The sequence below is a fragment of the Syngnathus leptorhynchus genome, unplaced genomic scaffold (genome assembly GCF_054491065.1).
Source record: "Syngnathus leptorhynchus isolate UIUO unplaced genomic scaffold, UIUO_Slep HiC_scaffold_35, whole genome shotgun sequence".
Lineage (NCBI taxonomy): Eukaryota > Metazoa > Chordata > Actinopteri > Syngnathiformes > Syngnathidae > Syngnathus > Syngnathus leptorhynchus.
In genome coordinates this window covers 646439-713864 of record NW_028232002.1, presented here as the reverse complement: position 1 = coordinate 713864, position 67426 = coordinate 646439, and positions in this window count along the sequence as shown.

The following is a 67426-nucleotide window of genomic DNA, read 5'->3' as shown; positions in this document are numbered from 1 at the left end:
GTGGAGCTGAAGGCAGAGGCAGAGCAAATCTGGAGCTGGAGGCAGAGTCAAAAGCGGAAGTGGGGCTGAAGTCAGAGGCAGAGCTGGAGGCGGTGCTGAAGTCAGAGGTGGAGCTGAAGTCAGAGGCAGAGCTGGTGGTGGAGTCAGAGAATGCTCCATTAAACCATATAGTGTACATTCCTTCCCTGCAACACTAGTGAAGTCTTCATGGTATAGTGGATAGTGCTCTGGACTCTCACCCCAGCGACCCGAGTTCAAATCCCGGTGGGACCAAAGAAAATATGTCATCATGGAAAAGGCGTTGGTGGCGGAGCTGGAGCTGTAGGCGGAGCTGAAGTCAGAGGCGGAGCTGAAGTCAGAGGCAGATTTGGTGTGGTGCCGAAATTGGAGGCGGAGCTGAAGTCAGTGGCAGAGATGGTGTGGAGCTGGAGTTGGAGGAGAAGCTGTAGTCAGAGATGGAACTGAAGTTGTGGTCAGATGCAGAACTGGTGTGGAGCTGGAGTCAGAGGCGGAGCTGAAGTCAGAAACTGGTGTGGAGCTGGCGGCGGAGATGGAGGCGGAAGTGAGGCGGAAGTCAGAGGCAGAGATGGTGTAGAGCTGGAGTCAGAGGCAGGAATGAAGTCAGAGGTAGAGCTGGTGTGGAACTGTAGTCAGAGGCGGAAATGAAGTTGAAGTCAGTTGCAAATCTGGTGTGGGGCTGGAGTCAGAGGTGGAGCTGAAGTGAGACTGGTGTGGAGCTGGAGTCAGAGGTAGAGCTGAAGTCAGGGTTGGAGGTGGAGCTGAAGTCGGAGACTGGTGTGGAGCTGAAGGCAGAGGCAGAGCAGGTCTGGAGCTCGAGGCAGAGTCAAAGGCGGAAGTGGGGCTGAAGTCAGAGGCAGAGCTGGAGGCGGAGCTGAAGTCAGAGGCAGAGCTGGAGGCGGTGCTGAAGTCAGAGGTGGAGCTGAAGTCAGAGGCAGAGCTGGTGGTGGAGTCAGAGAATGCTCCATTAAACCATATAGTGTACATTCCTTCCCTGCAACACTAGTGAAGTCTTCATGGTATAGTGGATAGTGCTCTGGACTCTCACCCCAGCGACCCGAGTTCAAATCCCGGTGGGACCAAAGAAAATATGTCATCATGGAAAAGGTGTTGGAGGCGGAGCTGGAGCTGTAGGCGGAGTTGAAGTCAGAGGCGGACCTGAAGTCAGAGGCAGATTTGGTGTGGTGCCGAAATTGAAGGCGGAGCTGAAGTCAGTGGCAGAGATGGTGTGGAGCTGGAGTTGGAGGAGAAGCTGTAGTCAGAGATGGAACTGAAGTTGTGGTCAGATGCAGAACTGGTGTGGAGCTGGAGTCAGAGGCGGAGCTGAAGTCAGAAACTGGTGTGGAGCTGGCGGCGGAAGTGGGGCTGAAGTCAGAGGCAGAGATGGTGTAGAGCTGGAGTCAGAGGCAGAAATGAAGTCAGAGGTAGAGCTGGTGTGGAGCTGAAGTCAGAGGCGGAGATGAAGTTAGAGTCAGATGCAAACCTGGTGTGGGGCTGGAGTTGGAGGCAGAGCTGGAGTCAGAGGTGGAGCTGAAGTGAGACTGGTGTGGAGCTGGAGTCAGAGGTAAAGTTGAAGTCAGGGTTGGAGGTGGAGCTGAAGTCAGAGACTGGTGTGGAGCTGGAGGCGGAGCTGAAGGCAGAGGCAGAGCAGGTCTGGAGCTGTAGGCACAGTCAAAGGCGGAAGTGGGGCTGAAGTCAGAGGCAGAGCTGGAGGCGGAGCTGAAGTCAGAGGCAGAGCTGGAGGCGGTGCTGAAGTCAGAGGTGGAGCTGAAGTCAGAGGCAGAGCTGGTGGTGGAGTCAGAGAATGCTCCATTAAACCATATAGTGTACATTCCTTCCCTGCAACACTAGTGAAGTCTTCATGGTATAGTGGATAGTGCTCTGGACTCTCACCCCAGCAGTTCAAATCCCGGCGGAAGTCAGAGGCAGAGATGGTGTAGAGCTGGAGTCAGAAGCAGAAATGAAGTCAGAGGTAGAGCTGGTGTGGAGCTGAAGTCAGAGGCGGAGATGAAGTAGGAGTCAGATGCAAAGCTGGTGTGGGGCTGGAGTTGGAGGCAGAGCTGGTGTGGAGCTGAAGTCAGAGGTGGAGCTGAAGTCAGAGGTGGAGCTGAAGTCAGAGGCAGAGCTGGTGGTGGAGTCAGAGAATGCTCCATTAAACCATATAGTGTACATTCCTTCCCTGCAACACTAGTAAAGTCTTCATGGTATAGTGGATAGTGCTCTGGACTCTCACCCCAGCGACCCGAGTTCAAATCCCGGTGGGACCAAAGACAATATGTCATCATGGAAAAGGTGTTGGAGGCGGAGCTGGAGCTGTAGGCGGAGCTGAAGTCAGAGGCAGATTTGGTGTGGCGCCGGAATTGGAAGCGGAGCTGAAGTCAGTGGCAGAGATGGTGTGGAACTGGAGTTGGAGGAGGAGCTGTAGTGTGGGATGGAACTGAAGTTGAAGTCAGATGCAGAACTGGTGTGGAGCTGGAGTCAGAGGCAGAGCTGGTGGTGGAGTCAGAGAATGCTCCATTAAACCATATAGTGTACATTCCTTCCCTGCAACACTAGTGAAGTCTCCATGGTATAGTGGATAGTGCTCTGGACTCTCACCCCAGCGACCCGAGTTCAAATCCCGGTGGGATCAAAGAAAATATGTCATCATGGAAAAGGCGTTGGTGGCGGAGCTGGAGCTGTAGGCGGAGCTGAAGTCAGAGGCGGAGCTGAAGTCAGAGGCAGATTTGGTGTGGTGCCGAAATTGGAGGCGGAGCTGAAGTCAGTGGCAGAGATGGTGTGGAGCTGGAGTTGGAGGAGAAGCTGTAGTCAGAGATGGAACTGAAGTTGTGGTCAGATGCAGAACTGGTGTGGAGCTGGAGTCAGAGGCGGAGCTGAAGTCAGAAACTGGTGTGGAGCTGGCGGCGGAGTTGGAGGCGGAAGTGGGGCTGAAGTCAGAGGCAGAGATGGTGTAGAGCTGGAGTCAGAGGCAGAAATGAAGTCAGAGGTAGAGCTGGTGTGGAGCTGAAGTCAGAGGCGGAGATGAAGTTAGAGTCAGATGCAAACCTGGTGTGGGGCTGGAGTTGGAGGCAGAGCTGGAGTCAGAGGTGGAGCTGAAGTGAGACTGGTGTGGAGCTGGAGTCAGAGGTAAAGTTGAAGTCAGGGTTGGAGGTGGAGCTGAAGTCAGAGACTGGTGTGGAGCTGGAGGCGGAGCTGAAGGCAGAGGCAGAGCAGGTCTGGAGCTGTAGGCACAGTCAAAGGCGGAAGTGGGGCTGAAGTCAGAGGCAGAGCTGGAGGCGGAGCTGAAGTCAGAGGCAGAGCTGGAGGCGGTGCTGAAGTCAGAGGTGGAGCTGAAGTCAGAGGCAGAGCTGGTGGTGGAGTCAGAGAATGCTCCATTAAACCATATAGTGTACATTCCTTCCCTGCAACACTAGTGAAGTCTTCATGGTATAGTGGATAGTGCTCTGGACTCTCACCCCAGCAGTTCAAATCCCGGCTGAAGTCAGAGGCAGAGATGGTGTAGAGCTGGAGTCAGAAGCAGAAATGAAGTCAGAGGTAGAGCTGGTGTGGAGCTGAAGTCAGAGGCGGAGATGAAGTAGGAGTCAGATGCAAAGCTGGTGTGGGGCTGGAGTTGGAGGCAGAGCTGGTGTGGAGCTGAAGTCAGAGGTGGAGCTGAAGTCAGAGGTGGAGCTGAAGTCAGAGGCAGAGCTGGTGGTGGAGTCAGAGAATGCTCCATTAAACCATATAGTGTACATTCCTTCCCTGCAACACTAGTAAAGTCTTCATGGTATAGTGGATAGTGCTCTGGACTCTCACCCCAGCGACCCGAGTTCAAATCCCGGTGGGACCAAAGAAAATATGTCATCATGGAAAAGGTGTTGGAGGCGGAGCTGGAGCTGTAGGCGGAGCTGAAGTCAGAGGCAGATTTGGTGTGGCGCCGGAATTGGAAGCGGAGCTGAAGTCAGTGGCAGAGATGGTGTGGAACTGGAGTTGGAGGAGGAGCTGTAGTGTGGGATGGAACTGAAGTTGAAGTCAGATGCAGAACTGGTGTGGAGCTGGAGTCAGAGGCAGAGCTGGTGGTGGAGTCAGAGAATGCTCCATTAAACCATATAGTGTACATTCCTTCCCTGCAACACTAGTGAAGTCTTCATGGTATAGTGGATAGTGCTCTGGACTCTCACCCCAGCGACCCGAGTTCAAATCCCGGTGGGATCAAAGAAAATATGTCATCATGGAAAAGGCGTTGGTGGCGGAGCTGGAGCTGTAGGCGGAGCTGAAGTCAGAGGCGGAGCTGAAGTCAGAGGCAGATTTGGTGTGGTGCCGAAATTGGAGGCGGAGCTGAAGTCAGTGGCAGAGATGGTGTGGAGCTGGAGTTGGAGGAGAAGCTGTAGTCAGAGATGGAACTGAAGTTGTGGTCAGATGCAGAACTGGTGTGGAGCTGGAGTCAGAGGCAGAGCTGAAGTCAGAAACTGTTGTGGAGCTGGCGGCGAAGATGGAGGCGGAAGTGGGGCTGAAGTCAGAGGCAGAGATGGTGTAGAGCTGGAGTCAGAGGCAGAAATGAAGTCAGAGGTAGAGCTGGTGTGGAACTGTAGTCAGAGGCGGAAATGAAGTTGGAGTCAGATGCAAATCTGGTTTGGGGCTGGAGTCAGAGGTGGAGCTGAAGTGAGACTGGTGTGGAGCTGGAGTCAGAGGTGGAGCTGAAGTCGGAGACTGGTGTGGAGCTGAAGGCAGAGGCAGATTTGGTGTGGCGCCGGAATTGGAAGCGGAGCTGAAGTCAGTGGCAGAGATGGTGTGGAACTGGAGTTGGAGGAGGAGCTGTAGTCAGAGATGGAACTGAAGTTGAAGTCAGATGCAAAACTGGTGTGGAGCTGGAGTCAGAAGGGGAGCTGAAGTCAGAAACTGGTGTGGAGCTGGCGGCGGAGTTGGAGGCGGAAGTGGGGCTGAAGTCAGAGGCAGAGATGGTGTAGAGCTGGAGTCAGAGGCAGAAATGAAGTCAGAGGTAGAGCTGGTGTGGAGCTGAAGTCAGAGGCGGAAATGAAGTTGGAGTCAGATGCAAATCTGGTGTGGGGCTGGAGTCAGAGGTGGAGCTGAAGTGAGACTGGTGTGGAGCTGGAGTCAGAGGTAGAGCTGAAGTCAGGGTTGGAGGTGGAGCTGAAGTCGGAGACTGGTGTGGAGCTGGAGGTGGAGCTGAAGGCAGAGGCAGAGCAAATCTGGAGCTGGAGGCAGAGTCAAAAGCGGAAGTGGGGCTGAAGTCAGAGGCAGAGCTGGAGGCGGTGCTGAAGTCAGAGGTGGAGCTGAAGTCAGAGGCAGAGCTGGTGGTGGAGTCAGAGAATGCTCCATTAAACCATATAGTGTACATTCCTTCCCTGCAACACTAGTGAAGTCTTCATGGTATAGTGGATAGTGCTCTGGACTCTCACCCCAGCGACCCGAGTTCAAATCCCGGTGGGACCAAAGAAAATATGTCATCATGGAAAAGGCGTTGGTGGCGGAGCTGGAGCTGTAGGCGGAGCTGAAGTCAGAGGCGGAGCTGAAGTCAGAGGCAGATTTGGTGTGGTGCCGAAATTGGAGGCGGAGCTGAAGTCAGTGGCAGAGATGGTGTGGAGCTGGAGTTGGAGGAGAAGCTGTAGTCAGAGATGGAACTGAAGTTGTGGTCAGATGCAGAACTGGTGTGGAGCTGGAGTCAGAGGCGGAGCTGAAGTCAGAAACTGGTGTGGAGCTGGCGGCGGAGATGGAGGCGGAAGTGAGGCGGAAGTCAGAGGCAGAGATGGTGTAGAGCTGGAGTCAGAGGCAGGAATGAAGTCAGAGGTAGAGCTGGTGTGGAACTGTAGTCAGAGGCGGAAATGAAGTTGAAGTCAGTTGCAAATCTGGTGTGGGGCTGGAGTCAGAGGTGGAGCTGAAGTGAGACTGGTGTGGAGCTGGAGTCAGAGGTAGAGCTGAAGTCAGGGTTGGAGGTGGAGCTGAAGTCGGAGACTGGTGTGGAGCTGAAGGCAGAGGCAGAGCAGGTCTGGAGCTCGAGGCAGAGTCAAAGGCGGAAGTGGGGCTGAAGTCAGAGGCAGAGCTGGAGGCGGAGCTGAAGTCAGAGGCAGAGCTGGAGGCGGTGCTGAAGTCAGAGGTGGAGCTGAAGTCAGAGGCAGAGCTGGTGGTGGAGTCAGAGAATGCTCCATTAAACCATATAGTGTACATTCCTTCCCTGCAACACTAGTGAAGTCTTCATGGTATAGTGGATAGTGCTCTGGACTCTCACCCCAGCGACCCGAGTTCAAATCCCGGTGGGACCAAAGAAAATATGTCATCATGGAAAAGGTGTTGGAGGCGGAGCTGGAGCTGTAGGCGGAGTTGAAGTCAGAGGCGGACCTGAAGTCAGAGGCAGATTTGGTGTGGTGCCGAAATTGAAGGCGGAGCTGAAGTCAGTGGCAGAGATGGTGTGGAGCTGGAGTTGGAGGAGAAGCTGTAGTCAGAGATGGAACTGAAGTTGTGGTCAGATGCAGAACTGGTGTGGAGCTGGAGTCAGAGGCGGAGCTGAAGTCAGAAACTGGTGTGGAGCTGGCGGCGGAAGTGGGGCTGAAGTCAGAGGCAGAGATGGTGTAGAGCTGGAGTCAGAGGCAGAAATGAAGTCAGAGGTAGAGCTGGTGTGGAGCTGAAGTCAGAGGCGGAGATGAAGTTAGAGTCAGATGCAAACCTGGTGTGGGGCTGGAGTTGGAGGCAGAGCTGGAGTCAGAGGTGGAGCTGAAGTGAGACTGGTGTGGAGCTGGAGTCAGAGGTAAAGTTGAAGTCAGGGTTGGAGGTGGAGCTGAAGTCAGAGACTGGTGTGGAGCTGGAGGCGGAGCTGAAGGCAGAGGCAGAGCAGGTCTGGAGCTGTAGGCACAGTCAAAGGCGGAAGTGGGGCTGAAGTCAGAGGCAGAGCTGGAGGCGGAGCTGAAGTCAGAGGCAGAGCTGGAGGCGGTGCTGAAGTCAGAGGTGGAGCTGAAGTCAGAGGCAGAGCTGGTGGTGGAGTCAGAGAATGCTCCATTAAACCATATAGTGTACATTCCTTCCCTGCAACACTAGTGAAGTCTTCATGGTATAGTGGATAGTGCTCTGGACTCTCACCCCAGCAGTTCAAATCCCGGCTGAAGTCAGAGGCAGAGATGGTGTAGAGCTGGAGTCAGAAGCAGAAATGAAGTCAGAGGTAGAGCTGGTGTGGAGCTGAAGTCAGAGGCGGAGATGAAGTAGGAGTCAGATGCAAAGCTGGTGTGGGGCTGGAGTTGGAGGCAGAGCTGGTGTGGAGCTGAAGTCAGAGGTGGAGCTGAAGTCAGAGGTGGAGCTGAAGTCAGAGGCAGAGCTGGTGGTGGAGTCAGAGAATGCTCCATTAAACCATATAGTGTACATTCCTTCCCTGCAACACTAGTAAAGTCTTCATGGTATAGTGGATAGTGCTCTGGACTCTCACCCCAGCGACCCGAGTTCAAATCCCGGTGGGACCAAAGACAATATGTCATCATGGAAAAGGTGTTGGAGGCGGAGCTGGAGCTGTAGGCGGAGCTGAAGTCAGAGGCAGATTTGGTGTGGCGCCGGAATTGGAAGCGGAGCTGAAGTCAGTGGCAGAGATGGTGTGGAACTGGAGTTGGAGGAGGAGCTGTAGTGTGGGATGGAACTGAAGTTGAAGTCAGATGCAGAACTGGTGTGGAGCTGGAGTCAGAGGCAGAGCTGGTGGTGGAGTCAGAGAATGCTCCATTAAACCATATAGTGTACATTCCTTCCCTGCAACACTAGTGAAGTCTCCATGGTATAGTGGATAGTGCTCTGGACTCTCACCCCAGCGACCCGAGTTCAAATCCCGGTGGGATCAAAGAAAATATGTCATCATGGAAAAGGCGTTGGTGGCGGAGCTGGAGCTGTAGGCGGAGCTGAAGTCAGAGGCGGAGCTGAAGTCAGAGGCAGATTTGGTGTGGTGCCGAAATTGGAGGCGGAGCTGAAGTCAGTGGCAGAGATGGTGTGGAGCTGGAGTTGGAGGAGAAGCTGTAGTCAGAGATGGAACTGAAGTTGTGGTCAGATGCAGAACTGGTGTGGAGCTGGAGTCAGAGGCGGAGCTGAAGTCAGAAACTGTTGTGGAGCTGGCGGCGAAGATGGAGGCGGAAGTGGGGCTGAAGTCAGAGGCAGAGATGGTGTAGAGCTGGAGTCAGAGGCAGAAATGAAGTCAGAGGTAGAGCTGGTGTGGAACTGTAGTCAGAGGCGGAAATGAAGTTGGAGTCAGATGCAAATCTGGTTTGGGGCTGGAGTCAGAGGTGGAGCTGAAGTGAGACTGGTGTGGAGCTGGAGTCAGAGGTGGAGCTGAAGTCGGAGACTGGTGTGGAGCTGAAGGCAGAGGCAGATTTGGTGTGGCGCCGGAATTGGAAGCGGAGCTGAAGTCAGTGGCAGAGATGGTGTGGAACTGGAGTTGGAGGAGGAGCTGTAGTCAGAGATGGAACTGAAGTTGAAGTCAGATGCAAAACTGGTGTGGAGCTGGAGTCAGAAGGGGAGCTGAAGTCAGAAACTGGTGTGGAGCTGGCGGCGGAGTTGGAGGCGGAAGTGGGGCTGAAGTCAGAGGCAGAGATGGTGTAGAGCTGGAGTCAGAGGCAGAAATGAAGTCAGAGGTAGAGCTGGTGTGGAGCTGAAGTCAGAGGCGGAAATGAAGTTGGAGTCAGATGCCAATCTGGTGTGGGGCTGGAGTCAGAGGTGGAGCTGAAGTGAGACTGGTGTGGAGCTGGAGTCAGAGGTAGAGCTGAAGTCAGGGTTGGAGGTGGAGCTGAAGTCGGAGACTGGTGTGGAGCTGGAGGTGGAGCTGAAGGCAGAGGCAGAGCAAATCTGGAGCTGGAGGCAGAGTCAAAAGCGGAAGTGGGGCTGAAGTCAGAGGCAGAGCTGGAGGCGGTGCTGAAGTCAGAGGTGGAGCTGAAGTCAGAGGCAGAGCTGGTGGTGGAGTCAGAGAATGCTCCATTAAACCATATAGTGTACATTCCTTCCCTGCAACACTAGTGAAGTCTTCATGGTATAGTGGATAGTGCTCTGGACTCTCACCCCAGCGACCCGAGTTCAAATCCCGGTGGGACCAAAGAAAATATGTCATCATGGAAAAGGCGTTGGTGGCGGAGCTGGAGCTGTAGGCGGAGTTGAAGTCAGAGGCGGACCTGAAGTCAGAGGCAGATTTGGTGTGGTGCCGAAATTGAAGGCAGAGCTGAAGTCAGTGGCAGAGATGGTGTGGAGCTGGAGTTGGAGGAGAAGCTGTAGTCAGAGATGGAACTGAAGTTGTGGTCAGATGCAGAACTGGTGTGGAGCTGGAGTCAGAGGCGGAGCTGAAGTCAGAAACTGGTGTGGAGCTGGCGGCGGAGTTGGAGGCGGAAGTGGGGCTGAAGTCAGAGGCAGAGATGGTGTAGAGCTGGAGTCAGAGGCAGAAATGAAGTCAGAGGTAGAGCTGGTGTGGAGCTGAAGTCAGAGGCGGAGATGAAGTTGGAGGCAGAGCTGGTGTGGAGCTGGAGTCAGAGGTGGAGCTGAAGTGAGACTGGTGTGGAGCTGGAGTCAGAGGTAAAGTTGAAGTCAGGGTTGGAGGTGGAGCTGAAGTCAGAGACTGGTGTGGAGCTGGAGGCGGAGCTGAAGGCAGAGGCAGAGCAGGTCTGGAGCTGTAGGCACAGTCAAAGGCGGAAGTGGGGCTGAAGTCAGAGGCAGAGCTGGAGGCGGAGCTTAAGTCAGAGGTGCAGCTCAAGTCAGAGGCAGAGCTGGTGGTGGAGTCAGAGAATGCTCCATTAAACCATATAGTGTACATTCCTTCCCTGCAACACAAGTGACGTCTTCATGGTATAGTGGATAGTGCTCTGGACTCTCACCCCAGCGACCCGAGTTCAAATCCCGGCTGAAGTCAGAGGCAGAGATGGTGTAGAGCTGGAGTCAGAGGCAGAAATGAAGTCAGAGGTAGAGCTGGTGTGGAGCTGAAGTCAGAGGCGGAGATGAAATAGGAGTCAGATGCAAAGCTGGTGTGGGGCTGGAGTTGGAGGCAGAGCTTGTGTGGAGCTGAAGTCAGAGGTGGAGCTGAAGTCAGAGACTGGTGTGGAGCTGGAGTCAGAGGTACAGCTGAAGTCAGGGTTGGAGGTGGAGCTGATGTCAGAGACTGGTGTGGAGCTGGAGGCGGAGCTGAAGGCAGAGGCAGAGCAGGTCTGGAGCTGGAGGCAGAGTCAAAGGCGGAAGTGGGGCTGAAGTCAGAGGCAGAGCTGGAGGCGGAGCTGAAGTCAGAGGCAGAGCTGGAGGCGGTGCTGAAGTCAGAGGTGGAGCTGAAGTCAGAGGCAGAACTGGTGGTGGAGTCAGAGAATGCTCCATTAAACCATATAGTGTACATTCCTTCCCTGCAACACTAGTGAAGTCTTAATGGTATAGTGGATAGTGCTCTGGACTCTCACCCCAGCGACCCGAGTTCAAATCCCGGTGGGACCAAAGAAAATATGTCATCATGGAAAAGGTGTTGGAGGCGGAGCTGGAGCTGTAGGCGGAGCTGAAGTCAGAGGCGGACCTGAAGTCAGAGGCAGATTTGGTGTGGCGCCAGAATTGGAAGCGGAGCTGAAGTCAGTGGCAGAGATGGTGTGGAACTGGAGTTGGAGGAGGAGCTGTAGTGTGAGATGGAACTGAAGTTGAAGTCAGATGCAGAACTGGTGTGGAGCTGGAGTCAGAGGTAGAGCTGAAGTCAGAAATTGGTGTGGAGCTGGCGGCGGAGTGTGAGGCGGAAGTGGGGCTGAAGTCAGAGGCAGAGATGGTGTAGAGCTGGAGTCAGAGGCAGACATGAAGTCAGAGGTAGAGCTGGTGTGGAGCTGAAGTCAGAGGCGGAGATGAAGTTGGTGTCAGATGCAAATCTGGTGTGGGGCTGGAGTCAGAAGTGGAGCTGAAGTGAGACTGGTGTGGAGCTGGAGTCAGAGGTAGAGCTGAAGTCAGGGTTGGAGGTGGAGCTGATGTCAGAGACTGGTGTGGAGCTGGAGGCGGAGCTGAAGGCAGAGGCAGAGCAGGTCTGGAGCTGGAGGCAGAGTCAAAGGCGGAAGTGGGGCTGAAGTCAGAGGCAGAGCTGGAGGCGGAGCTGAAGTCAGAGGCAGAGCTGGAGGCGGTGCTGAAGTCAGAGGTGGAGCTGAAGTCAGAGGCAGAGCTGGTGGTGGTCAGAGAATGCTCCATTAAACCATATAGTGTACATTCCTTCCCTGCAACACTAGTGAAGTCTTAATGGTATAGTGGATAGTGCTCTGGACTCTCACCCCAGCGACCCGAGTTCAAATCCCGGTGGGACCAAAGAAAATATGTCATCATGGAAAAGGTGTTGGAGGCGGAGCTGGAGCTGTAGGCGGAGCTGAAGTCAGAGGCGGACCTGAAGTCAGAGGCAGATTTGGTGTGGCGCCGGAATTGGAAGCGGAGCTGAAGTCAGTGGCAGAGATGGTGTGGAACTGGAGTTGGAGGAGGAGCTGTAGTGTGAGATCGAACTGAAGTTGAAGTCAGATGGAGAACTGGTGTGGAGCTGGAGTCAGAGGTGGAGCTGAAGTCAGAAACTGGTGTGGAGCTGGCGGAGGAGTTGGAGGCGGAAGTGGGGCTAAAGTCAGAGGCAGAGATGGTGTAGAGCTGGAGTCAGAGGCAGAAATGAAGTCAGAGGTAGAGCTGGTGTGGAGCTGAAGTCAGTGGCGGAGATGAAGTTGGAGTCAGATGCAAAGCTGGTGTGGGGCTGGAGTCAGAGGTGGAGCTGAAGTGAGATTGGTGTGGAGCTGGAGTCAGAGGTAGAGCTGAAGTCAGGGTTGGAGGTGGAACTGATGTCAGAGACTGGTGTGGAGCTGGAGGCGGAGCTGAAGGCAGAGGCAGAGCAAGTCTGGAGCTGGAGGCAGAGTCAAAGGCGGAAGTGGGGCTGAAGTCAGAGGCAGAGCTGGAGGCGGAGCTGAAGTCAGAGGCAGAGCTGGAGGCGGTGCTGAAGTCAGAGGTGGAGCTGAAGTCAGAGGCAGAGTTGGTGGTGGAGTCAGAGAATGCTCCATTAAACCATATAGTGTACATTCCTTCCCTGCAACACTAGTGAAGTCTTAATGGTATAGTGGATAGTGCTCTGGACTCTCACCCCAGCGACCCGAGTTCAAATCCCGGTGGGACCAAAGAAAATATGTCATCATGGAAAAGGTGTTGGAGGCGGAGCTGGAGCTGTAGGCGGAGCTGAAGTCAGAGGCAGATTTGGTGTGGCGCCGGAATTGGAAGCGGAGCTGAAGTAAGTGGCAGAGATGGTGTGGAACTGGAGGAGGAGCTGTAGTGTGAGATGGAACTGAAGTTGTGGTCAGATGCAGAACTGGTGTGGAGCTGGAGTCAGAGGCGGAGCTGAAGTCAGAAACTGGTGTGGAGCTGGCGGCGGAGTTGGAGGCGGAAGTGGGGCTGAAGTCAGAGGCAGAGATGGTGTAGAGCTGGAGTCAGTGGCAGACATGAAGTCAGAGGTAGAGCTGGTGTGGAGCTGAGGTCAGAGGCGGAGATGAAGTTGGAGTCAGATGCAAATCTGGTGTGGGGCTGGTGTCAGAGGTGGAGCTGAAGTGAGACTGGTGTGGAGCTGGAGTCAGAGGTAGAGCTGAAGTCAGGGTTGGAGGTGGAGCTGAAGTCGGAGACTGGTGTGGAGCTGGAGGCGGAGCTGAAGGCAGAGGCAGAGCAGGTATGGAGCTGGAGGCAGAGTCAAAGGCGGAAGTGGGGCTGAAGTCAGAGGCAGAGCTGGAGGCGGAGCTGAAGTCAGAGGCAGAGCTGGAGGCGGTGCTGAAGTCAGAGGTGGAGCTCAAGTCAGAGGCAGAGCTGGTGGTGGAGTCAGAGAATGCTCCATTAAAACATATAGTGTACATTCCTTCCCTGCAACACTAGTGAAGTCTTCATGGTATAGTGGATAGTGCTCTGGACTCTCACCCCAGCGACCCGAGTTCAAATCCCGGCTGAAGTCAGAGGCAGAGATGGTGTAGAGCTGGAGTCAGAGGCAGAAATGAAGTCAGAGGTAGAGCTGGTGTGGAGCTGAAGTCAGAGGCGGAGATGAAATAGGAGTCAGATGCAAAGCTGGTGTGGGGCTGGAGTTGGAGGCAGAGCTTGTGTGGAGCTGAAGTCAGAGGTGGAGCTGAAGTCAGAGACTGGTGTGGAGCTGGAGTCAGAGGTACAGCTGAAGTCAGGGTTGGAGGTGGAGCTGATGTCAGAGACTGGTGTGGAGCTGGAGGCGGAGCTGAAGGCAGAGGCAGAGCAGGTCTGGAGCTGGAGGCAGAGTCAAAGGCGGAAGTGGGGCTGAAGTCAGAGGCAGAGCTGGAGGCGGAGCTGAAGTCAGAGGCAGAGCTGGAGGCGGTGCTGAAGTCAGAGGTGGAGCTGAAGTCAGAGGCAGAACTGGTGGTGGAGTCAGAGAATGCTCCATTAAACCATATAGTGTACATTCCTTCCCTGCAACACTAGTGAAGTCTTAATGGTATAGTGGATAGTGCTCTGGACTCTCACCCCAGCGACCCGAGTTCAAATCCCGGTGGGACCAAAGAAAATATGTCATCATGGAAAAGGTGTTGGAGGCGGAGCTGGAGCTGTAGGCGGAGCTGAAGTCAGAGGCGGACCTGAAGTCAGAGGCAGATTTGGTGTGGCGCCAGAATTGGAAGCGGAGCTGAAGTCAGTGGCAGAGATGGTGTGGAACTGGAGTTGGAGGAGGAGCTGTAGTGTGAGATGGAACTGAAGTTGAAGTCAGATGCAGAACTGGTGTGGAGCTGGAGTCAGAGGTAGAGCTGAAGTCAGAAATTGGTGTGGAGCTGGCGGCGGAGTGTGAGGCGGAAGTGGGGCTGAAGTCAGAGGCAGAGATGGTGTAGAGCTGGAGTCAGAGGCAGACATGAAGTCAGAGGTAGAGCTGGTGTGGAGCTGAAGTCAGAGGCGGAGATGAAGTTGGTGTCAGATGCAAATCTGGTGTGGGGCTGGAGTCAGAGGTGGAGCTGAAGTGAGACTGGTGTGGAGCTGGAGTCAGAGGTAGAGCTGAAGTCAGGGTTGGAGGTGGAGCTGAAGTCGGAGACTGGTGTGGAGCTGGAGGCGGAGCTGAAGGCAGAGGCAGAGCAGGTCTGGAGCTGTAGGCACAATCAAAGGCGGAAGTGGGGCTGAAGTCAGAGGCAGAGCTGGAGGCGGAGCTGAAGTCAGAGGCAGAGCTGGAGGCGGTGCTGAAGTCAGAGGTGCAGCTCAAGTCAGAGGCAGAGCTGGTGGTGGAGTCAGAGAATGCTCCATTAAACCATATAGTGTACATTCCTTCCCTGCAACACTAGTGAAGTCTTCATGGTATAGTGGATAGTGCTCTGGACTCTCACCCCAGCGACCCGAGTTCAAATCCCGGCTGAAGTCAGAGGCAGAGATGGTGTAGAGCTGGAGTCAGAGGCAGAAATGAAGTCAGAGGTAGAGCTGGTGTGGAGCTGAAGTCAGAGGCGGAGATGAAGTAGGAGTCAGATGCAAAGCTGGTGTGGGGCTGGAGTTGGAGGCAGAGCTTGTGTGGAGCTGAAGTCAGAGGTGGAGCTGAAGTCAGAGACTGGTGTGGAGCTGGAGTCAGAGGTAGAGCTGAAGTCAGGGTTGGAGGTGGAGCTGAAGTCAGAGACTGGTGTGGAGCTGGAGGGGGAGCTGAAGGCAGAGGCAGAGCAGGTCTGGAGCTGGAGGCACAGTCAAAGGCGGAAGTGGGGCTGAAGTCAGAGGCAGAGCTGGAGGCGGAGCTGAAGTCAGAGGCAGAGCTGGAGGCGGTGCTGAAGTCAGAGGAGGAGCTGAAGTCAGAGGCAGAGCTGGTGGTGGAGTCAGAGAATGCTCCATTAAACCATATAGTGTACATTCCTTCCCTGCAACACTAGTGAAGTCTTCATGGTATAGTGGGTAGTGCTCTGGACTCTCACCCCAGCGACCCGAGTTCAAATCCCGGTGGGACCAAAGAAAATATGTCATCATGGAAAAGGCGTTGGTGGCGGAGCTGGAGCTGTAGGCGGAGCTGAAGTCAGAGGCGGAGCTGAAGTCAGAGGCAGATTTGGTGTGGTGCCGAAATTGAAGGCGGAGCTGAAGTCAGTGGCAGAGATGGTGTGGAGCTGGAGTTGGAGGAGAAGCTGTAGTCAGAGATGGAACTGAAGTTGTGGTCAGATGCAGAACTGGTGTGGAGCTGGAGTCAGAGGCGGAGCTGAAGTCAGAAACTGGTGTGGAGCTGGCGGCGGAGTTGGAGGCGGAAGTGGGGCTGAAGTCAGAGGCAGAGATGGTGTAGAGCTGGAGTCAGAGGCAGAAATGAAGTCAGAGGTAGAGCTGGTGTGCAGCTGAAGTCAGAGGCGGAGATGAAGTTGGAGTCAGATGCAAAGCTGGTGTGGGGCTGGAGTCAGAGGTGGAGCTGAAGTCAGAGACTGGTGTGGAGCTGGAGTCAGAGGTAAAGTTGAAGTCAGGGTTGGAGGTGGAGCTGAAGTCAGAGACTGGTGTGGAGCTGGAGGCGGAGCTGAAGGCAGAGGCAGAGCAGGTCTGGAGCTGTAGGCACAGTCAAAGGCGGAAGTGGGGCTGAAGTCAGAGGCAGAGCTGGAGGCGGAGCTGAAGTCAGAGGCAGAGCTGGAGGCGGTGCTGAAGTCAGAGGTGGAGCTGAAGTCAGAGGCAGAGCTGGTGGTGGAGTCAGAGAATGCTCCATTAAACCATATAGTGTACATTCCTTCCCTGCAACACTAGTGAAGTCTTATTGGTATAGTGGATAGTGCTCTGGACTCTCACCTCAGCGACCCGAGTTCAAATCCCGGCTGAAGTCAGAGGCAGAGATGGTGTAGAGCTGGAGTCAGAAGCAGAAATGAAGTCAGAGGTAGAGCTGGTGTGGAGCTCAAGTCAGAGGCGGAGATGAAGTAGGAGTCAGATGCAAAGCTGGTGTGGGGCTGGAGTTGGAGGCAGAGCTGGTGTGGAGCTGAAGTCAGCGGTGGAGCTGAAGTCAGAGGTGGAGCTGAAGTCAGAGGCAGAGCTGGTGGTGGAGTCAGAGAATGCTCCATTAAACCATATAGTGTACATTCCTTCCCTGCAACACTAGTGAAGTCTTCATGGTATAGTGGATAGTGCTCTGGACTCACCCCAGCGACCCGAGTTCAAATCCCGGCTGAAGTCAGAGGCAGAGATGGTGTAGAGCTGGAGTCAGAGGCAGAAATGAAGTCAGAGGTAGAGCTGGTGTGGAGCTGAAGTCAGAGGCGGAGATGAAGTAGGAGTCAGATGCAAAGCTGGTGTGGGGCTGGAGTTGGAGGCAGAGCTGTTGTGGAGCTGAAGTCAGAGGTGGAGCTGAAGTCAGAGACTGGTGTGGAGCTGGAGTCAGAGGTAGAGCTGAAGTCAGGGTTGGAGGTGGAGCTGATGTCAGAGACTGGTGTGGAGCTGGAGGCGGAGCTGAAGGCAGAGGCAGAGCAGGTCTGGAGCTGGAGGCAGAGTCAAAGGCGGAAGTGGGGCTGAAGTCAGAGGCAGAGCTGGAGGCGGAGCTGAAGTCAGAGGCAGAGCTGGAGGCGGTGCTGAAGTCAGAGGTGGAGCTGAAGTCAGAGGCAGAGCTGGTGGTGGAGTCAGAGAATGCTCCATTAAACCATATAGTGTACATTCCTTCCCTGCAACACTAGTGAAGTGTTAATGGTATAGTGGATAGTGCTCTGGACTCTCACCCTAGCGACCCGAGTTCAAATCCCGGTGGGACCAAAGAAAATATGTCATCATGGAAAAGGTGTTGGAGGCGGAGCTGGAGCTGTAGGCGGAGCTGAAGTCAGAGGCGGACCTGAAGTCAGAGGCAGATTTGGTGTGGCGCCGGAATTGGAAGCGGAGCTGAAGTCAGTGGCAGAGATGGTGTGGAACTGGAGTTGGAGGAGAAGCTGTAGTGTGAGATGGAACTGAAGTTGAAGTCAGATGCAGAACTGGTGTGGAGCTGGAGTCAGAGGTGGAGCTGAAGTCAGAAACTGGTGTGGAGCTGGCGGCGGAGTTGAAGGCGGAAGTGGGGCTGAAGTCAGAGGCAGAGATGGTGTAGAGCTGGAGTCAGAGGCAGAAATGAAGTCAGAGGTAGAGCTGGTGTGGAACTGTAGTCAGAGGCGGAGATGAAGTTGGAGTCAGATGCAAATCTGGTGTGGGGCTGGAGTCAGAGGTGGAGCTGAAGTGAGACTGGTGTGGAGCTGGAGTCAGAGGTAGAGCTGAAGTCAGGATTGGAGGTGGAGCTGAAGTCGGAGACTGGTGTGGAGCTGGAGGCGGAGCTGAAGGCAGACGCAGAGCAAGTCTGGAGCTGGAGGCAGAGTCAAAGGCGGAAGTGGGGCTGAAGTCAGAGGCAGAGCTGGAGGCAGTGCTGAAGTCAGAGGTGGAGCTGAAGTCAGAGGCAGAGCTGGTGGTGGAGTCAGAGAATGCTCCATTAAACCATATAGTGTACATTCCTTCCCTGCAACACTAGTGAAGTCTTCATGGTATAGTGGATAGTGCTCTGGACTCTCACCCCAGCGACCCGAGTTCAAATCCCGGTGGGACCAAAGAAAATATGTCATCATGGAAAAGGCGTTGGTGGCGGAGCTGGAGCTAAAGGAGAAGCTGTAGTCAGAGATGGAACTGAAGTTGTGGCACAGTCAAAGGCGGAAGTGGGGCTGAAGTCAGAGGCAGAGCTGGAGGCGGAGCTGAAGTCAGAGGCAGAGCTGGAGGCGGTGCTGAAGTCAGAGATGCAGCTCAAGTCAGAGGCAGAGCTGGTGGTGGAGTCAGAGAATGCTCCATTAAACCATATAGTGTACATTCCTTCCCTGCAACACTAGTGAAGTCTTCATGGTATAGTGGATAGTGCTCTGGACTCTCACCCCAGCGACCCGAGTTCAAATCCCGGCTGAAGTCAGAGGCAGAGATGGTGTAGAGCTGGAGTCAGAGGCAGAAATGAAGTCAGAGGTAGAGCTGGTGTGGAGCTGAAGTCAGAGGCGATGAAGTAGGAGTCAGATGCAAAGCTGGTGTGGGGCTGGAGTTGGAGGCAGAGCTGGTGTGGAGCTGAAGTCAGAGGTGGAGCTGAAGTCAGAGACTGGTGTGGAGCTGGAGTCAGAGGTAGAGCTGAAGTCAGGGTTGGAGGTGGAGCTGATGTCAGAGACTGATGTCAGAGACTGGTGTGGAGCTGGAGGCGGAGCTGAAGGCAGAGGCAGAGCAGGTCTGGAGCTGGAGGCAGAGTCAAAGGCGGAAGTGGGGCTGAAGTCAGAGGCAGAGCTGGAGGCGGAGCTGAAGTCAGAGGCAGAGCTGGAGGCGGTGCTGAAGTCAGAAGTGGAGCTGAAGTCAGAGGCAGAGCTGGTGGTGGAGTCAGAGAATGCTCCATTAAACCATATAGTGTACATTCCTTCCCTGCAACACTAGTGAAGTCTTCATGGTATAGTGGATAGTGCTCTGGACTCTCACCCCAGCGACCCGAGTTCAAATCCCGGCTGAAGTCAGAGGCAGAGATGGTGTAGAGCTGGAGTCAGAGGCAGAAATGAAGTCAGAGGTAGAGCTGGTGTGGAGCTGAAGTCAGAGGCGGAGATGAAGTAGGAGTCAGATGCAAAGCTGGTGTGGGGCTGGAGTTGGAGGCAGAGCTGTTGTGGAGCTGAAGTCAGAGGTGGAGCTGAAGTCAGAGACTGGTGTGGAGCTGGAGTCAGAGGTAGAGCTGAAGTCAGGGTTGGAGGTGGAGCTGATGTCAGAGACTGGTGTGGAGCTGGAGGCGGAGCTGAAGGCAGAGGCAGAGCAGGTCTGGAGCTGGAGGCAGAGTCAAAGGCGGAAGTGGGGCTGAAGTCAGAGGCAGAGCTGGAGGCGGAGCTGAAGTCAGAGGCAGAGCTGGAGGCGGTGCTGAAGTCAGAGGTGGAGCTGAAGTCAGAGGCAGAGCTGGTGGTGGAGTCAGAGAATGCTCCATTAAACCATATAGTGTACATTCCTTCCCTGCAACACTAGTGAAGTGTTAATGGTATAGTGGATAGTGCTCTGGACTCTCACCCCAGCGACCCGAGTTCAAATCCCGGTGGGACCAAAGAAAATATGTCATCATGGAAAAGGTGTTGGAGGCGGAGCTGGAGCTGTAGGCGGAGCTGAAGTCAGAGGCGGACCTGAAGTCAGAGGCAGATTTGGTGTGGCGCCGGAATTGGAAGCGGAGCTGAAGTCAGTGGCAGAGATGGTGTGGAACTGGAGTTGGAGGAGAAGCTGTAGTGTGAGATGGAACTGAAGTTGAAGTCAGATGCAGAACTGGTGTGGAGCTGGAGTCAGAGGTGGAGCTGAAGTCAGAAACTGGTGTGGAGCTGGAGTCAGAGGTGGAGCTGAAGTCAGAAACTGGTGTGGAGCTGGCGGCGGAGTTGAAGGCGGAAGTGGGGCTGAAGTCAGAGGCAGAGATGGTGTAGAGCTGGAGTCAGAGGCAGAAATGAAGTCAGAGGTAGAGCTGGTGTGGAACTGTAGTCAGAGGCGGAGATGAAGTTGGAGTCAGATGCAAATCTGGTGTGGGGCTGGAGTCAGAGGTGGAGCTGAAGTGAGACTGGTGTGGAGCTGGAGTCAGAGGTAGAGCTGAAGTCAGGATTGGAGGTGGAGCTGAAGTCGGAGACTGGTGTGGAGCTGGAGGCGGAGCTGAAGGCAGACGCAGAGCAAGTCTGGAGCTGGAGGCAGAGTCAAAGGCGGAAGTGGGGCTGAAGTCAGAGGCAGAGCTGGAGGCAGTGCTGAAGTCAGAGGTGGAGCTGAAGTCAGAGGCAGAGCTGGTGGTGGAGTCAGAGAATGCTCCATTAAACCATATAGTGTACATTCCTTCCCTGCAACACTAGTGAAGTCTTCATGGTATAGTGGATAGTGCTCTGGACTCTCACCCCAGCGACCCGAGTTCAAATCCCGGTGGGACCAAAGAAAATATGTCATCATGGAAAAGGCGTTGGTGGCGGAGCTGGAGCTAAAGGAGAAGCTGTAGTCAGAGATGGAACTGAAGTTGTGGCACAGTCAAAGGCGGAAGTGGGGCTGAAGTCAGAGGCAGAGCTGGAGGCGGAGCTGAAGTCAGAGGCAGAGCTGGAGGCGGTGCTGAAGTCAGAGATGCAGCTCAAGTCAGAGGCAGAGCTGGTGGTGGAGTCAGAGAATGCTCCATTAAACCATATAGTGTACATTCCTTCCCTGCAACACTAGTGAAGTCTTCATGGTATAGTGGATAGTGCTCTGGACTCTCACCCCAGCGACCCGAGTTCAAATCCCGGCTGAAGTCAGAGGCAGAGATGGTGTAGAGCTGGAGTCAGAGGCAGAAATGAAGTCAGAGGTAGAGCTGGTGTGGAGCTGAAGTCAGAGGCGATGAAGTAGGAGTCAGATGCAAAGCTGGTGTGGGGCTGGAGTTGGAGGCAGAGCTGGTGTGGAGCTGAAGTCAGAGGTGGAGCTGAAGTCAGAGACTGGTGTGGAGCTGGAGTCAGAGGTAGAGCTGAAGTCAGGGTTGGAGGTGGAGCTGATGTCAGAGACTGGTGTGGAGCTGGAGGCGGAGCTGAAGGCAGAGGCAGAGCAGGTCTGGAGCTGGAGGCAGAGTCAAAGGCGGAAGTGGGGCTGAAGTCAGAGGCAGAGCTGGAGGCGGAGCTGAAGTCAGAGGCAGAGCTGGAGGCGGTGCTGAAGTCAGAGGTGGAGCTGAAGTCAGAGGCAGAGCTGGTGGTGGAGTCAGAGAATGCTCCATTAAACCATATAGTGTACATTCCTTCCCTGCAACACTAGTGAAGTCTTCATGGTATAGTGGGTAGTGCTCTGGACTCTCACCCCAGCGACCCGAGTTCAAATCCCGGTGGGACCAAAGAAAATATGTCATCATGGAAAAGGCGTTGGTGGCGGAGCTGGAGCTGTAGGCGGAGCTCAAGTCAGAGGCGGAGCTGAAGTCAGAGGCAGATTTGGTGTGGTGCCGAAATTGAAGGCGGAGCTGAAGTCAGTGGCAGAGATGGTGTGGAGCTGGAGTTGGAGGAGAAGCTGTAGTCAGAGATGGAACTGAAGTTGTGGTCAGATGCAGAACTGGTGTGGAGCTGGAGTCAGAGGCGGAGCTGAAGTCAGAAACTGGTGTGGAGCTGGCGGCGGAGTTGGAGGCGGAAGTGGGGCTGAAGTCAGAGGCAGAGATGGTGTAGAGCTGGAGTCAGAGGCAGAAATGAAGTCAGAGGTAGAGCTGGTGTGGAGCTGAAGTCAGAGGCGGAGATGAAGTTGGAGTCAGATGCAAAGCTGGTGTGGGGCTGGAGTCAGAGGTGGAGCTGGAGTCAGAGACTGGTGTGGAGCTGGAGTCAGAGGTAGAGGTAGAGCTGAAGTCAGGGTTGGAGGTGGAGCTGAAGTCAGAGACAGGTGTGGAGCTGGAGGCGGAGCTGAAGGCAGAGGCAGAGCAGGTCTTGAGCTGGAGGCACAGTCAAAGGCGGAAGTGGGGCTGAAGTCAGAGGCAGAGCTGGAGGCGGAGCTGAAGTCAGAGGCAGAGCTGGAGGCGGTGCTGAAGTCAGAGGTGCAGCTCAAGTCAGAGGCAGAGCTGGTGGTGGAGTCAGAGAATGCTCCATTAAACCATATAGTGTACATTCCTTCCCTGCAACACAAGTGAAGTCTTCATGGTATAGTGGATAGTGCTCTGGACTCTCACCCCAGCGACCAGAGTTCAAATCCCGGCTGAAGTCAGAGGCAGAGATGGTGTAGAGCTGGAGTCAGAGGCAGAAATTAAGTCAGAAGTAGAGCTGGTGTGGAGCTGAAGTCAGAGGCGGAGATGAAGTAGGAGTCAGATGCAAAGCTGGTGTGGGGTTGGAGTCAGATGCAAAGCTGGTGTGGGGCTGGAGTCAGAGGTGGAGCTGAAGTGAGACTGGTGTGGAGCTGGAGTCAGAGGTAGAGCTGAAGTCAGGGTTGGAGGTGGAACTGATGTCAGAGACTGGTGTGGAGCTGGAGGCGGAGCTGAAGGCAGAGGCAGAGCAAGTCTGGAGCTGGAGGCAGAGTCAAAGGCGGAAGTGGGGCTGAAGTCAGAGAAAGAGCTGGAGGCGGAGCTGAAGTCAGAGGCAGAGCTGGAGGCGGTGCTGAAGTCAGAGGTGGAGCTGAAGTCAGAGGCAGAGTTGGTGGTGGAGTCAGAGAATGCTCCATTAAACCATATAGTGTACATTCCTTCCCTGCAACACTAGTGAAGTCTTAATGGTATAGTGGATAGTGCTCTGGACTCTCACCCCAGCGACCCGAGTTCAAATCCCGGTGGGACCAAAGAAAATATGTCATCATGGAAAAGGTGTTGGAGGCGAAGCTGGAGCTGTAGGCGGAGCTGAAGTCAGAGGCGGACCTGAAGTCAGAGGCAGATTTGGTGTGGCGCCGGAATTGGAAGCGGAGGTGAAGTAAGTGGCAGAGATGGTGTGGAACTGGAGTTGGAGGAGGCGCTGTAGTGTGAGATGGAACTGAATTTGTGGTCAGATGCAGAACTGGTGTGGAGCTGGAGTCAGAGGAGGAGCTGAAGTCAGAAACTGGTGTGGAGCTGGCGGCGGAGTTGGAGGCGGAAGTGGGGCTGAAGTCAGAGGCAGAGATGGTGTAGAGCTGGAGTCAGAGGCAGACATGAAGTCAGAGGTAGAGCTGGTGTGGAGCTGAGGTCAGAGGCGGAGATGAAGTTGGAGTCAGATGCAAATCTGGTGTGGGGCTGGTGTCAGAGGTGGAGCTGAAGTGAGACTGGTGTGGAGCTGGAGTCAGAGCTGAAGTCAGGGTTGGAGGTGGAGCTGAAGTCGGAGACTGGTGTGGAGCTGGAGGCGGAGCTGAAGGCAGAGGCAGAGCAGGTCTGGAGCTGGAGGCAGAGTCAAAGGCGGAAGTGGGGCTGAAGTCAGAGGCAGAGCTGGAGGCGGAGCTGAAGTCAGAGGCAGAGCTGGAGGCGGTGCTGAAGTCAGAGGTGGAGCTCAAGTCAGAGGCAGAGCTGGTGGTGGAGTCAGAGAATGCTCCATTAAACCATATAGTGTACATTCCTTCCCTGCAACACTAGTGAAGTCTTCATGGTATAGTGGATAGTGCTCTGGACTCTCACCCCAGCGACCCGAGTTCAAATCCCGGCTGAAGTCAGAGGCAGAGATGGTGTAGAGCTGGAGTCAGAGGCAGAAATGAAGTCAGAGGTAGAGCTGGTGTGGAGCTGAAGTCAGAGGCGGAGATGAAGTTGGAGTCAGATGCAAAGCTGGTGTGGGGCTGGAGTCAGAGGTGGAGCTGGAGTCAGAGACTGGTGTGGAGCTGGAGTCAGAGGTAGAGGTAGAGCTGAAGTCAGGGTTGGAGGTGGAGCTGAAGTCAGAGACTGGTGTGGAGCTGGAGGTGGAGCTGAAGGCAGAGGCAGAGCAGGTCTTGAGCTGGAGGCACAGTCAAAGGCGGAAGTGGGGCTGAAGTCAGAGGCAGAGCTGGAGGCGGAGCTTAAGTCAGAGGTGCAGCTCAAGTCAGAGGCAGAGCTGGTGGTGGAGTCAGAGAATGCTCCATTAAACCATATAGTGTACATTCCTTCCCTGCAACACAAGTGACGTCTTCATGGTATAGTGGATAGTGCTCTGGACTCTCACCCCAGCGACCCGAGTTCAAATCCCGGCTGAAGTCAGAGGCAGAGATGGTGTAGAGCTGGAGTCAGAGGCAGAAATGAAGTCAGAGGTAGAGCTGGTGTGGAGCTGAAGTCAGTGGCGGAGATGAAGTTGGAGTCAGATGCAAAGCTGGTGTGGGGCTGGAGTCAGAGGTGGAGCTGAAGTGAGATTGGTGTGGAGCTGGAGTCAGAGGTAGAGCTGAAGTCAGGGTTGGAGGTGGAACTGATGTCAGAGACTGGTGTGGAGCTGGAGGCGGAGCTGAAGGCAGAGGCAGAGCAAGTCTGGAGCTGGAGGCAGAGTCAAAGGCGGAAGTGGGGCTGAAGTCAGAGGCAGAGCTGGAGGCGGAGCTGAAGTCAGAGGCAGAGCTGGAGGCGGTGCTGAAGTCAGAGGTGGAGCTGAAGTCAGAGGCAGAGTTGGTGGTGGAGTCAGAGAATGCTCCATTAAACCATATAGTGTACATTCCTTCCCTGCAACACTAGTGAAGTCTTAATGGTATAGTGGATAGTGCTCTGGACTCTCACCCCAGCGACCCGAGTTCAAATCCCGGTGGGACCAAAGAAAATATGTCATCATGGAAAAGGTGTTGGAGGCGGAGCTGGAGCTGTAGGCGGAGCTGAAGTCAGAGGCAGATTTGGTGTGGCGCCGGAATTGGAAGCGGAGCTGAAGTAAGTGGCAGAGATGGTGTGGAACTGGAGGAGGAGCTGTAGTGTGAGATGGAACTGAAGTTGTGGTCAGATGCAGAACTGGTGTGGAGCTGGAGTCAGAGGCGGAGCTGAAGTCAGAAACTGGTGTGGAGCTGGCGGCGGAGTTGGAGGCGGAAGTGGGGCTGAAGTCAGAGGCAGAGATGGTGTAGAGCTGGAGTCAGAGGCAGACATGAAGTCAGAGGTAGAGCTGGTGTGGAGCTGAGGTCAGAGGCGGAGATGAAGTTGGAGTCAGATGCAAATCTGGTGTGGGGCTGGTGTCAGAGGTGGAGCTGAAGTGAGACTGGTGTGGAGCTGGAGTCAGAGGTAGAGCTGAAGTCAGGGTTGGAGGTGGAGCTGAAGTCGGAGACTGGTGTGGAGCTGGAGGCGGAGCTGAAGGCAGAGGCAGAGCAGGTATGGAGCTGGAGGCAGAGTCAAAGGCGGAAGTGGGGCTGAAGTCAGAGGCAGAGCTGGAGGCGGAGCTGAAGTCAGAGGCAGAGCTGGAGGCGGTGCTGAAGTCAGAGGTGGAGCTCAAGTCAGAGGCAGAGCTGGTGGTGGAGTCAGAGAATGCTCCATTAAAACATATAGTGTACATTCCTTCCCTGCAACACTAGTGAAGTCTTCATGGTATAGTGGATAGTGCTCTGGACTCTCACCCCAGCGACCCGAGTTCAAATCCCGGCTGAAGTCAGAGGCAGAGATGGTGTAGAGCTGGAGTCAGAGGCAGAAATGAAGTCAGAGGTAGCTGGAGTCAGAGGTGGAGCTGAAGTCAGAAACTGGTGTGAAGCTGGCGGAGGAGTTGGAGGCGGAAGTGGGGCTAAAGTCAGAGGCAGAGATGGTGTAGAGCTGGAGTCAGAGGCAGAAATGAAGTCAGAGGTAGAGCTGGTGTGGAGCTGAAGTCAGTGGCGGAGATGAAGTTGGAGTCAGATGCAAAGCTGGTGTGGGGCTGGAGTCAGAGGTGGAGCTGAAGCTGAACTCCAAGTTGGAGTTGGACTTTAGTGGGGCTAAAGTCAGAGGCAGAGATGGTGTAGAGCTGGAGTCAGAGGCAGAAATGAAGTCAGTTGGTGTGGTGCCGAAATTGAAGGCGGAGCTGAAGTCAGTGGCAGAGATGGTGTGGAGCTGGAGTTGGAGGAGAAGCTGTAGTCAGAGATGGAACTGAAGTTGTGGTCAGATGCAGAACTGGTGTGGAGCTGGAGTCAGAGGCGGAGCTGAAGTCAGAAACTGGTGTGGAGCTGGCGGCGGAGTTGGAGGCGGAAGTGGGGCTGAAGTCAGAGGCAGAGATGGTGTAGAGCTGGAGTCAGAGGCAGAAATGAAGTCAGAGGTAGAGCTGGTGTGGAGCTGAAGTCAGAGGCGGAGATGAAGTTGGAGTCAGATGCAAAGCTGGTGTGGGGCTGGAGTCAGAGGTGGAGCTGAAGTCAGAGACTGGTGTGGAGCTGGAGTCAGAGGTAGAGGTAGAGCTGAAGTCAGGGTTGGAGGTGGAGCTGAAGTCAGAGACTGGTGTGGAGCTGGAGGCGGAGCTGAAGGCAGAGGCAGAGCAGGTCTGGAGCTGGAGGCACAGTCAAAGGCGGAAGTGGGGCTGAAGTCAGAGGCAGAGCTGGAGGCGGAGCTGAAGTCAGAGGCAGAGCTGGAGGCGGTGCTGAAGTCAGAGATGCAGCTCAAGTCAGAGGCAGAGCTGGTGGTGGAGTCAGAGAATGCTCCATTAAACCATATAGTGTACATTCCTTCCCTGCAACACTAGTGAAGTCTTCATGGTATAGTGGATAGTGCTCTGGACTCTCACCCCAGCGACCCGAGTTCAAATCCCGGCTAAGTCAGAGGCAGAGATGGTGTAGAGCTGGAGTCAGAGGCAGAAATGAAGTCAGAGGTAGAGCTGGTGTGGAGCTGAAGTCAGAGGCGGAGATGAAGTAGGAGTCAGATGCAAAGCTGGTGTGGGGCTGGAGTTGGAGGCAGAGCTGGTGTGGAGCTGAAGTCAGAGGTGGAGCTGAAGTCAGAGACTGGTGTGGAGCTGGAGTCAGAGGCAGAAATGAAGTCAGAGGTTGAGCTGGTGTGGAGCTAAAGTCAGAGGTGGAGATGAAATTGGAGTCAGATGCAAAGCTGGTGTGGGGCTGGAGTCAGAGGTGGAGCTGAAGTGAAACTGGTGTGGAGCTGGAGTCAGAGGTAGAGCTGAAGTCAGGGTTTGAGGTGGAGCTGAAGTCGGAGAATGGTGTGGAGCTGGAGGCAGAGTCAAAGGCGAAAGTGGGGCTGAAGTCAGAGGCAGAGCAGGAGGCGGTGCTGAAGTCAGAGGTGGAGCTGAAGTCAGAGGCAGAGCTGGTGGTGGAGTCAGAGAATGCTCCATTAAACCATATAGTGTACATTCCTTCCTGCAACACTAGTGAAGTCTTCATGGTATAGTGGGTAGTGCTCTGGACTCTCACCCCAGCGACCCGAGTTCAAATCCCGGTGGGACCAAAGAAAATATGTCATCATGGAAAAGGTGTTGGTGGCGGAGCTGGAGCTGTAGGCGGAGCTGAAGTCAGAGGCGGAGCTGAAGTCAGAGGCAGATTTGGTGTGGTGCCGAAATTAAAGGCGAAGCTGAAGTCAGTGGCAGAGATGGTGTGGAGCTGGAGTTGGAGGAGAAGCTGTGGTCAGAGATGGAACTGAAGTTGTGGTCAGATGCAGAACTGGTGTGGAGCTGGAGTCAGAGGCGGAGCTGAAGTCAGAAACTGGTGTGGAGCTGGCGGCGGAGTTGGAGGCGGAAGTGGGGCTGAAGTCAGAGGCAGAGATGGTGAAGAGCTGGAGTCAGAGGCAGAAATGAAGTCAGAGGTAGAGCTGGTGTGGAACTGAAGTCAGAGGTGGAGATGAAGTTGTAGTCAGATGCAAAGCTGGTGTGGGGCTGGAGTCAGAGGTGGAGCTGAAGTCAGAGACTGGTGTGGAGCTGGAGTCAGAGGTAGAGCTGAAGTCAGGGTTGGAGGTGGAGCTGAAGTCAGAGACTGGTGTGGAGCTGGAGGCGGAGCTGAAGGCAGAGGCAGAGCAGGTCTGGAGCTGTAGGCACAGTCAAAGGCGGAAGTGAGGCTGAAGTCAGAGGCAGAGCTGGAGGCGGAGCTGAAGTCAGAGGCAGAGCTGGAGGCGGTGCTGAAGTCAGAGGTGCAGCTCAAGTCAGAGGCAGAGCTGGTGGTGGAGTCAGAGAATGCTCCATTAAACCATATAGTGTACATTCCTTCCCTGCAACACTAGTGAAGTCTTCATGGTATAGTGGATAGTGCTCTGGACTCTCACCCCAGCGACCCGAGTTCAAATCCCGGCTGAAGTCAGAGGCAGAGATGGTGTAGAGCTGGAGTCAGAGGCAGAAATGAAGTCAGAGGTAGAGCTGGTGTGGAGCTGAAGTCAGAGGCGGAGATGAAGTAGGAGTCAGATGCAAAGCTGGTGTGGGGCTGGAGTTGGAGGCAGAGCTGTTGTGGAGCTGAAGTCAGAGGTGGAGCTGAAGTCAGAGACTGGTGTGGAGCTGGAGTCAGAGGTAGAGCTGAAGTCAGGGTTGGAGGTGGAGCTGATGTCAGAGACTGGTGTGGAGCTGGAGGCGGAGCTGAAGGCAGAGGCAGAGCAGGTCTGGAGCTGGTGTGGGGCTGGAGTTGGAGGCAGAGCTGGTGTGGATCTGAAGTCAGAGGTGGAGCTGAAGTCAGAGGTGGAGCTGAAGTCAGAGGCAGAGCTGGTGGTGGAGTCAGAGAATGCTCCATTAAACCATATAGTGTACATTCCTTCCCTGCAACACTAGTAAAGTCTTCATGGTATAGTGGATAGTGCTCTGGACTCTCACCCCAGCGACCCGAGTTCAAATCCCGGTGGGACCAAAGAAAATATGTCATCATGGAAAAGGTGTTGGAGGCGGAGCTGGAGCTGTAGGCGGAGCTGAAGTCAGAGGCAGATTTGGTGTGGCGCCGGAATTGGAAGCGGAGCTGAAGTCAGTGGCAGAGATGGTGTGGAACTGGAGTTGGAGGAGGAGCTGTAGTGTGGGATGGAACTGAAGTTGAAGTCAGATGCAGAACTGGTGTGGAGCTGGAGTCAGAGGCAGAGCTGGTGGTGGAGTCAGAGAATGCTCCATTAAACCATATAGTGTACATTCCTTCCCTGCAACACTAGTGAAGTCTTCATGGTATAGTGGATAGTGCTCTGGACTCTCACCCCAGCGACCCGAGTTCAAATCCCGGCTGAAGTCAGAGGCAGAGATGGTGTAGAGCTGGAGTCAGAGGCAGAAATGAAGTCAGAGGTAGAGCTGGTGTGGAGCTGAAGTCAGAGGCGGAGATGAAGTTGTAGTCAGATGCAAAGCTGGTGTGGGGCTGGAGTCAGAGGTGGAGCTGAAGTCAGAGACTGGTGTGGAGCTGGAGTCAGAGGTAGAGCTGAAGTCAGGGTTGGAGGTGGAGCTGAAGTCAGAGACTGGTGTGGAGCTGGAGGCGGAGCTGAAGGCAGAGGCAGAGCAGGTCTGGAGCTGGAGGCACAGTCAAAGGCGGAAGTGGGGCTGAAGTCAGAGGCAGAGCTGGAGGCGGAGCTGAAGTCAGAGGCAGAGCTGGAGGCGGTGCTGAAGTCAGAGGAGGAGCTGAAGTCAGAGGCAGAGCTGGTGGTGGAGTCAGAGAATGCTCCATTAAACCATATAGTGTACATTCCTTCCCTGCAACACTAGTGAAGTCTTCATGGTATAGTGGGTAGTGCTCTGGACTCTCACCCCAGCGACCCGAGTTCAAATCCCGGTGGGACCAAAGAAAATATGTCATCATGGAAAAGGCGTTGGTGGCGGAGCTGGAGCTGTAGGCGGAGCTGAAGTCAGAGGCGGAGCTGAAGTCAGAGGCAGATTTGGTGTGGTGCCGAAATTGAAGGCGGAGCTGAAGTCAGTGGCAGAGATGGTGTGGAGCTGGAGTTGGAGGAGAAGCTGTAGTCAGAGATGGAACTGAAGTTGTGGTCAGATGCAGAACTGGTGTGGAGCTGGAGTCAGAGGCGGAGCTGAAGTCAGAAACTGGTGTGGAGCTGGCGGCGGAGTTGGAGGCGGAAGTGGGGCTGAAGTCAGAGGCAGAGATGGTGTAGAGCTGGAGTCAGAGGCAGAAATGAAGTCAGAGGTAGAGCTGGTGTGGAGCTGAAGTCAGAGGCGGAGATGAAGTTGGAGTCAGATGCAAAGCTGGTGTGGGGCTGGAGTCAGAGGTGGAGCTGAAGTCAGAGACTGGTGTGGAGCTGGAGTCAGAGGTAGAGGTAGAGCTGAAGTCAGGGTTGGAGGTGGAGCTGAAGTCAGAGACTGGTGTGGAGCTGGAGGCGGAGCTGAAGGCAGAGGCAGAGCAGGTCTGGAGCTGGAGGCACAGTCAAAGGCGGAAGTGGGGCTGAAGTCAGAGGCAGAGCTGGAGGCGGAGCTGAAGTCAGAGGCAGAGCTGGAGGCGGTGCTGAAGTCAGAGATGCAGCTCAAGTCAGAGGCAGAGCTGGTGGTGGAGTCAGAGAATGCTCCATTAAACCATATAGTGTACATTCCTTCCCTGCAACACTAGTGAAGTCTTCATGGTATAGTGGATAGTGCTCTGGACTCTCACCCCAGCGACCCGAGTTCAAATCCCGGCTAAGTCAGAGGCAGAGATGGTGTAGAGCTGGAGTCAGAGGCAGAAATGAAGTCAGAGGTAGAGCTGGTGTGGAGCTGAAGTCAGAGGCGGAGATGAAGTAGGAGTCAGATGCAAAGCTGGTGTGGGGCTGGAGTTGGAGGCAGAGCTGGTGTGGAGCTGAAGTCAGAGGTGGAGCTGAAGTCAGAGACTGGTGTGGAGCTGGAGTCAGAGGCAGAAATGAAGTCAGAGGTTGAGCTGGTGTGGAGCTAAAGTCAGAGGTGGAGATGAAATTGGAGTCAGATGCAAAGCTGGTGTGGGGCTGGAGTCAGAGGTGGAGCTGAAGTGAAACTGGTGTGGAGCTGGAGTCAGAGGTAGAGCTGAAGTCAGGGTTTGAGGTGGAGCTGAAGTCGGAGAATGGTGTGGAGCTGGAGGCAGAGTCAAAGGCGAAAGTGGGGCTGAAGTCAGAGGCAGAGCAGGAGGCGGTGCTGAAGTCAGAGGTGGAGCTGAAGTCAGAGGCAGAGCTGGTGGTGGAGTCAGAGAATGCTCCATTAAACCATATAGTGTACATTCCTTCCTGCAACACTAGTGAAGTCTTCATGGTATAGTGGGTAGTGCTCTGGACTCTCACCCCAGCGACCCGAGTTCAAATCCCGGTGGGACCAAAGAAAATATGTCATCATGGAAAAGGTGTTGGTGGCGGAGCTGGAGCTGTAGGCGGAGCTGAAGTCAGAGGCGGAGCTGAAGTCAGAGGCAGATTTGGTGTGGTGCCGAAATTAAAGGCGAAGCTGAAGTCAGTGGCAGAGATGGTGTGGAGCTGGAGTTGGAGGAGAAGCTGTGGTCAGAGATGGAACTGAAGTTGTGGTCAGATGCAGAACTGGTGTGGAGCTGGAGTCAGAGGCGGAGCTGAAGTCAGAAACTGGTGTGGAGCTGGCGGCGGAGTTGGAGGCGGAAGTGGGGCTGAAGTCAGAGGCAGAGATGGTGAAGAGCTGGAGTCAGAGGCAGAAATGAAGTCAGAGGTAGAGCTGGTGTGGAACTGAAGTCAGAGGTGGAGATGAAGTTGTAGTCAGATGCAAAGCTGGTGTGGGGCTGGAGTCAGAGGTGGAGCTGAAGTCAGAGACTGGTGTGGAGCTGGAGTCAGAGGTAGAGCTGAAGTCAGGGTTGGAGGTGGAGCTGAAGTCAGAGACTGGTGTGGAGCTGGAGGCGGAGCTGAAGGCAGAGGCAGAGCAGGTCTGGAGCTGTAGGCACAGTCAAAGGCGGAAGTGAGGCTGAAGTCAGAGGCAGAGCTGGAGGCGGAGCTGAAGTCAGAGGCAGAGCTGGAGGCGGTGCTGAAGTCAGAGGTGCAGCTCAAGTCAGAGGCAGAGCTGGTGGTGGAGTCAGAGAATGCTCCATTAAACCATATAGTGTACATTCCTTCCCTGCAACACTAGTGAAGTCTTCATGGTATAGTGGATAGTGCTCTGGACTCTCACCCCAGCGACCCGAGTTCAAATCCCGGCTGAAGTCAGAGGCAGAGATGGTGTAGAGCTGGAGTCAGAGGCAGAAATGAAGTCAGAGGTAGAGCTGGTGTGGAGCTGAAGTCAGAGGCGGAGATGAAGTAGGAGTCAGATGCAAAGCTGGTGTGGGGCTGGAGTTGGAGGCAGAGCTGTTGTGGAGCTGAAGTCAGAGGTGGAGCTGAAGTCAGAGACTGGTGTGGAGCTGGAGTCAGAGGTAGAGCTGAAGTCAGGGTTGGAGGTGGAGCTGATGTCAGAGACTGGTGTGGAGCTGGAGGCGGAGCTGAAGGCAGAGGCAGAGCAGGTCTGGAGCTGGTGTGGGGCTGGAGTTGGAGGCAGAGCTGGTGTGGATCTGAAGTCAGAGGTGGAGCTGAAGTCAGAGGTGGAGCTGAAGTCAGAGGCAGAGCTGGTGGTGGAGTCAGAGAATGCTCCATTAAACCATATAGTGTACATTCCTTCCCTGCAACACTAGTAAAGTCTTCATGGTATAGTGGATAGTGCTCTGGACTCTCACCCCAGCGACCCGAGTTCAAATCCCGGTGGGACCAAAGAAAATATGTCATCATGGAAAAGGTGTTGGAGGCGGAGCTGGAGCTGTAGGCGGAGCTGAAGTCAGAGGCAGATTTGGTGTGGCGCCGGAATTGGAAGCGGAGCTGAAGTCAGTGGCAGAGATGGTGTGGAACTGGAGTTGGAGGAGGAGCTGTAGTGTGGGATGGAACTGAAGTTGAAGTCAGATGCAGAACTGGTGTGGAGCTGGAGTCAGAGGCAGAGCTGGTGGTGGAGTCAGAGAATGCTCCATTAAACCATATAGTGTACATTCCTTCCCTGCAACACTAGTGAAGTCTTCATGGTATAGTGGATAGTGCTCTGGACTCTCACCCCAGCGACCCGAGTTCAAATCCCGGCTGAAGTCAGAGGCAGAGATGGTGTAGAGCTGGAGTCAGAGGCAGAAATGAAGTCAGAGGTAGAGCTGGTGTGGAGCTGAAGTCAGAGGCGGAGATGAAGTAGGAGTCAGATGCAAAGCTGGTGTGGGGCTGGAGTTGGAGGCAGAGCTGGTGTGGAGCTGAAGTCAGAGGTGGAGCTGAAGTCAGAGGCAGAGCTGGTGGTGGAGTCAGAGAATGCTCCATTAAACCATATAGTGTACATTCCTTCCCTGCAACACTAGTAAAGTCTTCATGGTATAGTGGATAGTGCTCTGGACTCTCACCCCAGCGACCCGAGTTCAAATCCCGGTGGGACCAAAGAAAATATGTCATCATGGAAAAGGCGTTGGTGGCGGAGCTGGAGCTGTAGGCGGAGCTGAAGTCAGAGGCGGAGCTGAAGTCAGAGGCAGATTTGGTGTGGTGCCGAAATTGGTGGCGGAGCTGAAGTCAGTGGCAGAGATGGTTTGGAGCTGGAGTTGGAGGAGAAGCTGTAGTCAGAGATGGAACTGAAGTTGTGGTCAGATGCAGAACTGGTGTGGAGCTGTAGTCAGAGGCGGAGCTGAAGTCAGACACTGGTGTGGAGCTGGCGGCAGAGATGGAGGCGGAAGTGGGGCTGAACTCAGAGGCAGAGATGGTGTAGAGCTGGAGTCAGAGGCAGAAATGAAGTCAGAGGTAGAGCTGGTGTGGAGCTGAAGTCAGAGGCGGAGATGAAGTTAGAGTCAGATGCAAACCTGGTGTGGGGCTGGAGTTGGAGGCAGAGCTGGTGTGGAGCTGGAGTCAGAGGTGGAGCTGAAGTGAGACTGGTGTGGAGCTGGAGTCAGAGGTAAAGTTGAAGTCAGGGTTGGAGGTGAAGCTGAAGTCAGAGACTGGTGTGGAGCTGGAGGCGGAGCTGAAGGCAGAGGCAGAGCAGGTCTGGAGCTGTAGGCACAGTCAAAGGCGGAAGTGGGGCTGAAGTCAGAGGCAGAGCTGGAGGCGGAGCTGAAGTCAGAGGCAGAGCTGGAGGCGGTGCTGAAGTCAGAGGTGGAGCTGAAGTCAGAGGCAGAGCTGGTGGTGGAGTCAGAGAATGCTCCATTAAACCATATAGTGTACATTCCTTCCCTGCAACACTAGTAAAGTCTTCATGGTATAGTGGATAGTGCTCTGGACTCTCACCCCAGCAGTTCAAATCCCGGCTGAAGTCAGAGGCAGAGATGGTGTAGAGCTGGAGTCAGAGGCAGAAATGAAGTCAGAGGTAGAGCTGGTGTGGAGCTGAAGTCAGAGGCGGAGATGAAGTAGGAGTCAGATGCAAAGCTGGTGTGGGGCTGGAGTTGGAGGCAGAGCTGGTGTGGAGCTGAAGTCAGAGGTGGAGCTGAAGTCAGAGACTGGTGTGGAGCTGGAGTCAGAGGTAGAGCTGAAGTCAGGGTTGGAGGTGGAGCTGAAGTCGGAGACTGGTGTGGAGCTGGAGGCGGAGCTGAAGGCAGAGGCAGAGCAGGTCTGGAGCTGGAGGCAGAGTCAAAGGCGGAAGTGGGGCTGAAGTCAGAGGCAGAGCTGGAGGCGGAGCTGAAGTCAGAGGCAGAGCTGGAGGCGGTGCTGAAGTCAGAGGTGGAGCTGAAGTCAGAGGCAGAGCTGGTGGTGGAGTCAGAGAATGCTCCATTAAACCATATAGTGTACATTCCTTCCCTGCAACACTAGTGAAGTCTTCATGGTATAGTGGATAGTGCTCTGGACTCTCACCCCAGCGACCCGAGTTCAAATCCCGGCTGAAGTCAGAGGCAGAGATGGTGTAGAGCTGGAGTCAGAGGCAGAAATGAAGTCAGAGGTAGAGCTGGTGTGGAGCTGAAGTCAGAGGCGGAGATGAAATAGGAGTCAGATGCAAAGCTGGTGTGGGGCTGGAGTTGGAGGCAGAGCTTGTGTGGAGCTGAAGTCAGAGGTGGAGCTGAAGTCAGAGACTGGTGTGGAGCTGGAGTCAGAGGTACAGCTGAAGTCAGGGTTGGAGGTGGAGCTGATGTCAGAGACTGGTGTGGAGCTGGAGGCGGAGCTGAAGGCAGAGGCAGAGCAGGTCTGGAGCTGGAGGCAGAGTCAAAGGCAAGTGGGGCTGAAGTCAGAGGCAGAGCTGGAGGCGGTGCTGAAGTCAGAGGTGGAGCTGAAGTCAGAGGCAGAACTGGTGGTGGAGTCAGAGAATGCTCCATTAAACCATATAGTGTACATTCCTTCCCTGCAACACTAGTGAAGTCTTAATGGTATAGTGGATAGTGCTCTGGACTCTCACCCCAGCGACCCGAGTTCAAATCCCGGTGGGACCAAAGAAAATATGTCATCATGGAAAAGGTGTTGGAGGCGGAGCTGGAGCTGTAGGCGGAGCTGAAGTCAGAGGCGGACCTGAAGTCAGAGGCAGATTTGGTGTGGCGCCAGAATTGGAAGCGGAGCTGAAGTCAGTGGCAGAGATGGTGTGGAACTGGAGTTGGAGGAGGAGCTGTAGTGTGAGATGGAACTGAAATTGAAGTCAGATGCAGAACTGGTGTGGAGCTGGAGTCAGAGGTAGAGCTGAAGTCAGAAATTGGTGTGGAGCTGGCGGCGGAGTGTGAGGCGGAAGTGGGGCTGAAGTCAGAGGCAGAGATGGTGTAGAGCTGGAGTCAGAGGCAGACATGAAGTCAGAGGTAGAGCTGGTGTGGAGCTGAAGTCAGAGGCGGAGATGAATTTGGAGTCAGATGCAAATCTGGTGTGGGGCTGGAGTCAGAGGTGGAGCTGAAGTGAGACTGGTGTGGAGCTGGAGTCAGAGGTAGAGCTGAAGTCAGGGTTGGAGGTGGAGCTGAAGTCGGAGACTGGTGTGGAGCTGGAGGCGGAGCTGAAGGCAGAGGCAGAGCAGGTCTGGAGCTGTAGGCACAATCAAAGGCGGAAGTGGGGCTGAAGTCAGAGGCAGAGCTGGAGGCGGAGCTGAAGTCAGAGGCAGAGCTGGAGGCGGTGCTGAAGTCAGAGGTGCAGCTCAAGTCAGAGGCAGAGCTGGTGGTGGAGTCAGAGAATGCTCCATTAAACCATATAGTGTACATTCCTTCCCTGCAACACTAGTGAAGTCTTCATGGTATAGTGGATAGTGCTCTGGACTCTCACCCCAGCGACCCGAGTTCAAATCCCGGCTGAAGTCAGAGGCAGAGATGGTGTAGAGCTGGAGTCAGAGGCAGAAATGAAGTCAGAGGTAGAGCTGGTGTGGAGCTGAAGTCAGAGGCGGAGATGAAGTAGGAGTCAGATGCAAAGCTGGTGTGGGGCTGGAGTTGGAGGCAGAGCTTGTGTGGAGCTGAAGTCAGAGGTGGAGCTGAAGTCAGAGACTGGTGTGGAGCTGGAGTCAGAGGTAGAGCTGAAGTCAGGGTTGGAGGTGGAGCTGAAGTCAGAGACTGGTGTGGAGCTGGAGGCGGAGCTGAAGGCAGAGGCAGAGCAGGTCTGGAGCTGGAGGCACAGTCAAAGGCGGAAGTGGGGCTGAAGTCAGAGGCAGAGCTGGAGGCGGAGCTGAAGTCAGAGGCAGAGCTGGAGGCGGTGCTGAAGTCAGAGGAGGAGCTGAAGTCAGAGGCAGAGCTGGTGGTGGAGTCAGAGAATGCTCCATTAAACCATATAGTGTACATTCCTTCCCTGCAACACTAGTGAAGTCTTCATGGTATAGTGGGTAGTGCTCTGGACTCTCACCCCAGCGACCCGAGTTCAAATCCCGGTGGGACCAAAGAAAATATGTCATCATGGAAAAGGCGTTGGTGGCGGAGCTGGAGCTGTAGGCGGAGCTGAAGTCAGAGGCGGAGCTGAAGTCAGAGGCAGATTTGGTGTGGTGCCGAAATTGAAGGCGGAGCTGAAGTCAGTGGCAGAGATGGTGTGGAGCTGGAGTTGGAGGAGAAGCTGTAGTCAGAGATGGAACTGAAGTTGTGGTCAGATGCAGAACTGGTGTGGAGCTGGAGTCAGAGGCGGAGCTGAAGTCAGAAACTGGTGTGGAGCTGGCGGCGGAGTTGGAGGCGGAAGTGGGGCTGAAGTCAGAGGCAGAGATGGTGTAGAGCTGGAGTCAGAGGCAGAAATGAAGTCAGAGGTAGAGCTGGTGTGGAGCTGAAGTCAGAGGCGGAGATGAAGTTGGAGTCAGATGCAAAGCTGGTGTGGGGCTGGAGTCAGAGGTGGAGCTGAAGTCAGAGACTGGTGTGGAGCTGGAGTCAGAGGTAGAGGTAGAGCTGAAGTCAGGGTTGGAGGTGGAGCTGAAGTCAGAGACTGGTGTGGAGCTGGAGGCGGAGCTGAAGGCAGAGGCAGAGCAGGTCTGGAGCTGGAGGCACAGTCAAAGGCGGAAGTGGGGCTGAAGTCAGAGGCAGAGCTGGAGGCGGAGCTGAAGTCAGAGGCAGAGCTGGAGGCGGTGCTGAAGTCAGAGATGCAGCTCAAGTCAGAGGCAGAGCTGGTGGTGGAGTCAGAGAATGCTCCATTAAACCATATAGTGTACATTCCTTCCCTGCAACACTAGTGAAGTCTTCATGGTATAGTGGATAGTGCTCTGGACTCTCACCCCAGCGACCCGAGTTCAAATCCCGGCTGAAGTCAGAGGCAGAGATGGTGTAGAGCTGGAGTCAGAGGCAGAAATGAAGTCAGAGGTAGAGCTGGTGTGGAGCTGAAGTCAGAGGCGGAGATGAAGTAGGAGTCAGATGCAAAGCTGGTGTGGGGCTGGAGTTGGAGGCAGAGCTGGTGTGGAGCTGAAGTCAGAGGTGGAGCTGAAGTCAGAGACTGGTGTGGAGCTGGAGTCAGAGGCAGAAATGAAGACAGAGGTTGAGCTGGTGTGGAGCTAAAGTCAGAGGTGGAGATGAAATTGGAGTCAGATGCAAAGCTGGTGTGGGGCTGGAGTCAGAGGTGGAGCTGAAGTGAAACTGGTGTGGAGCTGGAGTCAGAGGTAGAGCTGAAGTCAGGGTTTGAGGTGGAGCTGAAGTCGGAGACTGGTGTGGAGCTGGAGGCAGAGTCAAAGGCGAAAGTGGGGCTGAAGTCAGAGGCAGAGCAGGAGGCGGTGCTGAAGTCAGAGGTGGAGCTGAAGTCAGAGGCAGAGCTGGTGGTGGAGTCAGAGAATGCTCCATTAAACCATATAGTGTACATTCCTTCCTGCAACACTAGTGAAGTCTTCATGGTATAGTGGGTAGTGCTCTGGACTCTCACCCCAGCGACCCGAGTTCAAATCCCGGTGGGACCAAAGAAAATATGTCATCATGGAAAAGGTGTTGGTGGCGGAGCTGGAGCTGTAGGCGGAGCTGAAGTCAGAGGCGGAGCTGAAGTCAGAGGCAGATTTGGTGTGGTGCCGAAATTAAAGGCGAAGCTGAAGTCAGTGGCAGAGATGGTGTGGAGCTGGAGTTGGAGGAGAAGCTGTGGTCAGAGATGGAACTGAAGTTGTGGTCAGATGCAGAACTGGTGTGGAGCTGGAGTCAGAGGCGGAGCTGAAGTCAGAAACTGGTGTGGAGCTGGCGGCGGAGTTGGAGGCGGAAGTGGGGCTGAAGTCAGAGGCAGAGATGGTGAAGAGCTGGAGTCAGAGGCAGAAATGAAGTCAGAGGTAGAGCTGGTGTGGAACTGAAGTCAGAGGTGGAGATGAAGTTGTAGTCAGATGCAAAGCTGGTGTGGGGCTGGAGTCAGAGGTGGAGCTGAAGTCAGAGACTGGTGTGGAGCTGGAGTCAGAGGTAGAGCTGAAGTCAGGGTTGGAGGTGGAGCTGAAGTCAGAGACTGGTGTGGAGCTGGAGGCGGAGCTGAAGGCAGAGGCAGAGCAGGTCTGGAGCTGTAGGCACAGTCAAAGGCGGAAGTGAGGCTGAAGTCAGAGGCAGAGCTGGAGGCGGAGCTGAAGTCAGAGGCAGAGCTGGAGGCGGTGCTGAAGTCAGAGGTGCAGCTCAAGTCAGAGGCAGAGCTGGTGGTGGAGTCAGAGAATGCTCCATTAAACCATATAGTGTACATTCCTTCCCTGCAACACTAGTGAAGTCTTCATGGTATAGTGGATAGTGCTCTGGACTCTCACCCCAGCGACCCGAGTTCAAATCCCGGCTGAAGTCAGAGGCAGAGATGGTGTAGAGCTGGAGTCAGAGGCAGAAATGAAGTCAGAGGTAGAGCTGGTGTGGAGCTGAAGTCAGAGGCGGAGATGAAGTAGGAGTCAGATGCAAAGCTGGTGTGGGGCTGGAGTTGGAGGCAGAGCTGGTGTGGAGCTGAAGTCAGAGGTGGAGCTGAAGTCAGAGGCAGAGCTGGTGGTGGAGTCAGAGAATGCTCCATTAAACCATATAGTGTACCTTCCTTCCCTGCAACACTAGTAAAGTCTTCATGGTATAGTGGATAGTGCTCTGGACTCTCACCCCAGCGACCCGAGTTCAAATCCCGGTGGGACCAAAGAAAATATGTCATCATGGAAAAGGCGTTGGTGGCGGAGCTGGAGCTGTAGGCGGAGCTGAAGTCAGAGGCGGAGCTGAAGTCAGAGGCAGATTTGGTGTGGTGCCGAAATTGGAGGCGGAGCTGAAGTCAGTGGCAGAGATGGTGTGGAGCTGGAGTTGGAGGAGAAGCTGTAGTCAGAGATGGAACTGAAGTTGTGGTCAGATGCAGAACTGGTGTGGAGCTGTAGTCAGAGGCGGAGCTGAAGTCAGAAACTGGTGTGGAGCTGGCGGCGGAGATGGAGGCGGAAGTGGGGCTGAACTCAGAGGCAGAGATGGTGTAGAGCTGGAGTCAGAGGCAGAAATGAAGTCAGAGGTAGAGCTGGTGTGGAGCTGAAGTCAGAGGCGGAGATGAAGTTAGAGTCAGATGCAAACCTGGTGTGGGGCTGGAGTTGGAGGCAGAGCTGGTGTGGAGCTGGAGTCAGAGGTGGAGCTGAAGTGAGACTGGTGTGGAGCTGGAGTCAGAGGTAAAGTTGAAGTCAGGGTTGGAGGTGAAGCTGAAGTCAGAGACTGGTGTGGAGCTGGAGGCGGAGCTGAAGGCAGAGGCAGAGCAGGTCTGGAGCTGTAGGCACAGTCAAAGGCGGAAGTGGGGCTGAAGTCAGAGGCAGAGCTGGAGGCGGAGCTGAAGTCAGAGGCAGAGCTGGAGGCGGTGCTGAAGTCAGAGGTGGAGCTGAAGTCAGAGGCAGAGCTGGTGGTGGAGTCAGAGAATGCTCCATTAAACCATATAGTGTACATTCCTTCCCTGCAACACTAGTAAAGTCTTCATGGTATAGTGGATAGTGCTCTGGACTCTCACCCCAGCAGTTCAAATCCCGGCTGAAGTCAGAGGCAGAGATGGTGTAGAGCTGGAGTCAGAAGCAGAAATGAAGTCAGAGGTAGAGCTGGTGTGGAGCTGAAGTCAAAGGCGGAGATGAAGTAGGAGTCAGATGCAAAGCTGGTGTGGGGCTGGAGTTGGAGGCAGAGCTGGTGTGGAGCTGGAGTCAGAGGTGGAGCTGAAGTGAGACTGGTGTGGAGCTGGAGTCAGAGGTAAAGTTGAAGTCAGGGTTGGAGGTGGAGCTGAAGTCAGAGACTGGTGTGGAGCTGGAGGCGGAGCTGAAGGCAGAGGCAGAGCAGGTCTGGAGCTGTAGGCACAGTCAAAGGCGGAAGTGGGGCTGAAGTCAGAGGCAGAGCTGGAGGCGGAGCTGAAGTCAGAGGCAGAGCTGGAGGCGGTGCTGAAGTCAGAGGTGGAGCTGAAGTCAGAGGCAGAGCTGGTGGTGGAGTCAGAGAATGCTCCATTAAACCATATAGTGTACATTCCTTCCCTGCAACACTAGTGAAGTCTTCATGGTATAGTGGATAGTGCTCTGGACTCTCACCCCAGCAGTTCAAATCCCGGCTGAAGTCAGAGGCAGAGATGGTGTAGAGCTGGAGTCAGAAGCAGAAATGAAGTCAGAGGTAGAGCTGGTGTGGAGCTGAAGTCAGAGGCGGAGATGAAGTAGGAGTCAGATGCAAAGCTGGTGTGGGGCTGGAGTTGGAGGCAGAGCTGGTGTGGAGCTGAAGTCAGAGGTGGAGCTGAAGTCAGAGGCAGAGCTGGTGGTGGAGTCAGAGAATGCTCCATTAAACCATATAGTGTACATTCCTTCCCTGCAACACTAGTAAAGTCTTCATGGTATAGTGGATAGTGCTCTGGACTCTCACCCCAGCGACCCGAGTTCAAATCCCGGTGGGACCAAAGAAAATATGTCATCATGGAAAAGGTGTTGGAGGCGGAGCTGGAGCTGTAGGCGGAGCTGAAGTCAGAGGCAGATTTGGTGTGGCGCCGGAATTGGAAGCGGAGCTGAAGTCAGTGGCAGAGATGGTGTGGAACTGGAGTTGGAGGAGGAGCTGTAGTGTGGGATGGAACTGAAGTTGAAGTCAGATGCAGAACTGGTGTGGAGCTGGAGTCAGAGGCAGAGCTGGTGGTGGAGTCAGAGAATGCTCCATTAAACCATATAGTGTACATTCCTTCCCTGCAACACTAGTGAAGTCTTCATGGTATAGTGGATAGTGCTCTGGACTCTCACCCCAGCGACCCGAGTTCAAATCCCGGCTGAAGTCAGAGGCAGAGATGGTGTAGAGCTGGAGTCAGAGGCAGAAATGAAGTCAGAGGTAGAGCTGGTGTGGAGCTGAAGTCAGAGGCGGAGATGAAGTAGGAGTCAGATGCAAAGCTGGTGTGGGGCTGGAGTTGGAGGCAGAGCTGGTGTGGAGCTGAAGTCAGAGGTGGAGCTGAAGTCAGAGGCAGAGCTGGTGGTGGAGTCAGAGAATGCTCCATTAAACCATATAGTGTACATTCCTTCCCTGCAACACTAGTAAAGTCTTCATGGTATAGTGGATAGTGCTCTGGACTCTCACCCCAGCGACCCGAGTTCAAATCCCGGTGGGACCAAAGAAAATATGTCATCATGGAAAAGGCGTTGGTGGCGGAGCTGGAGCTGTAGGCGGAGCTGAAGTCAGAGGCGGAGCTGAAGTCAGAGGCAGATTTGGTGTGGTGCCGAAATTGGAGGCGGAGCTGAAGTCAGTGGCAGAGATGGTGTGGAGCTGGAGTTGGAGGAGAAGCTGTAGTCAGAGATGGAACTGAAGTTGTGGTCAGATGCAGAACTGGTGTGGAGCTGTAGTAAGAGGCGGAGCTGAAGTCAGAAACTGGTGTGGAGCTGGCGGCAGAGATGGAGGCGGAAGTGGGGCTGAACTCAGAGGCAGAGATGGTGTAGAGCTGGAGTCAGAGGCAGAAATGAAGTCAGAGGTAGAGCTGGTGTGGAGCTGAAGTCAGAGGCGGAGATGAAGTTAGAGTCAGATGCAAACCTGGTGTGGGGCTGGAGTTGGAGGCAGAGCTGGTGTGGAGCTGGAGTCAGAGGTGGAGCTGAAGTGAGACTGGTGTGGAGCTGGAGTCAGAGGTAAAGTTGAAGTCAGGGTTGGAGGTGAAGCTGAAGTCAGAGACTGGTGTGGAGCTGGAGGCGGAGCTGAAGGCAGAGGCAGAGCAGGTCTGGAGCTGTAGGCACAGTCAAAGGCGGAAGTGGGGCTGAAGTCAGAGGCAGAGCTGGAGGCGGAGCTGAAGTCAGAGGCAGAGCTGGAGGCGGTGCTGAAGTCAGAGGTGGAGCTGAAGTCAGAGGCAGAGCTGGTGGTGGAGTCAGAGAATGCTCCATTAAACCATATAGTGTACATTCCTTCCCTGCAACACTAGTAAAGTCTTCATGGTATAGTGGATAGTGCTCTGGACTCTCACCCCAGCAGTTCAAATCCCGGCTGAAGTCAGAGGCAGAGATGGTGTAGAGCTGGAGTCAGAAGCAGAAATGAAGTCAGAGGTAGAGCTGGTGTGGAGCTGAAGTCAAAGGCGGAGATGAAGTAGGAGTCAGATGCAAAGCTGGTGTGGGGCTGGAGTTGGAGGCAGAGCTGGTGTGGAGCTGGAGTCAGAGGTGGAGCTGAAGTGAGACTGGTGTGGAGCTGGAGTCAGAGGTAAAGTTGAAGTCAGGGTTGGAGGTGGAGCTGAAGTCAGAGACTGGTGTGGAGCTGGAGGCGGAGCTGAAGGCAGAGGCAGAGCAGGTCTGGAGCTGTAGGCACAGTCAAAGGCGGAAGTGGGGCTGAAGTCAGAGGCAGAGCTGGAGGCGGAGCTGAAGTCAGAGGCAGAGCTGGAGGCGGTGCTGAAGTCAGAGGTGGAGCTGAAGTCAGAGGCAGAGCTGGTGGTGGAGTCAGAGAATGCTCCATTAAACCATATAGTGTACATTCCTTCCCTGCAACACTAGTGAAGTCTTCATGGTATAGTGGATAGTGCTCTGGACTCTCACCCCAGCAGTTCAAATCCCGGCTGAAGTCAGAGGCAGAGATGGTGTAGAGCTGGAGTCAGAAGCAGAAATGAAGTCAGAGGTAGAGCTGGTGTGGAGCTGAAGTCAGAGGCGGAGATGAAGTAGGAGTCAGATGCAAAGCTGGTGTGGGGCTGGAGTTGGAGGCAGAGCTGGTGTGGAGCTGAAGTCAGAGGTGGAGCTGAAGTCAGAGGCAGAGCTGGTGGTGGAGTCAGAGAATGCTCCATTAAACCATATAGTGTACATTCCTTCCCTGCAACACTAGTAAAGTCTTCATGGTATAGTGGATAGTGCTCTGGACTCTCACCCCAGCGACCCGAGTTCAAATCCCGGTGGGACCAAAGAAAATATGTCATCATGGAAAAGGTGTTGGAGGCGGAGCTGGAGCTGTAGGCGGAGCTGAAGTCAGAGGCAGATTTGGTGTGGCGCCGGAATTGGAAGCGGAGCTGAAGTCAGTGGCAGAGATGGTGTGGAACTGGAGTTGGAGGAGGAGCTGTAGTGTGGGATGGAACTGAAGTTGAAGTCAGATGCAGAACTGGTGTGGAGCTGGAGTCAGAGGCAGAGCTGGTGGTGGAGTCAGAGAATGCTCCATTAAACCATATAGTGTACATTCCTTCCCTGCAACACTAGTGAAGTCTTCATGGTATAGTGGATAGTGCTCTGGACTCTCACCCCAGCGACCCGAGTTCAAATCCCGGCTGAAGTCAGAGGCAGAGATGGTGTAGAGCTGGAGTCAGAGGCAGAAATGAAGTCAGAGGTAGAGCTGGTGTGGAGCTGAAGTCAGAGGCGGAGATGAAGTAGGAGTCAGATGCAAAGCTGGTGTGGGGCTGGAGTTGGAGGCAGAGCTGGTGTGGAGCTGAAGTCAGAGGTGGAGCTGAAGTCAGAGGCAGAGCTGGTGGTGGAGTCAGAGAATGCTCTATTAAACCATATAGTGTACATTCCTTCCCTGCAACACTACTAAAGTCTTCATGGTATAGTGGATAGTGCTCTGGACTCTCACCCCAGCGACCCGAGTTCAAATCCCGGTGGGACCAAAGAAAATATGTCATCATGGAAAAGGCGTTGGTGGCGGAGCTGGAGCTGTAGGCGGAGCTGAAGTCAGAGGCGGAGCTGAAGTCAGAGGCAGATTTGGTGTGGTGCCGAAATTGGAGGCGGAGCTGAAGTCAGTGGCAGAGATGGTGTGGAGCTGGAGTTGGAGGAGAAGCTGTAGTCAGAGATGGAACTGAAGTTGTGGTCAGATGCAGAACTGGTGTGGAGCTGTAGTAAGAGGCGGAGCTGAAGTCAGAAACTGGTGTGGAGCTGGCGGCGGAGATGGAGGCGGAAGTGGGGCTGAACTCAGAGGCAGAGATGGTGTAGAGCTGGAGTCAGAGGCAGAAATGAAGTCAGAGGTAGAGCTGGTGTGGAACTGTAGTCAGAGGCGGAAATGAAGTTGGAGTCAGATGCAAATCTGGTGTGGGGCTGGAGTCAGAGGTGGAGCTGAAGTCAGGGTTGGAGGTGGAGCTGAAGTCGGAGACTGGTGTGGAGCTGAAGGCAGAGGCAGAGCAGGTCTGGAGCTCGAGGCAGAGTCAAAGGCGGAAGTGGGGCTGAAGTCAGAGGCAGAGCTGGAGGCGGAGCTGAAGTCAGAGGCAGAGCTGGAGGCGGTGCTGAAGTCAGAGGTGGAGCTGAAGTCAGAGGCAGAGCTGGTGGTGGAGTCAGAGAATGCTCCATTAAACCATATAGTGTACATTCCTTCCCTGCAACACTAGTGAAGTCTTCATGGTATAGTGGATAGTGCTCTGGACTCTCACCCCAGCGACCCGAGTTCAAATCCCGGTGGGACCAAAGAAAATATGTCATCATGGAAAAGGCGTTGGTGGCGGAGCTGGAGCTGTAGGCGGAGTTGAAGTCAGAGGCGGACCTGAAGTCAGAGGCAGATTTGGTGTGGTGCCGAAATTGAAGGCGGAGCTGAAGTCAGTGGCAGAGATGGTGTGGAGCTGGAGTTGGAGGAGAAGCTGTTGTCAGAGATGGAACTGAAGTTGTGGTCAGATGCAGAACTGGTGTGGAGCTGGAGTCAGAGGCGGAGCTGAAGTCAGAAACTGGTGTGGAGCTGGCGGCGGAGTTGGCGGCGGAAGTGGGGCTGAAGTCAGAGGCAGAGATGGTGTAGAGCTGGAGTCAGAGGCAGAAATGAAGTCAGAGGTAGAGCTGGTGTGGAGCTGAAGTCAGAGGCGGAGATGAAGTTAGTGTCAGATGCAAACCTGGTGTGGGGCTGGAGTTGGTGGCAGAGCTGGTGTGGAGCTGGAGGCTGAAGTGAGACTGGTGTGGAGCTGGAGTCAGAGGTAAAGTTGAAGTCAGGGTTGGAGGTGGAGCTGAAGTCAGAGACTGGTGTGGAGCTGGAGGCGGAGCTGAAGGCAGAGGCAGAGCAGGTCTGGAGCTGTAGGCACAGTCAAAGGCGGAAGTGGGGCTGAAGTCAGAGGCAGAGCTGGAGGCGGAGCTGAAGTCAGAGGCAGAGCTGGAGGCGGTGCTGAAGTCAGAGGTGGAGCTGAAGTCAGAGGCAGAGCTGGTGGTGGAGTCAGAGAATGCTCCATTAAACCATATAGTGTACATTCCTTCCCTGCAACACTAGTGAAGTCTTCATGGTATAGTGGATAGTGCTCTGGACTCTCACCCCAGCAGTTCAAATCCCGGCTGAAGTCAGAGGCAGAGATGGTGTAGAGCTGGAGTCAGAAGCAGAAATGAAGTCAGAGGTAGAGCTGGTGTGGAGCTGAAGTCAGAGGCGGAGATGAAGTAGGAGTCAGATGCAAAGCTGGTGTGGGGCTGGAGTTGGAGGCAGAGCTGGTGTGGAGCTGAAGTCAGAGGTGGAGCTGAAGTCAGAGGTGGAGCTGAAGTCAGAGGCAGAGCTGGTGGTGGAGTCAGAGAATGCTCCATTAAACCATATAGTGTACATTCCTTCCCTGCAACACTAGTAAAGTCTTCATGGTATAGTGGATAGTGCTCTGGACTCTCACCCCAGCGACCCGAGTTCAAATCCCGGTGGGACCAAAGAAAATATGTCATCATGGAAAAGGTGTTGGAGGCGGAGCTGGAGCTGTAGGCGGAGCTGAAGTCAGAGGCAGATTTGGTGTGGCGCCGGAATTGGAAGCGGAGCTGAAGTCAGTGGCAGAGATGGTGTGGAACTGGAGTTGGAGGAGGAGCTGTAGTGTGGGATGGAACTGAAGTTGAAGTCAGATGCAGAACTGGTGTGGAGCTGGAGTCAGAGGCAGAGCTGGTGGTGGAGTCAGAGAATGCTCCATTAAACCATATAGTGTACATTCCTTCCCTGCAACACTAGTGAAGTCTTCATGGTATAGTGGATAGTGCTCTGGACTCTCACCCCAGCGACCCGAGTTCAAATCCCGGTGGGACCAAAGAAAATATGTCATCATGGAAAAGGCGTTGGTGGCGGAGCTGGAGCTGTAGGCGGAGCTGAAGTCAGAGGCGGAGCTGAAGTCAGAGGCAGATTTGGTGTGGTGCCGAAATTGAAGGCGGAGCTGAAGTCAGTGGCAGAGATGGTGTGGAGCTGGAGTTGGAGGAGAAGCTGTAGTCAGAGATGGAACTGAAGTTGTGGTCAGATGCAGAACTGGTGTGGAGCTGGAGTCAGAGGCGGAGCTGAAGTCAGAAACTGGTGTGGAGCTGGCGGCGGAGTTGGAGGCGGAAGTGGGGCTGAAGTCAGAGGCAGAGATGGTGTAGAACTGGAGTCAGAGGCAGAAATGAAGTCAGAGGTAGAGCTGGTGTGGAGCTGAAGTCAGAGGCGGAGATGAAGTTGGAGTCAGATGCAAAGCTGGTGTGGGGCTGGAGTCAGAGGTGGAGCTGAAGTCAGAGACTGGTGTGGAGCTGGAGTCAGAGGTAGAGCTGAAGTCAGGGTTGGAGGTGGAGCTGAAGTCAGAGACTGGTGTGGAGCTGGAGGCGGAGCTGAAGGCAGAGGCAGAGCAGGTCTGGAGTTGTAGGCACAGTCAAAGGCGGAAGTGGGGCTGAAGTCAGAGGCAGAGCTGGAGGCGGAGCTGAAGTCAGAGGCAGAGCTGGAGGCGGTGCTGAAGTCAGAGGTGGAGCTGAAGTCAGAGGCAGAGCTGGTGGTGGAGTCAGAGAATGCTCCATTAAACCATATAGTGTACATTCCTTCCCTGCAACACTAGTGAAGTCTTCATGGTATAGTGGATAGTGCTCTGGACTCTCACCCCAGCGACCCGAGTTCAAATCCCGGTGGGACCAAAGAAAATATGTCATCATGGAAAAGGCGTTGGTGGCGGAGCTGGAGCTGTAGGCGGAGCTGAAGTCAGAGGCGGAGCTGGAGTCAGAGGCAGATTTGGTGTGGTGCCGAAATTGGAGGCGGAGCTGAAGTCAGTGGCAGAGATGGTGTGGAACTGGAGTTGGAGGAGAAGCTGTAGTGTGAGATGGAACTGAAGTTGAAGTCAGATGCAGAACTGGTGTGGAGCTGGAGTCAGAGGTGGAGCTGAAGTCAGAAACTGGTGTGGAGCTGGCGGCGGAGTTGGAGGCGGAAGTGGGGCTGAAGTCAGAGGCAGAGATGGTGTAGAGCTGGAGTCAGAGGCAGAAATGAAGTCAGAGGTAGAGCTGGTGTGGAGCTGTAGTCAGAGGCGGAAATGAAGTAGGAGTCAGATGCAAATCTGGTGTGGGGCTGGAGTCAGAGGTGGAGCTGGTGTGGAGCTGAAGTCAGAGGTGGAGCTGAAGTCAGAGACTGGTGTGGAGCTGAAGTCAGGGTTGGAGGTGGAGCTGATGTCAGAGACTGGTGTGGAGCTGTAGGCGGAGCTGAAGGCAGAGGCAGAGCAGGTCTGGAGCTGGAGGCAGAGTCAAAGGCGGAAGTGGGGCTGAAGTCAGAGGCAAAGCTGGAGGCGGAGCTGAAGTCAGAGGCAGAGCTGGAGGCGGTGCTGAAGTCAGAGGAGGAGGTGAAGTCAGAGGCAGAGCTGGTGGTGGAGTCAGAGAATGCTCCATTAAACCATATAGTGTACATTCCTTCCCTGCAACACTAGTGAAGTCTTCATGGTATAGTGGGTAGTGCTCTGGACTCTCACCCCAGCGACCCGAGTTCAAATCCCGGTGGGACCAAAGAAAATATGTCATCATGGAAAAGGCGTTGGTGGCGGAGCTGGAGTTGTAGGCGGAGCTGAAGTCAGAGGCGGAGCTGAAGTCAGAGGCAGATTTGGTGTGGTGCCGAAATTGAAGGCGGAGCTGAAGTCAGTGGCAGAGATGGTGTGGAGCTGGAGTTGGAGAAGAAGCTGTAGTCAGAGATGGAACTGAAGTTGTGGTCAGATGCAGAACTGGTGTGGAGCTGGAGTCAGAGGCGGAGCTGAAGTCAGAAACTGGTGTGGAGCTGGCGGCGGAGTTGGAGGCGGAAGTGGGGCTGAAGTCAGAGGCAGAGATGGTGTAGAGCTGGAGTCAGAGGCAGAAATGAAGTCAGAGGTAGAGCTGGTGTGGAGCTGAAGTCAGAGGCGGAGATGAAGTTGGAGTCAGATGCAAAGCTGGTGTGGGGCTGGAGTCAGAGGTGGAGCTGAAGTCAGAGACTGGTGTGGAGCTGGAGTCAGAGGTAGAGCTGAAGTCAGGGTTGGAGGTGGAGCTGAAGTCAGAGACTGGTGTGGAGCTGGAGGCGGAGCTGAAGGCAGAGGCAGAGCAGGTCTGGAGCTGGAGGCACAGTCAAAGGCGGAAGTGGGGCTGAAGTCAGAGGCAGAGCTGGAGGCGGAGCTGAAGTCAGAGGCAGAGCTGGAGGCGGTGCTGAAGTCAGAGATGCAGCTCAAGTCAGAGGCAGTGCTGGTGGTGGAGTCAGAGAATGCTCCATTAAACCATATAGTGTACATTCCTTCCCTGCAACACTAGTGAAGTCTTCATGGTATAGTGGATAGTGCTCTGGACTCTCACCCCAGCGACCCGAGTTCAAATCCCGGCTGAAGTCAGAGGCAGAGATGGTGTAGAGCTGGAGTCAGAGGCAGAAATGAAGTCAGAGGTAGAGCTGGTGTGGAGCTGAAGTCAGAGGCGGAGATGAAGTAGGAGTCAGATGCAAAGCTGGTGTGGGGCTGGAGTTGGAGGCAGATCTGGTGTGGAGCTGAAGTCAGAGGTGGAGCTGAAGTCAGAGGCAGAGCTGGTGGTGGAGTCAGAGAATGCTCCATTAAACCATATAGTGTACATTCCTTCCCTGCAACACTAGTAAAGTCTTCATGGTATAGTGGATAGTGCTCTGGACTCTCACCCCAGCGACCCGAGTTCAAATCCCGGTGGGACCAAAGAAAATATGTCATCATGGAAAAGGCGTTGGTGGCGGAGCTGGAGCTGTAGGCGGAGCTGAAGTCAGAGGCGGAGCTGAAGTCAGAGGCAGATTTGGTGTGGTGCCGTAATTGGAGGCGGAGCTGAAGTCAGTGGCAGAGATGGTGTGGAGCTGGAGTTGGAGGAGAAGCTGTAGTCAGAGATGGAACTGAAGTTGTGGTCAGATGCAGAACTGGTGTGGAGCTGTAGTCAGAGGCGGAGCTGAAGTCAGAAACTGGTGTGGAGCTGGCGGCGGAGATGGAGGCGGAAGTGGGGCTGAAGTCAGAGGCATAGATGGTGTAGAGCTGGAGTCAGAGGCAGAAATGAAGTCAGAGGTAGAGCTGGTGTGGAGCTGAAGTCAGAGGCGGAGATGAAGTTGGAGTCAGATGCAAAGCTGGTGTGGGGCTGGAGTCAGAGGTGGAGCTGAAGTCAGAGACTGGTGTGGAGCTGGAGTCAGAGGTAGAGCTGAAGTCAGGGTTGGAGGTGGAGCTGAAGTCAGAGACTGGTGTGGAGCTGGAGGCGGAGCTGAAGGCAGAGGCAGAGCAGGTCTGGAGCTGGAGGCACAGTCAAAGGCGGAAGTGGGGCTGAAGTCAGAGGCAGAGCTGGAGGCGGAGCTGAAGTCAGAGGCAGAGCTGGAGGCGGTGCTGAAGTCAGAGATGCAGCTCAAGTCAGAGGCAGAGCTGGTGGTGGAGTCAGACAATGCTCCATTAAACCATATAGTGTACATTCCTTCCCTGCAACACTAGTGAAGTCTTCATGGTATAGTGGATAGTGCTCTGGACTCTCACCCCAGCGACCCGAGTTCAAATCCCGGTGGGACCAAAGAAAATATGTCATCATGGAAAAGGCGTTGGTGGCGGAGCTGGAGCTAAAGGCGGAGCTGAAGTCAGAGGCGGAGCTGGAGTCAGAGGCAGATTTGGTGTGGTGCCGAAATTGGCGGCGGAGCTGAAGTCAGTGGCAGAGATGGTGTGGAGCTGGAGTTGGAGGAGAAGCTGTAGTCAGAGATGGAACTGAAGTTGTGGTCAGATGCAGAACTGGTGTGGAGCTGGAGTCAGAGGCGGAGCTGAAGTCAGAAACTGGTGTGGAGCTGGCGCCGGAGTTGTAGGCGGAAGTGGGGCTGAAGTCAGAGGCAGAGATGGTGTAGAGCTGGAGTCAGAGGCAGAAATGAAGTCAGAGGTAGAGCTGGTGTGGAGCTGAAGTCAGAGGCGGAGATGAAGTTGGAGTCAGATGCAAAGCTGGTGTGGGGCTGGAGTCAGAGACTGGTGTGGAGCTGGAGTCAGAGGTAGAGCTGAAGTCAGGGTTGGAGGTGGAGCTGAAGTCAGAGACTGGTGTGGAGCTGGAGGCGGAGCTGAAGGCAGAGGCAGAGCAGGTCTGGAGTTGTAGGCACAGTCAAAGGCGGAAGTGGGGCTGAAGTCAGAGGCAGAGCTGGAGGCGGAGCTGAAGTCAGAGGCAGAGCTGGAGGCGGTGCTGAAGTCAGAGGTGGAGCTGAAGTCAGAGGCAGAGCTGGTGGTGGAGTCAGAGAATGCTCCATTAAACCATATAGTGTACATTCCTTCCCTGCAACACTAGTGAAGTCTTCATGGTATAGTGGATAGTGCTCTGGACTCTCACCCCAGCGACCCGAGTTCAAATCCCGGTGGGACCAAAGAAAATATGTCATCATGGAAAAGGCGTTGGTGGCGGAGCTGGAGCTGTAGGCGGAGCTGGAGTCAGAGGCAGATTTGGTGTGGTGCCGAAATTGGAGGCGGAGCTGAAGTCAGTGGCAGAGATGGTGTGGAACTGGAGTTGGAGGAGAAGCTGTAGTGTGAGATGGAACTGAAGTTGAAGTCAGATGCAGAACTGGTGTGGAGCTGGAGTCAGAGGTGGAGCTGAAGTCAGAAACTGGTGTGGAGCTGGCGGCGGAGTTGGAGGCGGAAGTGGGGCTGAAGTCAGAGGCAGAGATGGTGTAGAACTGGAGTCAGAGGCAGAAATGAAGTCAGAGGTAGAGCTGGTGTGGAGCTGTAGTCAGAGGCGGAAATGAAGTAGGAGTCAGATGCAAATCTGGTGTGGGGCTGGAGTCAGAGGTGGAGCTGGTGTGGAGCTGAAGTCAGAGGTGGAGCTGAAGTCAGAGACTGGTGTGGAGCTGAAGTCAGGGTTGGAGGTGGAGCTGATGTCAGAGACTGGTGTGGAGCTGGAGGCGGAGCTGAAAGCAGAGGCAGAGCAGGTCTGGAGCTGGAGGCAGAGTCAAAGGCGGAAGTGGGGCTGAAGTCAGAGGCAGAGCTGGAGGCGGAGCTGAAGTCAGAGGCAGAGCTGGAGGCGGTGCTGAAGTCAGAGGAGGAGGTGAAGTCAGAGGCAGAGCTGGTGGTGGAGTCAGAGAATGCTCCATTAAACCATATAGTGTACATTCCTTCCCTGCAACACTAGTGAAGTCTTCATGGTATAGTGGGTAGTGCTCTGGACTCTCACCCCAGCGACCCGAGTTCAAATCCCGGTGGGACCAAAGAAAATATGTCATCATGGAAAAGGCGTTGGTGGCGGAGCTGGAGCTGTAGGCGGAGCTGAAGTCAGAGGCGGAGCTGAAGTCAGAGTTAGATTTGGTGTGGTGCCGAAATTGAAGGCGGAGCTGAAGTCAGTGGCAGAGATGGTGTGGAGCTGGAGTTGGAGGAGAAGCTGTAGTCAGAGATGGAACTGAAGTTGTGGTCAGATGCAGAACTGTTGTGGAGCTGGAGTCAGAGGCGGAGCTGAAGTCAGAAACTGGTATGGAGCTGGCGGCGGAGTTGGAGGCGGAAGTGGGGCTGAAGTCAGAGGCAGAGATGGTGTAGAGCTGGAGTCAGAGGCAGAAATGAAGTCAGAGGTAGAGCTGGTGTGGAGCTGAAGTCAGAGGCGGAGATGAAGTTGGAGTCAGATGCAAAGCTGGTGTGGGGCTGGAGTCAGAGGTGGAGCTGAAGTCAGAGACTGGTGTGGAGCTGGAGTCAGAGGTAGAGCTGAAGTCAGGGTTGGAGGTGGAGCTGAAGTCAGAGACTGGTGTGGAGCTGGAGGCGGAGCTGAAGGCAGAGGCAGAGCAGGTCTGGAGCTGGAGGCACAGTCAAAGGCGGAAGTGGGGCTGAAGTCAGAGGCAGAGCTGGAGGCGGAGCTGAAGTCAGAGGCAGAGCTGGAGGCGGTGCTGAAGTCAGAGATGCAGCTCAAGTCAGAGGCAGAGCTGGTGGTGGAGTCAGAGAATGCTCCATTAAACCATATAGTGTACATTCCTTCCCTGCAACACTAGTGAAGTCTTCATGGTATAGTGGATAGTGCTCTGGACTCTCACCCCAGCGACCCGAGTTCAAATCCCGGCTGAAGTCAGAGGCAGAGATGGTGTAGAGCTGGAGTCAGAGGCAGAAATGAAGTCAGAGGTAGAGCTGGTGTGGAGCTGAAGTCAGAGGCGGAGATGAAGTTGGAGTCAGATGCAAAGCTGGTGTGGGGCTGGAGTCAGAGGTGGAGCTGAAGTCAGAGACTGGTGTGGAGCTGGAGTCAGAGGTAGAGCTGAAGTCAGGGTTGGAGGTGGAGCTGAAGTCAGAGACTGGTGTGGAGCTGGAGGCGGAGCTGAAGGCAGAGGCAGAGCAGGTCTGGAGCTGGAGGCACAGTCAAAGGCGGAAGTGGGGCTGAAGTCAGAGGCAGAGCTGGAGGCGGAGCTGAAGTCAGAGGCAGAGCTGGAGGCGGTGCTGAAGTCAGAGATGCAGCTCAAGTCAGAGGCAGAGCTGGTGGTGGAGTCAGACAATGCTCCATTAAACCATATAGTGTACATTCCTTCCCTGCAACACTAGTGAAGTCTTCATGGTATAGTGGATAGTGCTCTGGACTCTCACCCCAGCGACCCGAGTTCAAATCCCGGTGGGACCAAAGAAAATATGTCATCATGGAAAAGGCGTTGGTGGCGGAGCTGGAGCTGTAGGCGGAGCTGAAGTCAGAGGCGGAGCTGGAGTCAGAGGCAGATTTGGTGTGGTGCCGAAATTGGAGGCGGAGCTGAAGTCAGTGGCAGAGATGGTGTGGAACTGGAGTTGGAGGAGAAGCTGTAGTGTGAGATGGAACTGAAGTTGAAGTCAGATGCAGAACTGGTGTGGAGCTGGAGTCAGAGGTGGAGCTGAAGTCAGAAACTGGTGTGGAGCTGGCGGCGGAGTTGGAGGCGGAAGTGGGGCTGAAGTCAGAGGCAGAGATGGTGTAGAGCTGGAGTCAGAGGCAGAAATGAAGTCAGAGGTAGAGCTGGTGTGGAGCTGTAGTCAGAGGCGGAAATGAAGTAGGAGTCAGATGCAAATCTGGTGTGGGGCTGGAGTCAGAGGTGGAGCTGGTGTGGAGCTAAAGTCAGAGGTGGAGCTGAAGTCAGAGACTGGTGTGGAGCTGAAGTCAGGGTTGGAGGTGGAGCTGATGTCAGAGACTGGTGTGGAGCTGTAGGCGGAGCTGAAGGCAGAGGCAGAGCAGGTCTGGAGCTGGAGGCAGAGTCAAAGGCGGAAGTGGGGCTGAAGTCAGAGGCAAAGCTGGAGGCGGAGCTGAAGTCAGAGGCAGAGCTGGAGGCGGTGCTGAAGTCAGAGGAGGAGGTGAAGTCAGAGGCAGAGCTGGTGGTGGAGTCAGAGAATGCTCCATTAAACCATATAGTGTACATTCCTTCCCTGCAACACTAGTGAAGTCTTCATGGTATAGTGGGTAGTGCTCTGGACTCTCACCCCAGCGACCCGAGTTCAAATCCCGGTGGGACCAAAGAAAATATGTCATCATGGAAAAGGCGTTGGTGGCGGAGCTGGAGCTGTAGGCGGAGCTGAAGTCAGAGGCGGAGCTGAAGTCAGAGGCAGATTTGGTGTGGTGCCGAAATTGAAGGCGGAGCTGAAGTCAGTGGCAGAGATGGTGTGGAGCTGGAGTTGGAGGAGAAGCTGTAGTCAGAGATGGAACTGAAGTTGTGGTCAGATGCAGAACTGGTGTGGAGCTGGAGTCAGAGGCGGAGCTGAAGTCAGAAACTGGTGTGGAGCTGGCGGCGGAGTTGGAGGCGGAAGTGGGGCTGAAGTCAGAGGCAGAGATGGTGTAGAGCTGGAGTCAGAGGCAGAAATGAAGTCAGAGGTAGAGCTGGTGTGGAGCTGAAGTCAGAGGTGGAGATGAAGTTGGAGTCAGATGCAAAGCTGGTGTGGGGCTGGAGTAAGAGGTGGAGCTGAAGTCAGAGACTGTTGTGGAGCTGGATTCAGAGGTAGAGCTGAAGTCAGGGTTGGAGATGGAGCTGAAGTCAGAGACTGGTGTGGAGCTGGAGGCGGAGCTGAAGGCAGAGGCAGAGCAGGTCTGGAGCTGGAGGCACAGTCAAAGGTGGAAGTGGGGCTGAAGTCAGAGGCAGAGCTGGAGGCGGAGCTGAAGTCAGAGGCAGAGCTGGAGGCGGTGCTGAAGTCAGAGGTGGAGCTGAAGTCAGAGGCAGAGCTGGTGGTGGAGTCAGAGAATGCTCCATTAAACCATATAGTGTACATTCCTTCCCTGCAACACTAGTGAAGTCTTCATGGTATAGTGGATAGTGCTCTGGACTCTCACCCCAGCGACCCGAGTTCAAATCCCGGCTGAAGTCAGAGGCAGAGATGGTGTAGAGCTGGAGTCAGAGGCAGAAATGAAGTCAGAGGTAGAGCTGGTGTGGAGCTGAAGTCAGAGGTGGAGATGAAGTAGGAGTCAGATGCAAAGCTGGTGTGGGGCTGGAGTTGGAGGCAGAGCTGGTGTGGAGCTGAAGTCAGAGGTGGAGCTGAAGTCAGGGACTGTTGTGGAGCTGGAGTCAGAGGTAGAGCTGAAGTCAGGGTTGGAGGTGGAGCTGAAGTCGGAGACTGGTGTGGAGCTGGAGGCGGAGCTGAAGGCAGAGGCAGAACAGGTCTGGAGCTGGAGGCAGAGTCAAAGGCGGAAGTGGGGCTGAAGTCAGAGGCAGAGCTGGAGGCGGAACTGAAGTCAGAGGTAGAGCTGGTGTGGAGATGAAGTTGAAGTCAGATGCAAAGCTGGTGTGGAGCTCAAGTCAGAGACTGGTGTGGAGCTGGAGTCAGAGGTAGAGCTGAAGTCAGGGTTGGAGGTGGAGCTGAAGTCAGAGACTGGTGTGGAGCTGGAGGCGGAGCTGAAGGCAGAGGCAGAGCAGGTCTGGAGCTGGAGGCACAGTCAAAGGCGGAAGTGGGGCTGAAGTCAGAGGGAGAGCTGAAGTCAGAGGCAGAGCTGGTGGTGGAGTCAGAGAATGCTCCATTAAACCATATAGTGTACATTCCTTCCCTGCAACACTAGTGAAGTCTTCATGGTATAGTGGATAGTGCTCTGGACTCTCACCCCAGCGACCCGAGTTCAAATCCCGGCTGAAGTCAGAGGCAGAGATGGTGTAGAGCTGGAGTCAGAGGCAGAAATGAAGTCAGAGTTAGAGCTGGTGTGGAGCTGAAGTCAGAGGCGGAGATGAAGTAGGAGTCAGATGCAAAGCTGGTGTGGGGCTGGAGTTGGAGGCAGAGCTGGTGTGGAGCTGAAGTCAGAGGTGGAGCTGAAGTCAGAGACTGGTGTGGAGCTGGAGTCAGAGGTACAGTGAAGTCAGGGTTGGAGGTGGAGTTGATGTCAGAGACTGGTGTGGAGCTGGAGGCGGAGCTGAAGGCAGAGGCAGAGCAGGTCTGGAGCTGGAGGCAGAGTCAAAGGCGGAAGTGGGGCTGAAGTCAGAGGCAGAGCTGGAGGCGGAGCTGAAGTCAGAGGCAGAGCTGGAGGCGGTGCTGAAGTCAGAGGTGGAGCTGAAGTCAGAGGCAGAGCTGGTGGTGGAGTCAGAGAATGCTCCATTAAACCATATAGTGTACATTCCTTCCCTGCAACACTAGTGAAGTCTTCATGGTATAGTGGGTAGTGCTCTGGACTCTCACCCCAGCGACCCGAGTTCAAATCCCGGTGGGATCAAAGAAAATATGTCATCATGGAAAAGGCGTTGGTGGCGGAGCTGGAGCTTTAGGCGGAGCTGAAGTCAGAGGCAGATTTGGTGTGGTGCCGAAATTGAAGGCGGAGCTGAAGTCAGTGGCAGAGATGGTGTGGAGCTGGAGTTGGAGGAGAAGCTGTAGTCAGAGATGAAACTGAAGTTGTGGTCAGATGCAGAACTGGGGTGGAGCTGGAGTCAGAGGCGGAGCTGAAGTCAGAAACTGGTGTGGAGCTGGCGGCGGAGTTGGAGGCGGAAGTGGGGCTGAAGTCAGAGGCAGAGATGGTGTAGAGCTGGAGTCAGAGGCAGAAATGAAGTCAGAGGTAGAGCTGGTGTGGAGCTGAAGTCAGAGGCGGAGATGAAGTTGGAGTCAGATGCAAAGCTGGTGTGGGGCTGGAGTAAGAGGTGGAGCTGAAGTCAGAGACTGTTGTGGAGCTGGAGTCAGAGGTAGAGCTGAAGTCAGGGTTGGAGATGGAGCTGAAGTCAGAGACTGGTGTGGAGCTGGAGGCGGAGCTGAAGGCAGAGGCAGAGCAGGTCTGGAGCTGGAGGCACAGTCAAAGGCGGAAGTGGGGCTGAAGTCAGAGGCAGAGCTGGAGGTGGAGCTGAAGTCAGAGGCAGAGCTGGAGGCGGTGCTGAAGTCAGAGGTGGAGCTGAAGTCAGAGGCAGAGCTGGTGGTGGAGTCAGAGAATGCTCCATTAAACCATATAGTGTACATTCCTTCCCTGCAACACTAGTGAAGTCTTCATGGTATAGTGGATAGTGCTCTGGACTCTCACCCCAGCGACCCGAGTTCAAATCCCGGCTGAAGTCAGAGGCAGAGATGGTGTAGAGCTGGATTCAGAGGCAGAAATGAAGTCAGAGGTAGAGCTGGTGTGGAGCTGAAGTCAGAGGCGGAGATGAAGTAGGAGTCAGATGCAAAGCTGGTGTGGGGCTGGAGTTGGAGGCAGAGCTGGTGTGGAGCTGAAGTCAGAGGTGTAGCTGAAGTCAGGGACTGTTATGGAGCTGGAGTCAGAGGTAGAGCTGAAGTCAGGGTTGGAGGTGGAGCTGAAGTCGGAGACTGGTGTGGAGCTGGAGGCGGAGCTGAAGGCAGAGGCAGAACAGGTCTGGAGCTGGAGGCAGAGTCAAAGGCGGAAGTGGGGCTGAAGTCAGAGGCAGAGCTGGAGGCGGAACTGAAGTCAGAGGTAGAGCTGGTGTGGAGATGAAGTTGAAGTCAGATGCAAAGCTGGTGTGGAGCTCAAGTCAGAGACTGGTGTGGAGCTGGAGTCAGAGGTAGAGCTGAAGTCAGGGTTGGAGGTGGAGCTGAAGTCAGAGACTGGTGTGGAGCTGGAGGCGGAGCTGAAGGCAGAGGCAGAGCAGGTCTGGAGCTGGAGGCACAGTCAAAGGCGGAAGTGGGGCTGAAGTCAGAGGGAGAGCTGAAGTCAGAGGCAGAGCTGGTGGTGGAGTCAGAGAATGCTCCATTAAACCATATAGTGTACATTCCTTCCCTGCAACACTAGTGAAGTCTTCATGGTATAGTGGATAGTGCTCTGGACTTTCACCCCAGCGACCCGAGTTCAAATCCCGGCTGAAGTCAGAGGCAGAGATGGTGTAGAGCTGGAGTCAGAGGCAGAAATGAAGTCAGAGGTAGAGCTGGTGTGGAGCTGAAGTCAGAGGCGGAGATGAAGTGGGAGTCAGATGCAAAGCTGGTGTGGGGCTGGAGTTAGAGGCAGAGCTGGTGTGGAGCTGAAGTCAGAGGTGGAGCTGAAGTCAGGGACTGGTGTGGAGTTGGAGTCAGAGGTAGAACTGAAGTCAGGGTTGGAGGTGGAGCTGATGTCAGAGCAGGTCTGGAGCTGGAGGCAGAGTCAAAGGCGGAAGTGGGGCTGAAGTCAGAGGCAGAGCTGGAGGCGGAGCTGAAGTCAGAGGCAGAGCTGGAGGCGGTGCTGAAGTCAGAGGTGAAGCTGAAGTCAGAGGCAGAGCTGGTGGTGGAGTCAGAGAATGCTCCATTAAACCATATAGTGTACATTCCTTCCCTGCAACACTAGTGAAGTCTTAATGTTATAGTGGATAGTGCTCTGGACTCTCACCCCAGCGACCCGAGTTCAAATCCCGGTGGGACCAAAGAAAATATGTCATCATGGAAAAGGTGTTGGAGGCGGAGCTGGAGCTGTAGGCGGAGCTGAAGTCAGAGGCGGACCTGAAGTCAGAGGCAGATTTGGTGTGGCGCCGGAATTGGAAGCGGAGCTGAAGTCAGTGGCAGAGATGGTGTGGAACTGGAGTTGGAGGAGGAGCTGTAGTGTGAGATGGAACTGAAGTTGAAGTCAGATGCAGAACTGGTGTGGAGCTGGAGTCAAAGGTGGAGCTGAAGTCAGAAACTGGTGTGGAACTAGCGGCGGAGTGTGAGGCGGAAGTGGGGCTGAAGTCAGAGGCAGAGATGGTGTAGAGCTGGAGTCAGAGGCAGAAATGAAGTCAGAGGTAGAGCTGGTGTGGAGCTGAAGTCAGAGGCGGAGATGAAATTGGAGTCAGATGCAAAGCTGGTGTGGGGCTGGAGTCAGAGGTGGAGCTGAAGTGAGACTGGTGTGGAGCTGGAGTCAGAGGTAGAGCTGAAGTCAGGGTTGGAGGTGGAGCTGAAGTCGGAGACTGGTGTGGAGCTGGAGGCGGAGCTGAAGGCAGAGGCAGAGTTGGTCTGGAGCTGGAGGCAGAGTCAAAGGCGGAAGTGGGGCTGAAGTCAGAGCCAGAGCTGGAGGCGGAGCTGAAGTCAGAGGCAGAGCTGGAGGCGGTGCTGAAGTCAGAGGTGGAGCTGAAGTCAGAGGCAGAGCTGGTGGTGGAGTCAGAGAATGCTCCATTAAACTATAAAGTGTACATTCCTTCCCTGCAACACTAGTGAAGTCTTCATGGTATAGTGGGTAGTGCTCTGGACTCTCACCCCAGCGACCCGAGTTCAAATCCCGGTGGGACCAAAGAAAATATGTCATCATGGAAAAGGCGTTGGTGGCGGAGCTGGAGCTGTAGGCGGAGCTGAAGTCAGAGGCGGAGCTGAAGTCAGAGGCAGATTTGGTGTGGTGCCGAAATTGAAGGCGGAGCTGAAGTCAGTGGCAGAGATGGTGTGGAGCTGGAGTTGGAGGAGAAGCTGTAGTCAGAGATGGAACTGAAGTTGAAGTCAGATGCAGAACTGGTGTGGAGCTGGAGTCAGAGGTGGAGCTGGAGTCAGAAACTGGTGTGGAGTTGGCGGCGGAGTTGGAGGCGGAAGTGGGGCTGAAGTCAGAGGCAGAGATGGTGTAGAGCTGAAGTCAGAGGCAGAAATGAAGTCAGAGGTAGAGCTGGTGTGAAGCTGAAGTCAGAGGCAGAGATGAAGTTGGAGTCAAATGCAAAGCTGGTGTGGGGCTGGAGTCAGAGGTGGAGCTGAAGTCAGAGACTGGTGTGGAGCTGGAGTCAGAGGTAGAGCTGAAGTCAGGGTTGGAGGTGGAGCTGAAGTCGGATATTGGTGTGGAGCTGGAGGCGGAGCTGAAGGCAGAGGCAGAGCAGGTCTGGAGCTGGAAGCAGAGTCAAAGGCGGAAGTGGGGCTGAAGTCAGAGGCAGAGCTGGAGGCGGAGCTGAAGTCAGAGGCAGAGCTGGAGGCGGGACTGAAGTCAGAGGTGGAGCTGAAGTCAGAGGCAGAGCTGGTGGTGGAGTCAGAGAATGCTCCATTAAACCATATAGTGTACATTCCTTCCCTGCAACACTAGTGAAGTCTTCATGGTATAGTGGATAGTGCTCTGGACTCTCACCCCAGCGACCCGAGTTCAAATCCCGGTGGGACCAAAGAATATATATCATCATGGAAAAGGCGTTGGTGGCCGAGCTGGAGCTGTAGGCGGAGCTGAAGTCAGAGGCGGAGCTGAAGTCAGAGGCAGATTTGGTGTGGTGCCGAAATTGAAGGCGGAGCTGAAGTCAGTGGCAGAGATGTTGTGGAGCTGGAGTTGGAGGAGAAGCTGTAATAAGAGATGGAACTGAAGTTGTGGTCAGATGCAGAACTGGTGTGGAGCTGGAGTCAGAGGCGGAGCTGAAGTCAGAAACTGGTGTGGAGCTGGCGTCGGAGTTGGAGGCGGAAGTGGGGCTGAAGTCAGAGGCAGAGATGGTGTAGAGCTGGAGTCAGAGGCAGAAATGAAGTCATAGGTAGAGCTGGTGTGGAGCTGAAGTCAGAGGCGGAGATGAAGTTGGAGTCAGATGCAAAGCTGGTGTGGGGCTGGAGTCAGAGGTGGAGCTGAAGTCAGAGACTGGTGTGGAGCTGGAGTCAGAGGTAGAGCTGAAGTCAGGGTTGGAGGTGGAGCTGAAGTCAGAGACTAGTGTGGAGCTGGAGGCGGAGCTGAAGTCAGAGGCAGAGCAGGTCTGGAGCTGGAGGCAGAGTCAAAGGCGGAAGTGGGGCTGAAGTCAGAGGCAGAGCTGGAGGCGGAGCTGAAGTCAGAGGCAGAGCTGGAGGCGGTGCTGAAGTCAGAGGTGGAGCTGAAGTCAGAGGCAGAGCTGGTGGTGGAGTCAGAGAATGCAGTCAGAGGTAGAGCTGGTGTGAAGTAGGAGTCAGATGCAAAGCTGGTGTGGGGCTGGAGTTGGAGGCAGAGCTGGTGTGGAGCTGAAGTCAGAGGTGGAGCTGAAGTCAGAGACTGGTGTGGAGCTGGAGTCAGAGGTACAGCTGAAGTCAGGGTTGGAGGTGGAGCTGAAGTCAGAGACTAGTGTGGAGCTGAAGGCGGAGCTGAAGGCAGAGCAGGTCTGGAGCTGGAGGCAGAGTCAAAGGCGGAAGTGGGGCTGAAGTCAGAGGCAGAGCTGGAGGCGGAGCTGAAGTCAGAGGCAGAGCTGGAGGCGGTGCTGAAGTCAGAGGTGGAGCTGAAGTCAGAGGCAGAGCTGGTGGTGGAGTCAGAGAATGCTCCATTAAACCATATAGTGTACATTCCTTCCCTGCAACACTAGTGAAGTCTTCATGGTATAGTGGATAGTGCTCTGGACTCTCACCCCAGCGACCCGAGTTCAAATCCCGGCTGAAGTCAGAGGCAGAGATGGTGTAGAGCTGGAGTCAGAGGCAGAAATGAAGTCAGAGGTAGAGCTGGTGTGGAGCTGAAGTCAGAGGCGGAGATGAAGTAGGAGTCAGATGCAAAGCTGGTGTGGGGCTGGAGTTGGAGGCAGAGCTGGTGTGGAGCTGAAGTCAGAGGTGGAGCTGAAGTCAGGGACTGTTGTGGAGCTGGAGTCAGAGGTAGAGCTGAAGTCAGGGTTGGAGGTGGAGCTGAAGTCGGAGACTGGTGTGGAGCTGGAGGCGGAGCTGAAGGCAGAGGCAGAACAGGTCTGGAGCTGGAGGCAGAGTCAAAGGCGGAAGTGGGGCTGAAGTCAGAGGCAGAGCTGGAGGCGGAACTGAAGTCAGAGGTAGAGCTGGTGTGGAGATGAAGTTGAAGTCAGATGCAAAGCTGGTGTGGAGCTCAAGTCAGAGACTGGTGTGGAGCTGGAGTCAGAGGTAGAGCTGAAGTCAGGGTTGGAGGTGGAGCTGAAGTCAGAGACTGGTGTGGAGCTGGAGGCGGAGCTTAAGGCAGAGGCAGAGCAGGTCTGGAGCTGGAGGCACAGTCAAAGGCGGAAGTGGGGCTGAAGTCAGAGGGAGAGCTGAAGTCAGAGGCAGAGCTGGTGGTGGAGTCAGAGAATGCTCCATTAAACCATATAGTGTACATTCCTTCCCTGCAACACTAGTGAAGTCTTCATGGTATAGTGGATAGTGCTCTGGACTTTCACCCCAGCGACCCGAGTTCAAATCCCGGCTGAAGTCAGAGGCAGAGATGGTGTAGAGCTGGAGTCAGAGGCAGAAATGAAGTCAGAGGTAGAGCTGGTGTGGAGCTGAAGTCAGAGGCGGAGATGAAGTGGGAGTCAGATGCAAAGCTGGTGTGGGGCTGGAGTTGGAGGCAGAGCTGGTGTGGAGCTGAAGTCAGAGGTGGAGCTGAAGTCAGGGACTGGTGTGGAGTTGGAGTCAGAGGTAGAACTGAAGTCAGGGTTGGAGGTGGAGCTGATGTCAGAGACTGGTGTGGAGCTGGAGGCGGAGCTGAAGACAGAGGCAGAGCAGGTCTGGAGCTGGAGGCAGAGTCAAAGGCGGAAGTGGGGCTGAAGTCAGAGCTGGAGGCGGAGCTGAAGTCAGAGGCAGAGCTGGAGGCGGTGCTGAAGTCAGAGGTGGAGCTGAAGTCAGAGGCAGAGCTGGTGGTGGAGTCAGAGAATGCTCCATTAAACCATATAGTGTACATTCCTTCCCTGCAACACTAGTGAAGTCTTAATGGTATAGTGGATAGTGCTCTGGACTCTCACCCCAGCGACCCGAGTTCAAATCCCGGTGGGACCAAAGAAAATATGTCATCACGGAAAAGGTGTTGGAGGCGGAGCTGGAGCTGTAGGCGGAGCTGAAGTCAGAGGCGGACCTGAAGTCAGAGGCAGATTTGGTGTGGCGCCGGAATTGGAAGCGGCTGAAGTAAGTGGCAGAGATGGTGTGGAACTGGAGTTGGAGGAGGAGCTGTAGTGTGAGATGGAACTGAAGTTGAAGTCAGATGCAGAACTGGTGTGGAGCTGGAGTCAGAGGTGGAGCTGAAGTCAGAAACTGATGTGGAGCTGGCGGCGGAGTTGGAGGCGGAAGTGGGGCTGAAGTCAGAGGCAGAGATGGTGTAGAGCTGGAGTCAGAGGTAGAGCTGGTGTGGAGCTGAAGTCAGAGGCGGAGATGAAGTTGGAGTCAGATGCAAAGCTGGTGTGGGGCTGGAGTAAGAGGTGGAGCTGAAGTCAGAGACTGGTGTGGAGCTGGAGTCAGAGGTAGAGCTGAAGTCAGGGTTGGAGATGGAGCTGAAGTCAGAGACTGGTGTGGAGCTGGAGGCGGAGCTGAAGGCAGAGGCAGAGCAGGTCTGGAGCTGGAGGCACAGTCAAAGGCGGAATTGGGGCTGAAGTCAGAGGCAGAGCTGGAGGCGGAGCTGAAGTCAGAGGCAGAGCTGGAGGCGGTGCTGAAGTCAGAGGTGGAGCTGAAGTCAGAGGCAGAGCTGGTGGTGGAGTCAGAGAATGCTCCATTAAACCATATAGTGTACATTCCTTCCCTGCAACACTAGTGAAGTCTTCATGGTATAGTGGATAGTGCTCTGGACTCTCACCCCAGCGACCCGAGTTCAAATCCCGGGTGAAGTCAGAGGCAGAGATGGTGTAGAGCTGGAGTCAGAGGCAGAAATGAAGTCAGAGTTAGAGCTGGTGTGGAGCTGAAGTCAGAGGCGGAGATGAAGTAGGAGTCAGATGCAAAGCTGGTGTGGGGCTGGAGTTGGAGGCAGAGCTGGTGTGGAGCTGAAGTCAGAGGTGGAGCTGAAGTCAGAGACTGGTGTGGAGCTGGAGTCAGAGGTACAGTGAAGTCAGGGTTGGAGGTGGAGCTGATGTCAGAGACTGGTGTGGAGCTGGAGGCGGAGCTGAAGGCAGAGGCAGAGCAGGTCTGGAGCTTGAGGCAGAGTCAAAGGCGGAAGTGGGGCTGAAGTCAGAGGCAGAGCTGGAGGCGGAGCTGAAGTCAGAGGCAGAACTGGAGGCGGTGCTGAAGTCAGAGGTGGAGCTGAAGTCAGAGGCAGAGCTGGTGGTGGAGTCAGAGAATGCTCCATTAAAACATATAGTGTACATTCCTTCCCTGCAACACTAGTGAAGTCTTAATGGTATAGTGGATAGTGCTCTGGACTCTCACCCCAGCGACCCGAGTTCAAATCCCGGTGGGACCAAAGAAAATATGTCATCATGGAAAAGGTGTTGGAGGCGGAGCTGGAGCTGTAGGCAGAGCTGAAGTCAGAGGCAGATTTAATGTGGCGCCGGAATTGGAAGCGGAGCTGAAGTCAGTGGCAGAGATGGTGTGGAACTGGAGTTGGAGGAGGAGCTGTAGTGTGAGATGGAACTGAAGTTGAAGTCAGATGCAGAACTGGTGTGGAGCTGGAGTCAGAGGTGGAGCTGAAGTCAGAAACTGGTGTGGAGCTGGCGGCGGAGTGTGAGGCGGAAGTGGGGCTGAAGTCAGAGGCAGAGATGGTGTAGAGCTGGAGTCAGAGGCAGAAATGAAGTCAGAGGTAGAGCTGGTGTGGAGCTGAAGTCAGAGAAGGAGATGAAGTTGGAGTCAGATGCAAAGCTGGTGTGGGGCTGGAGTCAGAGGTGGAGCTGAAGTCAGAGACTGGTGTAGATCTGGAGTCAGAGGTAGAGCTGAAGTCAGGGTTGGAGGTGGAGCTGAAGTCAGAGACTGGTGTGGAGGTGAGCGGCGGAGGTGAAGGCAGAGGCAGAGCAGGTCTGGAGCTGGAGGCACAGTCAAAGGCGGAAGTGGGGCTGAAGTCAGAGGCAGAGCTGGAGGCGGAGCTGAAGTCAGAGGCAGAGCTGGAGGCGGTGCTGAAGTCAGAGGTGGAGCTGAAGTCAGAGGCAGAGCTGGTGGTGGAGTCAGAGAATGCTCCATTAAACCATATAGTGTACATTCCTTCCCTGCAACACTAGTGAAGTCTTCATGGTATAGTGGATAGTGCTCTGGACTCTCACCCCAGCGACCCGAGTTCAAATCCCGGTGGGACCAAAAAAAATATGTCATCATGGAAAAGGCGTTGGTGGCGGAGCTGGAGCTGTAGGCGGAGCTGAAGTCAGAGGCGGAGCTGAAGTCAGAGGCAGATTTGGTGTGGTGCCGAAATTGAAGGCGGAGCTGAAGTCAGTGGCAGAGATGGTGTGGAGCTGGAGTTGGAGGAGAAGCTGTGGTCAGAGATGGAACTGAAGTTGTGGTCTGATGCAGAACTGGTGTGGAGCTGGAGTCAGAGGCGGAGCTGAAGTCACAAACTGGTGTGGAGCTGGCGGCGGAGTTGGAGGCGAAAGTGGGGCTGAAGTCAGAGGCAGAGATGGTGAAGAGCTGGAGTCAGAGGCAGAAATGAAGTCAGAGGTACAGCTGGTGTGGAGCTGAAGTCAGAGGTGGAGATGAAGTTGGAGTCAGATGTGGGGCTGGAGTCAGAAGTGGAGCTGAAGTCAGAGACTGGTGTAGAGCTGAAGTCAGGGTTGGAGGTGGAGCTGAAGTCAGAGACTGGTGTGGAGCTGGAGGCGGAGCTGAAGGCAGAGGCAGAGGAGGTCTGGAGCTGGAGGCACAGTCAAAGGCGGAAGTGGGGCTGAAGTCAGAGGCAGAGCTGGAGGCGGAGCTGAAGTCAGAGGCAGAGCCGGAGGCGGTGCTGAAGTCAGATGTGGAGCTGAAGTCAGAGGCAGAGCTGGTGGTGGAGTCAGAGAATGCTCCATTAAACCATATAGTGTACATTCCTTCCCTGCAACACTAGTGACGTCTTCATGGTATAGTGGATAGTGCTCTGGACTCTCACCCCAGCGACCCGAGTTCAAATCCCGGCTGAAGTCAGAGGCAGAGATTGTGTAGAGCTGGAGTCAGAGGCAGAAATGAAGTCAGAGGTAGAGCTGGTGTGGAGCTGAAGTCAGAGGCGGAGATGAAGTAGGAGTCAGATGCAAAGCTGGTGTGGGGCTGGAGTTGGAGGCAGAGCTGGTGTGGAGCTGAAGTCAGAGACTGGTGTGGAGCTGGAGTCAGAGGTACAGCTGAAGTCAGGGTTGGAGGTGGAGCTGATGTCAGAGACTGGTGTGGAGCTGGAGGCGGAGCTGAAGGCAGAGGCAGAGCAGGTCTGGAGCTGGAGGCAGAGTCAAAGGCGGAAGTGGGGCTGAAGTCAGAGGCAGAGCTGGAGGCGGAGCTGAAGTCAGAGGCAGAGCTGGAGGCGGTGCTGAAGTCAGAGGCAGAGCTGGTGGTGGAGTCAGAGAATGCTCCATTAAACCATATAGTGTACATTCCTTCCCTGCAACACTAGTGAAGTCTTCATGGTATAGTGGATAGTGCTCTGGACTCTCACCCCAGCGACCCGAATTAAAATCCCGGTGGGACCAAAGAAAATATGTCATCATGGAAAAGGCGTTGGTGGCGGAGCTGGAGCTGTAGGCGGAGCTGAAGTCAGAGGTGGAGCTGGAGTCAGAGGCAGATTTGGTGTGGTGCCGAAATTGGAGGCGGAGCTGAAGTCAGTGGCAGAGATGGTGTGGAGCTGGATTTGGAGGAGAAGCTGTAGTCAGAGATGGAACTGAAGTTGTGGTCAGATGCAGAACTGGTGTGGAGCTGGAGTCAGATGCGGAGCTGAAGTCAGAAACTGGTGTGGAGCTGGCGGCGGAGTTGGAGGCGGAAGTGGGGCTGAAGTCAGAGGCAGAGATGGTGTAGAGCTGGAGTCAGAGGCAGAAATGAAGTCAGAGGTAGAGCTGGTATGGAGCTGAAGTCAGAGGCGGAGATGAAGTTGGAGTCAGATGCAAATCTGGTGTGGGGCTGGAGTCAGAGGTGGAGCTGAAGTGAGACTGGTGTGGAGCTGGAGTCAGAGGTAGAGCTGAAGTCAGGGTTGGAGGTGGAGCTGAAGTCGGAGACTGGTGTGGAGCTGGAGGCGGAGCTGAAGGCAGAGGCAGAGCAGGTCTGGAGCTGGAGGCACAGTCAAAGGCGGAAGTGGGGCTGAAGTCAGAGGCAGAGCTGGAGGCGGAGCTGAAGTCAGAGGCAGAGCTGGAGGCGGTGCTGAAGTCAGAGGCAGAGCTGGTGGTGGAGTCAGAGAATGCTCCATTAAACCATATAGTGTACATTCCTTCCCTGCAACACTAGTGAAGTCTTCATGGTATAGTGGATAGTGCTCTGGACTCTCACCCCAGCGACCCGAGTTCAAATCCCGGTGGGACCAAAGAAAATATGTCATCATGGAAAAGGTGTTGGATGCGGAGCTGGAGCTGTAGGCGGAGCTGAAGTCAGAGGCAGACCTGAAGTCAGAGGCAGATTTGGTGTGGCGCCGGAATTGGAAGCTGAGCTGAAGTCAGTGGCAGAGATGGTGTGGAACTGGAGTTGGAGGAGGAGTTGTAGTCAGAGATGGAACTGAAGTTGAAGTCAGATGCAAAACTGGTGTGGAGCTGGAGTCAGAGGTGGAGCTGAAGTCAGAAACTGGTGTGGAGCTGGCGGCGGAGTTGGAGGCGGAAGTGGGGCTGAAGTCACAGGCAAAGATGGTGTAGAGCTGGAGTCAGAGGCAGAAATGAAGTCAGAGGTAGGGCTGGTGTGGAGCTGAAGTCAGAGGCGGAGATGAAGTTGGAGTCAGATGCAAATCTGGTGTGGGGCTGGAGTCAGAGGTGGAGCTGAAGTCAGAGACTGGTGTGGAGCTGGAGTCAGAGGTAGAGCTGAAGTCAGGGTTGGAGGTGGAGCTGATGTCAGAGACTGGTGTGGAGCTGGAGGCGGAGCTGGAGGCAGAGTCAAAGGCGGAAGTGGGGCTGAAGTCAGAGGCAGAGCTGGAGGCGGAGCTGAAGTCAGAGGCAGAGCTGGAGGCGGTGCTGAAGTCAGAGGTGGAGCTGAAGTCAGAGGCAGAGCTGGTGGTGGAGTCAGAGAATGCTTCATTAAACCATATAGTGTACATTCCTTCCCTGCAACACTAGTGAAGTCTTCATGGTATCGTGGATAGTGCTCTGGACTCTCACCCCAGCGACCCGAGTTCAAATCCCGGTGGGACCAAAGAAAATATGTCATCATGGAAAAGGCGTTGGTGGCGGAGCTGGAGCTGTAGGCGGAGCTCAAGTCAGAGGCGGAGCTGGAGTCAGAGGCAGATTTGGTGTGGTGCCGAAATTGGAGGCGGAGCTGAAGTCAGTGGCAGAGATGGTGTGGAGCTGGAGTTGGAGGAGAAGCTGTACTCAGAGATGGAACTGAAGTTGTGGTCAGATGCAGAACTGGTGTGGAGCTGGAGTCAGAGGCGGAGTTGAAGTCAGAAACTGGAGTGGAGCTGGCGGCGGAAGTGGGGCTGATGTCAGAGGCAGAGATGGTGTAGAGCTGAAGTCAGAGGCAGAAATGAAGTCAGAGGTAGAGCTGGTGTGGAGCTGAAGTCAGAGGCGGAGATGAAGTTGGAGTCAGATGCAAAGCTGGTGTGGGGCTGGAGTGAGAGGTGGAGCTGAAGTCAGAGACTGGTGTGGAGCTGGAGTCAGAGGTAGAGCTGAAGTC